Below are 72,089 nucleotides of genomic sequence, written 5' to 3'. Positions count from 1 at the left end.
TGTAGATCAACCGCGTGCCTTTGGAGACTCATCCTGTTTTGAAGTGACAACCATTCTTGAACGGTTCTGTTATCCACAGTGTGATATGTATGTTTATGTTCTGCTTCACCCTTTTCTTCTAGTGTTGGAGAACAGGCATCGGCTGTTATCCCTGGCATTAATTTTATTTCTAAGGTCCTACGTTAGAGTGTTGGAAATGTTGGTTTAAAATGCTCCATTAGCTATTGTTTCAGTTTCTGTCTGTTCGCTTGAACGAGATGGATTATGATTAAAACGTCTCCGTTAAAATGTGTTCTTTCAAGTCATTTCAAAAAAATCAAATGACTGCCCTCGATTTCCTATCTATATATAACTATCAGAGGAGATAATCTCTGGATACTTCCTGTTCAGGGGAAATAACTCCACAGACACTTCCTGCTGTCAAGAGCAGATTACTCTTTCACCTATAAAATCTAGAAATATTTATAAGGGTTTTCCTGCCTGTAAATAATGCGCTTCTCCCTCTTCCTTTTAAAAATATGTTGAAACGCCTTAAGCGCTTCTTTTTCGAATTGAATTATTTCACATCAGCCTATTGCTCCCAGTCCTTGAGCAGAAATTGATGTTTGCAAAAATATTCACAAAATGGAATCAGCTTTGAATAAATGGTTACAATTTAAATAATAACACGGATCTCGACAAATGTTTATCGGCAGTTACAGTAAAATATTTGTCTTTTGAACATTTTCTAATCTGTACAATTTTTCTCGTTTCATCAGATAATACATTTCTTGTGTCTAATTTTGAATTTTATTGTTAATTTGTGTTTTTAAAGCGTTTTCTATTGCTATTATTTCGCATTTTTATTTGGTTACAGTTTGTTTTATGTTGCTTTTAGTTCTCATCTATTTTATGTTGCTTTTAGTTCTCATCTATTTTATGTTGCTTTTAATTGTCATCTATTTTATGTTGCTTTTAGTTCTCATCTATTTTATGTTGCTTTTAATTCTCATCTATTTTATGTTGCTTTTAATTCTCATCTATTTTATGTTGCTTTTAATTCTCATCTATTTTATGTTACTTTTAGTTCTCATCTATTTTATGTTGCTTTTAATTCTCATCTATTTCATGTTGCTTTTAGTTCTCATCTATTTTATGTTGCTTTTAATTGTCATCTATTTTATGTTGCTTTTAATTCTCATCTATTTTATGTTGCTTTTAGTTCTCATCTATTTTATGTTACTTTTAGTTCTCATCTATTTTATGTTGCTTTTAATTCTCATCTATTTTATGTTGCTTTTAATTCTCATCTATTTCATGTTGCTTTTAGTTCTCATCTATTTTATGTTGCTTTTAATTGTCATCTATTTTATGTTGCTTTTAGTTCTCATCTATTTTATGTTGCTTTTAATTCTCATCTATTTTATGTTGCTTTTAATTCTCATCTAATTTATGTTGCTTTTAATTCTCATCTATTTTATGTTGCTTTTAATTCTCATCTATTTTATGTTGCTTTTAATTCTCATCTATTTCATGTTGCTTTTAGTTCTCATCTATTTTATGTTGCTTTTAATTGTCATCTATTTTATGTTGCTTTTAATTCTCATCTATTTTATGTTGCTTTTAATTCTCATCTATTTCATGTTGCTTTTAGTTCTCATCTATTTTATGTTGCTTTTAATTGTCATCTATTTTATGTTGCTTTTAGTTCTCATCTATTTTATGTTACTTTTAATTGTCATCTATTTTATGTTGCTTTTAATTCTCATCTATTTTATGTTGCTTTTAGTTCTCATCTATTTTATGTTGCTTTTAATTGTCATCTATTTTATGTTGCTTTTAATTCTCATCTATTTTATGTTGCTTTTAGTTCTCATCTATTTTATGTTGCTTTTAATTGTCATCTATTTTATGTTGCTTTTAATTCTCATCTATTTTATGTTGCTTTTAATTCTCATCTATTTCATGTTGCTTTTAGTTCTCATCTATTTTATGTTGCTTTTAATTGTCATCTATTTAATGTTGCTTTTAATTCTCATCTATTTTATGTTGCTTTTAATTCTCATCTATTTCATGTTGCTTTTAGTTCTTCTCTATTTTATGTTGCTTTTAATTGTCATCTATTTTATGTTGCTTTTAGTTCTCATCTATTTTATGTTGCTTTTAATTCTCATCTATTTTATGTTGCTTTTAATTCTCATCTATTTTATGTTGCTTTTAATTCTCATCTATTTCATGTTGCTTTTAATTGTCATCTATTTTATGTTGCTTTTAATTCTCATCTATTTCATGTTGCTTTTAGTTCTCATCTATTTTATGTTACTTTTAGTTCTCATCTATTTTATGTTGCTTTTAATTCTCATCTATTTTATGTTGCTTTTAATTCTCATCTATTTCATGTAGCTTTTAGTTCTCATCTATTTTATGTTGCTTTTAATTGTCATCTATTTCATGTTGCTTTTAGTTCTCATCTATTTTATGTTGCTTTTAATTCTCATCTATTTTATGTTGCTTTTAATTCTCATCTATTTTATGTTGCTTTTAATTTTCATCTATTTTATGTTACTTTTAGTTCTCATCTATTTTATGTTGCTTTTAATTCTCATCTATTTTATGTTGCTTTTAGTTCTCATCTATTTTATGTTGCTTTTAGTTCTCATCTATTTTATGTTGCTTTTAATTGTCATCTATTTTATGTTGCTTTTAATTCTCATCTATTTTATGTTGCTTTTAGTTCTCATCTATTTTATGTTACTTGTAATTGTCATCTATTTTATGTTGCTTTTAGTTCTCATCTATTTTATGTTGCTTTTAGTTCTAATCTATTTTATGTTACTTTTAATTCTCATCTATTTTATGTTACTTGTAATTGTCATCTATTTTATGTTGCTTTTAGTTCTCATCTATTTTATGTTGCTTTTAGTTCTCATCTATTTTATGTTGCTTTTTATTCTCATCTATTTTATGTTGCTTTTAGTTCTCATCTATTTTATGTTACTTTTAATTCTCATCTATTTTATGTTACTTTTAGTTCTCATCTATTTTATGTTGCTTTTAGTTCTCATCTATTTTATATTGCTTTTTATTCTCATCTATTTTATATTGCTTTTAGTTCTCATCTATTTTATGTTGCTTTTAATTCTCATCTATTTTATGTTGCTTTTAATTGTCATCTATTTTATGTTGCTTTTAGTTCTCATCTATTTTATGTTGCTTTTAATTCTCATCTATTTTATGTTGCTTTTAATTCTCATCTATTTTATGTTGCTTTTAATTGTCATCTATTTTATGTTACTTTTAGTTCTCATCTATTTTATGTTGCTTTTAATTCTCATCTATTTTATGTTGCTTTTAATTCTCATCTATTTCATGTTGCTTTTAGTTCTCATCTATTTTATGTTGCTTTTAATTGTCATCTATTTTATGTTGCTTTTAGTTCTCATCTATTTTATGTTGCTTTTAATTCTCATCTATTTTATGTTGCTTTTAATTCTCATCTATTTTATGTTGCTTTTAATTTTCATCTATTTTATGTTACTTTTAGTTCTCATCTATTTTATGTTGCTTTTAATTCTCATCTATTTTATGTTGCTTTTAGTTCTCATCTATTTTATGTTGCTTTTAATTGTCATCTATTTTATGTTGCTTTTAATTCTCATCTATTTTATGTTGCTTTTAGTTCTCATCTATTTTATGTTACTTTTAGTTCTCATCTATTTTATGTTACTTGTAATTGTCATCTATTTTATGTTGCTTTTAGTTCTCATCTATTTTATGTTGCTTTTAGTTCTCATCTATTTTATGTTACTTTTAATTCTCATCTATTTTATGTTACTTGTAATTGTCATCTATTTTATGTTGCTTTTAGTTCTCATCTATTTTATGTTGCTTTTAGTTCTCATCTATTTTATGTTGCTTTTTATTCTCACCTATTTTATGTTGCTTTTAGTTCTCATCTATTTTATGTTACTTTTAATTCTCATCTATTTTATGTTACTTTTAGTTCTCATCTATTTTATGTTGCTTTTAGTTCTCATCTATTTTATATTGCTTTTTATTCTCATCTATTTTATATTGCTTTTAGTTCTCATCTATTTTATGTTGCTTTTAATTCTCATCTATTTTATGTTGCTTTTAATTGTCATCTATTTTATGTTGCTTTTAGTTCTCATCTATTTTATGTTGCTTTTAGTTCTCATCTATTTTATGTTGCTTTTATTTCTCATCTATTTTATGTTACTTTTAATTGTCATCTATTTTATGTTGCTTTTAGTTCTCATCTATTTTATGTTGCTTTTAATTGTCATCTATTTTATGTTGCTTTTAGTTCTCATCTATTTTATGTTACTTTTAATTGTCATCTATTTTATGTTGCTTTTAATTGTCATCTATTTTATGTTGCCTTTAATTCTCATCTATTTTATGTTGCTTTTATTTCTCATCTATTTTATGTTACTTTTAATTGTCATCTATTTTATGTTGCTTTTAGTTCTCATATATTTTATGTTGCTTTTAATTCTCATCTATTTTATGTTGCTTTTAATTCTCATCTATTTTATGTTGCTTTTAATTCTCATCTATTTTATGTTGCTTTTAGTTCTCATCTATTTTATGTTACTTTTAATTGTCATCTATTTTATGTTGCTTTTAGTTCTCATCTATTTTATGTTGCTTTTATTTCTCATCTATTTTATGTTACTTTTAATTGTCATCTATTTTATGTTACTTTTAATTCTCATCTATTTTATGATGCTTTTAGTTCTCATCTATTTTATATTGCTTTTTATTCTCATCTATTTTATATTGCTTTTATTTCTCATCTATTTTATGTTGCTTTTAATTCTCATCTATTTTATGTTGCTTTTAATTGTCATCTATTTTATGTTGCTTTTAGTTCTCATCTATTTTATGTTGCTTTTATTTCTCATCTATTTTATGTTACTTTTAATTGTCATCTATTTTATATTGCTTTTAGTTCTCATCTATTTTATGTTGCTTTTAATTGTCATCTATTTTATGTTGCTTTTAGTTCTCATCTATTTTATGTTACTTTTAATTGTCATCTATTTTATGTTGCTTTTAATTGTCATCTATTTTATGTTGCTTTTAATTGTCATCTATTTTATGTTGCTTTTATTTCTCATCTATTTTATGTTACTTTTAATTGTCATCTATTTTATGTTGCTTTTAGTTCTCATATATTTCATGTTGCTTTTAATTCTCATCTATTTTATGTTGTTTTAGTTCTCATCTATTTTATGTTGCTTTTAATTCTCATCTATTTTATGTTGCTTTTAGTTCTCATCTATTTTATGTTACTTTTAGTTCTCATCTATTTTATGTTGCTTTTAATTCTCATCTATTTTATGTTGCTTTTAGTTCTCATCTATTTTATGTTACTTTTATTTCTCATCTATTTTATGTTGCTTTTATTTCTCATTTGTTTTATGTTACTTTTATTTCTCATCTATTTTATGTTACTTTTATTTCTCATCTATTTTATGTTACTTTTATTTCTCATCTATTTTATGTTACTTTTAATTGTCATCTATTTTATGTTGCTTTTATTTCTCATCTATTTTATGTTGCTTTTAATTCTCATCTATTTTATGTTGCTTTTAGTTCTCATCTATTTTATGTTGCTTTTAATTCTCATCTATTTTATGTTGCTTTTATTTCTAATCTATTTTATGTTGCTTTTAATTCTCATCTATTTTATGTTGCTTTTAGTTCTCATCTATTTTATGTTGCTTTTAATTCTCATCTATTTCATGTTGCTTTTATTTCTCATCTATTTTATGTTACTTTTATTTCTCATCTATTTTATGTTACTTTTATTTCTTATCTATTTTATGTTACTTTTATTTCTCATCTATTTTATGTTACTTTAAATTGTCATCTATTTTATGTTGCTTTTATTTCTCATCTATTTTATGTTGCTTTTAATTCTCATCTATTTTATGTTACTTTTAATTGTCATCTATTTTATGTTGCTTTTAATTCTCATCTATTATATGTTGCTTTTATTTCTCATCTATTTTATGTTACTTTTAATTGTCATCTATTTTATGTTGCTTTTATTTCTCATCTATTTTATGTTGCTTTTAATTGCCATCTATTTTATGTTGCTTTTAGTTCTCATCTATTTTATGTTGCTTTTATTTCTCATCTACTTTATGTTACTTTTAATTGTCATCTATTTTATGTTGCTTTTAGTTCTCATCTATTTTATGTTGCTTTTAATTGTCATCTATTTTATGTTGCTTTTAGTTCTCATCTATTTTATGTTGCTTTTATTTCTCATCTATTTTATGTTGCTTTTAATTCTCATCTATTTTATGTTGCTTTTAGTTCTCATCTATTTTACGGTGCTTTTAATTCTCATCTATTTTATGTTACTTTTAATTGTCATCTATTTTATGTTGCTTTAAGTTCTCATCTATTTTATGTTGCTTTTAGTTCTCATCTATTTTATGTTGCTTTTAATTCTCATCTATTTTATGTTGCTTTTAATTCTCATCTATTTTATGTTGCTTTTAGTTCTCATCTATTTTATGTTACTTTTAATTGTCATCTATTTTATGTTACTTTTAGTTCTCATCTATTTTACGTTGCTTTTAATTGTCATCTATTTTATGTTGCTTTTAATTGTGATCTATTTTATGTTGCTTTTAATTGTCATCTATTATATATTGCTTTTAGTTCTCATCTATTTTATGTTGCTTTTATTTCTCATCTATTTTATGTTGCTTTTAATTGTCATCTATTTTATGTTACTTTTAATTCTCATCTATTTTATGTTGCTTTTAGTTCTCATCTATTTTATGTTACTTTTAGTTCTCATCTATTTTATGTTGCTTTTAATTCTCATCTATTTTATGTTGCTTTTAGTTCTCATCTATTTTATGTTACTTTTAGTTCTGATCTATTTTACGTTGCTTTTAATTCTCATCTATTTTATGTTGCTTTTAATTCTCATCTATTTTATGTTGCTTTTAATTCTCATCTATTTTATGTTACTTTTAGTTCTCATCTATTTTACGTTGCTTTTAGTTCTCATCTATTTTATGTTGCTTTTAATTGTCATCTATTTTATGTTGCTTTTAGTTCTAATCTATTTTATGTTACTTTTAATTCTCATCTATTTTATGTTACTTTTAGTTCTCATCTATTTTATGTTGCTTTTAATTCTCATCTATTTTATGTTGCTTTTAGTTCTCATCTATTTTATGTTGCTTTTAATTGTCATCTATTTTATGTTGCTTTTAGTTCTCATCTATTTTATGTTGCTTTTAATTATCATCTATTTTATGTTGCTTTTAGTTCCCATCTATTTAATGTTGCTTTTAGTTCTCATCTATTTTATGTTGCTTTTAGTTCCCATCTATTTAATGTTGCTTTTAGTTCTCATCTATTTTATGTTTCTTTTAATTCTCATCTATTTTATGTTTCTTTTAGTTCTCATCTATTTTATGTTTCTTTTAGTTCTCATCTATTTTATGTTGCTTTTAGTTCTCATCTATTTTATGTTGCTTTTAATTATCATCTATTTTATGTTGCTTTTAGTTCCCATCTATTTAATGTTGCTTTTAGTTCTCATCTATTTTATGTTTCTTTTAATTCTCATCTATTTTATGTTTCTTTTAGTTCTCATCTATTTTATGTTACTTTTAATTGTCATCTATTTTATGTTGCTTTTAGTTCTCATCTATTTAATGTTTCTTTTAGTTCTCATCTATTTTATGTTGCTTTTAGTTCTCATCTATTTAATGTTGCTTTTAGTTGTCATCTATTTCATGTTTCTTTTAATTCTCATCTATTTTATGTTTCTTTTAATTCTCATCTATTTTATGTTTCTTTTAGTTCTCATCTATTTTATGTTACTTTTAATTGTCATCTATTTTATGTTGCTTTTAGTTCTCATCTATTTTATGTTGCTTTTAGTTCTCATCTATTTTATGTTGCTTTTAATTCTCATCTATTTTATGTTGCTTTTAGTTCTCATCTATTTTATGTTACTTTTATTTCTCATCTATTTTATGTTGCTTTTATTTCTCATTTGTTTTATGTTACTCTTATTTCTCATCTATTTTATGTTACTTTTATTTCTCATCTATTTTATGTTACTTTTATTTCTCATCTATTTTATGTTACTTTTAATTGTCATCTATTTTATGTTGCTTTTATTTCTCATCTATTTTATGTTGCTTTTAATTCTCATCTATTTTATGTTGCTTTTAGTTCTCATCTATTTTATGTTGCTTTTAATTCTCATCTATTTTATGTTGCTTTTATTTCTAATCTATTTTATGTTGCTTTTAATTCTCATCTATTTTATGTTGCTTTTAGTTCTCATCTATTTTATGTTGCTTTTAATTCTCATCTATTTCATGTTGCTTTTATTTCTCATCTATTTTATGTTACTTTTATTTCTCATCTATTTTATGTTACTTTTATTTCTTATCTATTTTATGTTACTTTTATTTCTCATCTATTTTATGTTACTTTAAATTGTCATCTATTTTATGTTGCTTTTATTTCTCATCTATTTTATGTTGCTTTTAATTCTCATCTATTTTATGTTACTTTTAATTGTCATCTATTTTATGTTGCTTTTAATTCTCATCTATTATATGTTGCTTTTATTTCTCATCTATTTTATGTTACTTTTAATTGTCATCTATTTTATGTTGCTTTTATTTCTCATCTATTTTATGTTGCTTTTAATTGCCATCTATTTTATGTTGCTTTTAGTTCTCATCTATTTTATGTTGCTTTTATTTCTCATCTACTTTATGTTACTTTTAATTGTCATCTATTTTATGTTGCTTTTAGTTCTCATCTATTTTATGTTGCTTTTAATTGTCATCTATTTTATGTTGCTTTTAGTTCTCATCTATTTTATGTTGCTTTTATTTCTCATCTATTTTATGTTGCTTTTAATTCTCATCTATTTTATGTTGCTTTTAGTTCTCATCTATTTTACGTTGCTTTTAATTCTCATCTATTTTATGTTACTTTTAATTGTCATCTATTTTATGTTGCTTTAAGTTCTCATCTATTTTATGTTTCTTTTAGTTCTCATCTATTTTATGTTGCTTTTAATTCTCATCTATTTTATGTTGCTTTTAATTCTCATCTATTTTATGTTGCTTTTAGTTCTCATCTATTTTATGTTACTTTTAATTGTCATCTATTTTATGTTACTTTTAGTTCTCATCTATTTTACGTTGCTTTTAATTGTCATCTATTTTATGTTGCTTTTAATTGTGATCTATTTTATGTTGCTTTTAATTGTCATCTATTATATATTGCTTTTAGTTCTCATCTATTTTATGTTGCTTTTATTTCTCATCTATTTTATGTTGCTTTTAATTGTCATCTATTTTATGTTACTTTTAATTCTCATCTATTTTATGTTGCTTTTAGTTCTCATCTATTTTATGTTACTTTTAGTTCTCATCTATTTTATGTTGCTTTTAATTCTCATCTATTTTATGTTGCTTTTAGTTCTCATCTATTTTATGTTACTTTTAGTTCTCATCTATTTTACGTTGCTTTTAATTCTCATCTATTTTATGTTGCTTTTAATTCTCATCTATTTTATGTTGCTTTTAATTCTCATCTATTTTATGTTACTTTTAGTTCTCATCTATTTTACGTTGCTTTTAGTTCTCATCTATTTTATGTTGCTTTTAATTGTCATCTATTTTATGTTGCTTTTAGTTCTAATCTATTTTATGTTACTTTTAATTCTCATCTATTTTATGTTACTTTTAGTTCTCATCTATTTTATGTTGCTTTTTATTCTCATCTATTTTATGTTGCTTTTAGTTCTCATCTATTTTATGTTGCTTTTAATTGTCATCTATTTTATGTTGCTTTTAGTTCTCATCTATTTTATGTTGCTTTTAATTATCATCTATTTTATGTTGCTTTTAGTTCCCATCTATTTAATGTTGCTTTTAGTTCTCATCTATTTTATGTTGCTTTTAGTTCCCATCTATTTAATGTTGCTTTTAGTTCTCATCTATTTTATGTTTCTTTTAATTCTCATCTATTTTATGTTTCTTTTAGTTCTCATCTATTTTATGTTTCTTTTAGTTCTCATCTATTTTATGTTGCTTTTAGTTCTCATCTATTTTATGTTGCTTTTAATTATCATCTATTTTATGTTGCTTTTAGTTCCCATCTATTTAATGTTGCTTTTAGTTCTCATCTATTTTATGTTTCTTTTAATTCTCATCTATTTTATGTTTCTTTTAGTTCTCATCTATTTTATGTTACTTTTAATTGTCATCTATTTTATGTTGCATTTAGTTCTCATCTATTTAATGTTTCTTTTAGTTCTCATCTATTTTATGTTGCTTTTAGTTCTCATCTATTTAATGTTGCTTTTAGTTCTCATCTATTTCATGTTTCTTTTAATTCTCATCTATTTTATGTTTCTTTTAATTCTCATCTATTTTATGTTTCTTTTAGTTCTCATCTATTTTATGTTACTTTTAATTGTCATCTATTTTATGTTGCTTTTAGTTCTCATCTATTTTATGTTGCTTTTAGTTCTCATCTATTTTATGTTGCTTTTAATTCTCATCTATTTTATGTTACTTTTAATTGTCATCTATTTTATGTTGCTTTTAGTTCTCATCTATTTTATGTTGCTTTTAGTTCTCATCTATTTTATGTTGCTTTTAATTATCATCTATTTTATGTTGCTTTTAATTATCATCTATTTTATGTTGCTTTTAGTTCCCATCTATTTTATGTTACTTTTAATTGTCATCTATTTTATGTTGCTTTTAGTTCTCATCTATTTAATGTTTCTTTTAGTTCTCATCTATTTTATGTTTCTTTTAATTCTCATCTATTTTATGTTACTTTTAATTGTCATCTATTTTATGTTTCTTTTAGTTCCCATCTATTTTATGTTGCTTTTAGTTCTCATCTATTTAATGTTGCTTTTAGTTCTCATCTATTTCATGTTTCTTTTAATTCTCATATATTTTATGTTTCTTTTAATTATCATCTATTTTATGTTTCTTTTAGTTCTCATCTATTTTATGTTACTTTTAGTTCTCATCTATTTTATGTTGCTTTTAGTTCTCATCTATTTTATGTTACTTTTAATTGTCATCTATTTTATGTTGCTTTTAGTTCCCATCTATTTAATGTTGCTTTTAGTTCTCATCTATTTTATGTTTCTTTTAATTCTCATCTATTTTATGTTTCTTTTAGTTCTCATCTATTTTATGTTACTTTTAATTGTCATCTATTTTATGTTGCTTTTAGTTCTCATCTATTTAATGTTGCTTTTAGTTCTCATCTATTTCATGTTTCTTTTAATTCTCATCTATTTTATGTTTCTTTTAATTCTCATCCATTTTATGTTTCTTTTAGTTCTCATCTATTTTATGTTACTTTTAATTGTCATCTATTTTATGTTGCTTTTAGTTCTCATCTATTTTATGTTTCTTTTAGTTTTCATCTATTTTATGTTACTTTTAATTGTCATCTATTTTATGTTGCTTTTAGTTCTCATCTATTTTATGTTGCTTTTAGTTCTCATCTATTTTATGTTGCTTTTAGTTCTCATCTATTTTATATATCTTGTAATTCTCATCTATTTTATGTTTCTTTTAATTCTCATCTATTTTATGTTGCTTTTAATTGTCATCTATTTTATATTGCTTTTAATTGTCATCTATTTTATGTTGCTTTTAGTTCTTATCTATTTTATGTTGCTTTTTGTTCTCATCTATTTTATGTTGCTTTTAATTGTCATCTATTTTATGTTGGTTTTAGTTCTCATCTATTTTATGTTGCTTTTAGTTCTCATCTATTTAATGTTGCTTTTAATTGTCATCTATTTTATGTTGCTTTTAGTTCTCATCTATTTTATGTTGCTTTTAATTCTCATCTATTTTATGTTGCTTTTAGTTCTCATCTATTTTATGTTGCTTTTAATTGTCATCTATTTTATGTTGCTTTTAATTCTCATCTATTTTATGTTGCTTTTAATTCTCATCTATTTTATGTTGCTTTTAATTGTCATCTATTTTATGTTGCTTTTAGTTCTCATCTATTTTATGTTGCTTTTAGTTCTCATCTATTTTATGTTGCTTTTAGTTCTCATCTATTTTATGTTGCTTTTAATTCTCATCTATTTTATGTTGCTTTTAGTTCTCATCTATTTTATGTTGCTTTTAATTGTCATCTATTTTATGTTGCTTTTAATTCTCATCTGTTTTATGTTGCTTTTAGTTCTCATCTATTTTATGTTGCTTTTAATTGTGATCTATTTTATGTTGCTTTTAGTTCTCATCTATTTTATGTTGCTTTTAATTCTCATCTATTTTATGTTGCTTTTAGTTCTCATTGTTGCTTTCAGTTCTCATCTATTTTATGTTGCTTTTAGTTCTCATCTATTTTATGTTGCTTTTAGTTCTCATCTATTTTATGTTGCTTTTAATTGTCATCTATTTTATGTTGCTTTTAGTTCTCATCTATTTTATGTTGCTTTTAGTTCTCATCTATTTTATGTTGCTTTTAATTGTCATCTATTTTATGTTGCTTTTAGTTCTCATCTATTTTATGTTGCTTTTAATTGTCATCTATTTTATGTTGCTTTTAATTCTCATCTATTTTATGTGGCTTTTAGTTCTCATCTATTTTATGTTACTTTTAATTGTCATCTATTTTATGTTGCTTTTAGTTCTCATCTATTTTATGTTGCTTTTAGTTCTCATCTATTTTATGTTGCTTTTAATTGTCATCTCTTTTATGTTGCTTTTAGTTCTCATCTATTTTATGTTGCTTTTAGTTCTCATCTATTTTATGTTACTTTTAATTGTCATCTATTTTATGTTGCTTTTAGTTCTCATCTATTTTATGTTGCTTTTAGTTCTCATCTATTTTATGTTGCTTTTAATTGTCATCTATTTTATGTTGCTTTTAGTTCTCATCTATTTTATGTTGCTTTTAATTGTCATCTATTTTATGTTGCTTTTAATTGTCATCTATTTTATGTTGCTTTTAGTTCTCATCTATTTTAGGTTGCTTTTAGTTCTCATCTATTTTATGTTGCTTTTAATTGTCATCTATTTTATGTTACTTTTAATTGTCATCTATTTTATGTTGCTTTTAGTTCTCATCTATTTTATGTTGCTTTTATTTCTCATCTATTTTATGTTGCTTTTAGTTCTCATCTATTTTATGTTGCTTTTAGTTCTCATCTATTTTATGTTGCTTTTAATTGTCATCTATTTTATGTTACTTTTAATTGTCATCTATTTTATGTTGCTTTTAGTTTTCATCTATTTTATGTTGCTTTTTGTTCTCATCTATTTTATGTTGCTTTTAATTGTCATCTATTTTATGTAGCTTTTAATTCTCATCTATTTTATGTTGCTTTTAGTTCTCATCTATTTTATGTTACTTTTAATTGTCATCTATTTTATGTTGCTTTTAGTTCTCATCTATTTTATGTTGTTTTAGTTCTCATCTATTTTATGTTGCTTTTAGTTCTCATCTATTTTATGTTGCTTTTAATTCTCATCTATTTTATGTTGCTTTTAGTTCTCATCTATTTTATGTTGCTTTTAATTGTCATCTATTTTATGTTGCTTTTAGTTCTCATCTATTTTATGTTGCTTTTAGTTCTCATCTATTTTATGTTGCTTTTAGTTCTCATCTATTTTATATATCTTGTAATTCTCATCTATTTTATGTTTCTTTTAATTCTCATCTATTTTATGTTGCTTTTAATTGTCATCTATTTTATATTGCTTTTAATTGTCATCTATTTTATGTTGCTTTTAGTTCTTATCTATTTTATGTTGCTTTTTGTTCTCATCTATTTTATGTTGCTTTTAATTGTCATCTATTTTATGTTGGTTTTAGTTCTCATCTATTTTATGTTGCTTTTAGTTCTCATCTATTTAATGTTGCTTTTAATTGTCATCTATTTTATGTTGCTTTTAGTTCTCATCTATTTTATGTTGCTTTTAATTCTCATCTATTTTATGTTGCTTTTAGTTCTCATCTATTTTATGTTGCTTTTAATTGTCATCTATTTTATGTTGCTTTTAATTCTCATCTATTTTATGTTGCTTTTAATTCTCATCTATTTTATGTTGCTTTTAATTGTCATCTATTTTATGTTGCTTTTAGTTCTCATCTATTTTATGTTGCTTTTAGTTCTCATCTATTTTATGTTGCTTTTAGTTCTCATCTATTTTATGTTGCTTTTAATTCTCATCTATTTTATGTTGCTTTTAGTTCTCATCTATTTTATGTTGCTTTTAATTGTCATCTATTTTATGTTGCTTTTAGTTCTCATCTATTTTATGTTGCTTTTAGTTCTCATCTATTTTATGTTACTTTTAGTTCTCATCTATTTTATGTTGCTTTTAGTTCTCATCTATTTTATGTTGCTTTTAGTTCTCATCTATTTTATGTTGCTTTTAGTTCTCATCTATTTTATGTTGCTTTTAGTTCTCATCTATTTTATGTTGCTTTTAGTTCTCATCTATTTTATGTTGCTTTTAGTTCTCATCTATTTTATGTTACTTTTAATTGTCATCTATTTTATGTTGCTTTTAGTTCTCATCTATTTTATGTTGCTTTTAGTTCTCATCTATTTTATGTTGCTTTTAGTTCTCATCTATTTTATGTTGCTTTTAGTTCTCATCTATTTTATGTTGCTTTTAGTTCTCATCTATTTTATGTTACTTTTAATTGTCATCTATTTTATGTTGCTTTTAGTTCTCATCTATTTTATGTTGCTTTTAGTTCTCATCTATTTTATGTTGCTTTTAGTTCTCATCTATTTTATGTTGCTTTTAGTTCTCATCTATTTTATGTTGCTTTTAGTTCTCATCTATTTACGGTTGCTTTTAATTCTCATCTATTATATTTCGCTTTGAATTCTCATCTATTTTATTTTGCTTTTAGTTCTCATCTATTTCTTCTGTTCGTTATTTTGCTGTTCTATGTTTAAATTTTGTCGATCATTATGAGCAAAACGTCAATCCTTTGATTCGGAAATGCTAAACAATTCATGGGTTGCTGAGAATATATATATATATATATATATATATATATATATATATATATATATATATATATATATATATATATATATACTAGCAGAAGTACCCGGCGTTGACTGGGTTCAAAAACAGCCTACAGAAAATAGACTTCGATTGATGAAAGTATGATAGGTTAGCAAATAGAATGGTTGTAAAGAGCTAGCTTCCAATTTGGGGTATCAAAACCAAAGCAAAATATGATTAAAGTAAAAATAGAATAGATAAACCCCATAATTTATTCAACCCTACCTGTTCACACTGAAACACTTATCACAATATTCTGTGGATTTCTATTAAAAAAAACCTTGTTAAACTTTGTGACATATTTCCATTCTATGGAGGTCAGGCGCGAACGAACACCCCATAATTTTATTATACCATATTTCTTCAAACTGAAACATGATTATCAAAGTATACTTACGCAGATAGATATGAAAAGTCTTTGTTAAAGTTCATGCCTATTTCCATTCTATAGAGGCAAGGCGCGAACTCATCTATTTTATGTTGCTTTAAGTTCTCATCTATTTTATGTTGCTTTTAATTCTCATCTATTTTATGTTACTTTTAGTTCTCATCTATTTTATGTTGCTTTTAGTTCTCATCTATTTTATTTGCTTTTAGTTCTCATCTATTTTATGTTACTTTTAATTCTCATCTATTTCATGTTGCTTTTAATTCTCATCTATTTCATGTTGCTTTTAGTTCTCATCTATTTTATGTTACTTTTAATTCTCATCTATTTTATGTTGCTTTTAATTCTCATCTATTTCATGTTGCTTTTAGTTCTCATCTATTTTATGTTACTTTTAGTTCTCATCTATTTTATGTTACTTTTAATTCTCATCTATTTTATGTTGCTTTTAATTCTCATCTATTTTATGTTGCTTTTAATTCTCATCTATTTTATGTTGCTTTTAGTTCTCATCTATTTTATGTTGCTTTTAGTTCTCATCTATTTTATGTTGCTTTTAATTCTCATCTATTTTATGTTGCTTTTAATTCTCATCTATTTTATGTTGCTTTTAATTCTCATCTATTTTATGTTGCTTTTAATTCTCATCTATTTTATGTTACTTTTAGTTCTCATCTATTTTATGTTACTTTTAGTTCTCATCTATTTTATGTTGCTTTTAATTGTCATCTATTTTATGTTACTTTTAATTCTCATCTATTTTATGTTGCTTTTAGTTCTCATCTATTTTATGTTACTTTTAGTTCTCATCTATTTTATGTTGCTTTTAGTTCTCATCTATTTTATGTTACTTTTAGTTCTCATATATTTTATGTTACTTTTAATTCTCATCTATTTTATGTTGCTTTTAGTTCTCATCTATTTTATGTTGCTTTTAATTCTCATCTATTTTATGTTGCTTTTAATTCTCATCTATTTTATGTTGCTTTTAGTTCTCATCTATTTTATGTTGCTTTTAGTTCTCATCTATTTTATGTTACTTTTAGTTCTCATCTATTTTATGTTACTTTTAATTCTCATCTATTTTATGTTACTTTTAATTCTCATCTATTTTATGTTGCTTTTAATTGTCATCTATTTTATGTTGCTTTTAGTTCTCATCTATTTTATGTTACTTTTAGTTCTCATCTATTTTATGTTACTTTTAATTCTCATCTATTTTATGTTACTTTTAGTTCTAATCTATTTTATGTTGTTTTTAGTTCTCATCTATTTTATGTTACTTTTAGTTCTCATCTATTTTATGTTACTTTTAATTCTCATCTATTTTATGTTGCTTTTAATTCTCATCTATTTTATGTTACTTTTAGTTCTCATCTATTTTATGTTACTTTTAATTCTCATCTATTTTATGTTGCTTTTAATTCTCATCTATTTCATGTTGCTTTTAATTGTCATCTATTTTATGTTGTTTTAGTTCTCATCTATTTTATGTTGCTTTTAGTTCTCATCTATTTTATGTTACTTTTAATTCTCATCTATTTTATGTTGCTTTTAATTCTCATCTATGTTATGTTGCTTTTAATTCTCATCTATTTTATGTTGCTTTTAATTCTCATCTATTTTATGTTACTTTTAGTTCTCATCTATTTTATGTTACTTTTAATTCTCATCTATTTTATGTTACTTTTAATTCTCATCTATTTTATGTTGCTTTTAATTCTCATCTATTTTATGTTGCTTTTATTTCTCATCTATTTTATGTTACTTTTAATTGTCATCTATTTTATGTTACTTTTAATTCTCATCTATTTTATGTTACTTTTAATTCTCATCTATTTTATGTTGCTTTTAATTGTCATCTATTTTATGTTGCTTTTAGTTCTCATCTATTTTATGTTGCTTTTAATTGTCATCTATTTTATGTTACTTTTAGTTCTCATCTTTTTTACGTTGCTTTTAATTCTCATCTATTTTATGTTGCTTTTAGTTCTCATCTATTTCATGTTGCTTTTAATTCTCATCTATTTTATGTTGCTTTTAGTTCTCATCTATTTAATGTTGCTTTTAATTGTAATCTATTTTATGTTGCTTTTAATTCTCATCTATTTTATGTTGCTTTTAATTCTCATCTATTTTATGTTACTTTTAGTTCTCATCTATTTTATGTTGCTTTTAGTTCTCATCTATTTTATTTTGCTTTTAGTTCTCATCTATTTTATGTTGCTTGTTATTCTCATCTATTTCATGTTGCTTTTAATTCTCATCTATTTTATGTTGCTTTTAGTTCTCATCTATTTTATGTTACTATTAATTCTCATCTATTTTATGTTACTTTTAATTGTCATCTATTTTATGTTGCTTTTAATTGTCATCTTTTTTTTGTTGCTTTTAGTTCTCATCTATTTTATGTTGCTTTTAGTTCTCATCTATTTTATGTTTCTTTTAATTCTCATCTATTTTATGTTGCTTGTAATTGTAATCTATTTTATGTTGCTTTTAATTGTCATCTATTTTATGTTGCTTTTAGTTCTCATCTATTTTATGTTGCTTTTAATTGTCATCTATTTTATGTTGTTTTAGTTCTCATCTATTTTATGTTGCTTTTAGTTCTCATCTATTTTATGTTGCTTTTAATTCTCATCTATTTTATGTTGCTTTTAATTGTCATCTATTATATGTTGCTTTTAGTTCTCATCTATTTTATGTTTCTTTTAGTTCTCATCTATTTTATGATGCTTTTAGTTCTCATCTATTTTATGTTGCTTTTAGTTCTCATCTATTTTATGTTGCTTTTAGTTCTCATCTATTTTATGTTGCTTTTAGTTCTCATCTATTTTATGTTGCTTTTAGTTCTCATCTATTTTATGTTACTTTTAGTTCTCATCTATTTTATGTTACTTTTAATTCTCATCTATTTTATGTTACTTTTAATTCTCATCTATTTTATGTTGCTTTTAATTGTCATCTATTTTATGTTGCTTTTAGTTCTCATCTATTTTATGTTACTTTTAGTTCTCATCTATTTTATGTTACTTTTAATTCTCATCTATTTTATGTTACTTTTAGTTCTAATCTATTTTATGTTGTTTTTAGTTCTCATCTATTTTATGTTACTTTTAGTTCTCATCTATTTTATGTTACTTTTAATTCTCATCTATTTTATGTTGCTTTTAATTCTCATCTATTTTATGTTACTTTTAGTTCTCATCTATTTTATGTTACTTTTAATTCTCATCTATTTTATGTTGCTTTTAATTCTCATCTATTTCATGTTGCTTTTAATTGTCATCTATTTTATGTTGTTTTAGTTCTCATCTATTTTATGTTGCTTTTAGTTCTCATCTATTTTATGTTACTTTTAATTCTCATCTATTTTATGTTGCTTTTAATTCTCATCTATTTTATGTTGCTTTTAATTCTCATCTATTTCATGTTGCTTTTAATGCTCATCTATTTTATGTTACTTTTAGTTCTCATCTATTTTATGTTACTTTTAATTCTCATCTATTTTATGTTACTTTTAATTCTCATCTATTTTATGTTGCTTTTAATTCTCATCTATTTTATGTTGCTTTTATTTCTCATCTATTTTATGTTACTTTTAATTGTCATCTATTTTATGTTACTTTTAATTCTCATCTATTTTATGTTGCTTTTAATTGTCATCTATTTTATGTTGCTTTTAGTTCTCATCTATTTTATGTTGCTTTTAGTTCTCATCTATTTTATGTTACTTTTAGTTCTCATCTATTTTACGTTGCTTTTAATTCTCATCTATTTTATGTTGCTTTTAGTTCTCATCTATTTTATTTTGCTTTTAGTTCTCATCTATTTTATGTTGCTTTTAATTCTCATCTATTTCATGTTGCTTTTAATTCTCATCTATTTTATGTTGCTTTTAGTTCTCATCTATTTTATGTTACTATTAATTCTCATCTATTTTATGTTACTTTTAATTGTCATCTATTTTATGTTGCTTTTAATTGTCATCTTTTTTATGTTGCTTTTAGTTCTCATCTATTTTATGTTGCTTTTAGTTCTCATCTATTTTATGTTTCTTTTAATTCTCATCTATTTTATGTTGCTTGTAATTGTCATCTATTTTATGTTTCTTTTAATTGTCATCTATTTTATGTTGCTTTTAGTTCTCATCTATTTTATGTTGCTTTTAATTGTCATCTATTTTATGTTGTTTTAGTTCTCATCTATTTTATGTTGCTTTTAGTTCTCATCTATTTTATGTTGCTTTTAATTCTCATCTATTTTATGTTGCTTTTAATTGTCATCTATTATATGTTGCTTTTAGTTCTCATCTATTTTATGTTACTTTTAATTGTCATCTATTTTATGTTGCTTTTAATTGTCATCTATTTTATGTTGCTTTTAGTTCTTATCTATTTTATGTTGCTTTTAGTTCTCATCTATTTTATGTTGCTTTTAGTTCTCATCTATTTTATGTTGCTTTTAATTGTCATCTATTTTATGTTGCTTTTAATTTTTATCTATTTTATGTTGCTTTTAGTTCTCATCTATTTTATGTTGCTTTTAATTGTCATCTATTTTATGTTGCTTTTAGTTCTCATCTATTTTATGTTGCTTTTAATTGTCATCTATTTTATGTTGCTTTTAGTTCTCATCTATTTTATGTTGCCTTTAGTTCTTATCTATTTTATGTTGCTTTTAATTGTCATCTATTTTATGTTGCTTTTAATTGTCATCTATTTTATGTTGCTTTTCGTTCTCATCTATTTTATGTTGCTTTTAATTGTCATCTATTTTATGTTGCTTTTAGTTCTCATCTATTTTATGTTGCTTTTAGTTCTCATCTATTTTATGTTGCTTTTATTTCTCATCTATTTTATGTTGCTTTTAATTGTCATCTATTTTATGTTGCTTTTAGTTCTCATCTTTTTTATGTTGCTTTTAGTTCTCATCTATTTTATGTTGCTTTTAATTGTCATCTATTTTATGTTGCTTTTAGTTCTCATCTATTTTATGTTGCTTTTAGTTCTCATCTATTTTATATTTCTTGTAATTCTCATCTATTTTATGTTGCTTTTAGTTCTCATCTATTTACGGTTGCTTTTAATTCTCATCTATTTTATTTCGCTTTTAATTCTCATCTATTTTATTTTGCTTTTAGTTCTCATCTATTTCTTCTGTTCGTTATTTTGCTGTTCTATTTTTAAATTTTGTCGATCATTATGAGCAAAACGTCAATCCTTTGATTCGGAAATGCTAAACAATTCATGGGTTGCTGAGAATATATATATATATATATATATATATATATATATATATATATATATATATATATATATACTAGCAGAAGTACCCGTCGTTGACTGGGTTCAAAAACAGCCTACAGAAAATAGACTTCGATTTATGAAAGTATGATAGGTTAGCAAATAGAATGGTTGTAAAGAGCTAGCTTCCAATTTGGGGTATCAAAACCAAAGCAAAATATGATGTAAGTAAAAATAGAATAGATAAACCCCATAATTTATTAAACCCTACCTGTTCACACTGAAACACTTATCACAATATTCTGTGGATTTCTATTAAAAAAAACCTTGTTAAACTTTGTGACATATTTCCATTCTATGGAGGTCAGGCGCGAACGAACACCCCATAATTTTATTATACCATATTTCTTCAAACTGAAACATGATTATCAAAGTATACTTACGCAGATAGATATGAAAAGTCTTTGTTAAAGTTTATGCCTATTTCCATTCTATAGAGGCAAGGCGCGAACACAGACCCCACAATGTTATTATACCAATCCTATTTAAGTTAAAACATACTTATCAAAGTATTATTATGTACATTTATATCAGAAACGCTGTATACGTTTTTGTTTAATTTTTATTTTTTTATTTCCATACTTTATGGACCAGGCGCGAACGCAGACCCCACAATTTTAATGAATCATCATTATGCCAGATCAAACATATCCATCCCTCTGTCTCAATACATCTTCTATCATTATATGTGATCAGTTTTCTATAATAGTCAACCATATAGAAGCCTATTCGTAACCAGACACACACAGACGTTCAGCTTTATATTATATATATATATATATATTAATGATGTGTTCATAAACACCAAGTTGACAAGAAAGTTCTTGCAGTTTTTACTTTTAAATTCAAACGAACATATCTCAGCTGAAACAAATATTTATTGATTGAAATAAGTATAATCAGAATCAACACGCCTTTGCCAACGCAAAGTAAGTGTATTTATGCCAGTAAATATGTATCTTCTGTTCTGATGCCGATAAAGATGCTGAAGGAATTTTTGATATCGTTTAGGTTTTTGAAGCATTTCTCGCGCAGAAAGTTTTCAAGATGCTTGAAAAAATAGTAGTCGATAGGTGAAACATCTGGAGAGTATCACGAATGAGGTAGAATTTCGGAGCCCAATTCGTTCAACTTTTGCATGGTCGGTTTAGCAACGTGCGTTCGGGCACTGTCGTTGAATAGCATTGGGCATTTTTTGTTGACTAACGCCGGGTGTTGTCGAAGTTTGTGGTACAGTTAATCCATTTATTGAAAGTACTTTACCGTCGTAATGTTTTCGCCTGCATTCGAAAAACTATGATGAAGAGAACCGGTATCAAACCACTAAACAGTCAGCATGACGTTTTTTTGCGCAACCTTGGCTTCGGGAAGTGTCATGAAGCTTCATTCACTGAGCTGAGCATCACCGGTTGTCATAAACAACCTACTCACAAGTCACAACCAGATCGAGTAACGAGTCGTTCTCGTTGCATAAAAGAAGGGAAGATGACACTTCATAACGACATCTTTTTGGTTGTCATTCAATTCGTAAGGCACACATTTATCAAGTTTTTCTTGTTTCTAATCTCTCTCAAATGGTTGGAAATAGTCATAAACGTTACGTATAATTCAGAGCAAGTTCTCGAAAAATTGTGCATGGATTGGCTTCAACTTAGGCTCTTAATTGATCGTTGTCTTTATTCTATGACCGACTCCTACGCTCATTATCTTCAAGACTCTTCGCCGCCACGAAATTTCTTTAACCACTTTTGTGTTGTGCGTTCAGGTTTCGCTCAGCAGCTTTTCATCTTCGCTTGAATTGAAAAGGAAATTGTGCGAATTTGTTTTTCTCCATTTTGTATTCAACGTCCTGCAAATGAAGAAATAAACATATTTTATTAATATATTTTTCTTGTACTTCACTTCATATTTAACCTTATATTTTCATGTAAATATAAATGTTAAGTGGATTGTTTTATTATATGAAAAGGTTCCCGGAAAACTCGTACCCGGAAAACTCGTCCAGTTATTCATATAAATATAAACTCAACCCATTTCGGTACATTATAAGTTAATTAATTTTACAACTAATTCTAAGGCCGATTAGCAAAATCATAAAATCATACGTAATTGCTATATTTTTCATATTGCCACCCGTAATTAAGGTTAGTAGTAGGAAAGGATCGTTTTTTATGACTTTTAACAATACTATATATTAATACGATAGTGTGGGTTTTATTTATTCTGTGTGTCACGATTACATTCGAGTGACTGTTGTTTAATTGTTATGGATTCCCATTGCTTATCTCTATATAAATAAAATGAACTCATTTTTTCACGTCTGATTTTGACCTTAATAGGATTAAAAATCAAGATATTTCATGCAAATATAATATGCACAAACGGCAGAACAATATCTGAGGTGTGTTATAGGCTTATTATTTCTCAAATTCCTCGATAATCTTAGATTTCTATACTTTTTCTACTGAGAAGTCACGGCCAAAATCGGTTAAGATCAATGGAAGTGGTAAAATATTTTCTCTCTAATAAATTCCTCCTCCCCCTGCCACCACTTAACACCGTTTGGGGATCGTTCACAAGGAACAGTTGAGAAGAGAACACCGGTTTGGCTTCGTAGTTCTTTCATGTGAAGTTATTTAAAATCACTAAACTAAGCTGCAGTGCTCTGTGGCGTAGTGGTTAGCGTGCTGGACACGTTCGCGCCGACCTACCGTAGTCGTTTTTTTTTTTTTTTTCCTAAACAACTGGAATGGACTTTTCTTGATGGCCGAACTGTTAACGTTGCAGATGTTTTTGTTTTTTTTTCACACTTTATTTTCCTACTTTTACTCATGACTCCGGGTTTGATCCTTCCTACTTACCTACCATAACATTTTTTAAAACTCACCCCCGTCCCGGAAACAAACACTCGGGCAACGCCGGGTACCCCCGCTAGTAATAAATAATTTTACCAAGAATTCTTCATAAGTTTTGGTTTCAGTTTAAATTATAGCTGATGGCACTTAAGTCATCTATTTTTTGCATAAATTATTTTTACCAAGAATTCTTCATAAGTTTTGGTTTCGATTTCGATTATAGCTGATGGAACTCCAGTGATCCATTTTTTAAATAAATTATTTTATCAAAAATTCTTCACAAATTTTGGTTTCAGTTTCGATTATAGCCGCAGGAACTTAAGCTGATGCACTCACATCATATGAATATATATTTTTTTATTTTTAAAACTGAAACTTTACAATATATAACAATCCATAGAACATTAACTCTATAATAATATATACGAAATCTTCAAGAATTAAAATATCATATTTAAGCGTACTTTACGATCTGACTACGCTGAGCATGTCTGCTAGCTTGGATAAATACTTTGGTAGAGTTAACAAGAGTTACAATAATATCAGAGCATCCCTATTTACACAACATCTACATATTGCATATGAATGAATCTCATGTGGAATTTCCACACGTCCCGCTGGTTGTTATTATTATTTTAATCTCGTTTTTGTTTTTTTGTTTTTTTTTTGTTTTTTATACAGCAAAGCAAATCAATTTAATAACCCACCAAATTTATATAATTAAAATAAAATTTAAACATTCATAGAAGGAAGGCGCATAATAGTTAACGGAGCCCAACACCCTCTTCATCTTAAAAATGGTTTTATAAATAGTAACATTATTATTTCAAAATTCGTCCGAAACAATGGTAGGGGGGTGTTATTAATATTTTGTTCTTACATTGTTTTCTCATTTTACCTACCATCGTCGACTATTTTCAACTGTTTATGAAAACTTTCAAGTAACATGTTGTATACTAGCGACGAACTGATGCTATTTGGCTTTGTTTAAAATCAAAATAAACCTTTTGCTGTCTTTCAATTTGCAATATAATACAAATAAAATATTTGAGAAAAAATACACCCTAAATTAACCGGGGATTTATGTAATAATTTGAAAATTTACAAATAAAAAAAACTCTAACTAAAAGAATCTGAATTGGAATCGAGAATCGAATCGGAATCGGAAATTTAGAACGGAATGGGTAATTTGATCGGAATTGGGAGAAAACTTTTGGAATCGTCCCATCACGAATATATATATATATATATATATATAATGATAACATTTTTATAAATAAATATTAACCCTAATTTTTATATCCACAGACTAATTTTTTATGCTTATGCAATTATCAATGTAAGAACTAACAGTTACTGTTAGATTCGAATTCAGTCATAAAAGCAATCTAAACTAGATAGACTAAAATTATACATCTAGGCTCCCAGCAAATTAACCAGATAGTTGAAGTAATTTTAGAGCCTATAAATGCCAAGTAAACAGGCAACACAGTCATGGGGTGTTAAACGATAGGAAACCGGTATATATATATATATATATATATATATATATATATATATATATATATATATATATATATATATATATATATCCCAAATGAGAGCGAAACTCGAGTCTTGGACTTCCGGTTCTTTGACTGTCATGGCTCTTGTGGGCTGCGACGTTGTTTGGCTGTGGAATTTATTATATATATATATATATATATATATATATATATATATAAGGGTGACAATATAATGTACATGAAAAATATTTTTATAATTTCACTAGTCTTAAACTTAGTTTTTGTTCCTATAAATATATGTAATAATTATATGATTTTCTGTAACTCGAATACGTCGATGGGGTGAGAGTTAGAAATTCGATAACTTATAAAAGAAGTGCCACCCAACTCTATATAACCTTTCCCGTTTTGGTTACCATCAAAACATCTTGAAAAATATTTTATTTTTCATTTCAAAATTGACTGAATTTGTCCATCATAAACATCATGCATCTATCGAACGTGGTTTATTGGTTTATTGGTTCATTGGTTTATTGGTTTATTGGTTCATCATCCGAATGCACACCTTTGAGTATATTATCTAGTAAGCACCAAGTTTTCGCATGATTTTTCGATTTGCATAAAAATCAGAAACCCTCAAGACAGTTCTTATGCTACAACATCTGAATTGCTGAAATTCTGGGCTAAAGTTCGAATACCAACACAACATGACTACAACATCACAAACTGAAAGACTTGCAAAATAAATTGAAATTACTGAAAATTAACCGTTCCAGGAAGACAAATACTCAGAAAGCTAAAAAAGCTGAATTTGCAAATTCACTTGATGAATTATTCGATGTTGCACATGAGTATGATCAAGATTGATAGAGACAAAAAATTTCTAGAAGCACAGCGTGAGAAAGTCAGAAGAGGTTGCATGAGTTTTGTTGAATCAAAGTTATATAAGGTTGAATGCAGACGTTTGGAGAGAAAACATCTCGCAAAAATGAAAATGCAGATAGAGGAACAACGAAAGGGTGATTTAGCTAGAGTCAGCATGGCAGGATATAGTGATGGAAGTAATTCCAGTTCAGATGATGCAGAAAGAAAAGATCCATCTGTACAATATTCCAATCACTCCTTAACAAGCAGAAAACGTCATAGACCAATGAATGTCATGACACCAAAACTTTCAGCTCCTCTTGACAAAACAAACGTAAGTGACCAAAATGCAACATACATCCTTGCAGCTGCTGCAGAAGCATTTGGTCACAATCCCAGAAAAGTAACCTTGAATAAAGAATCTATAAAACAAAACAAGCTCGATGACATCATTGTGAAATGGCAGCCCAGAAAATAAAGAGAAGCTTTTTTCCTAATATTTCCCTAACTGACCATTGGGATGGTAAACTTCTTCCAGCACTCTCGGAAAATGAGAAAGTTGACAGATTGGCAGTGATTTTATCAGGAGACGGGGATATGAAAAATATGAAAATACGTGGTATTCTTCAATTGACAAGTGATACTTGTGAAGCCCTAGCAGATGCTGTTTTCTGTGTTCTTAATGAATGGAACGTTACAGATCGAGCAACATCACTGCCATTTGATACAACTGCTAGCTACACAGGCAAGAATTATGGTGCATGTGTTAGTACGTAGATGTTCTAGCCACGTGATTATTACGAAGACCTTCTACAGTGTGTCCTATTATTTCTCGAGGATCAGCCACTGTCAAGTTTGGAAATACGAAAACCAGGTGCCTATCATCGAGCAAGGTTGATAGCAAAAGTCACCTACTGTCTAAAGATATACTTACTTCGATCTCAGTTCAGGTTGTTTAAAAAAGAATTAGATGCATTGCATCAGTTCAATTAATTGTCAAATATATTTACAGGCCTGGTTTCCTTACTTCTGCAGCTAGTGCTTCACGGAATGATTTATTTTTATTAAAGAAGCTTCATGACTACCAGGTCATTAAAATGGTTGTTTTTAATCAGTAGTGAAAGTGTTTAAACGTCACTTATGGTATCTTAATGAAAAACTTGTTGGCTTAACATTTTTGAAGGTCAAGTTAGTGATGAAACAAAGCAGTTGATGGTTGCGAAACTGAGTTACGAAGCTCAGCCCAATCCAGGAAAAAAATTGTACCTTAATCAAACTTGAAACTGGATCTTCAAGAATATGTCACCTGCAACACAAAGGAGTTCTTTGCTGCACTTGAAATATCACAAAAATTCTGAACTTTTACCCAGCAACAAAGCAATCATAACTTGATTATGCTAATGGTGTTAAAATGGTAAAGACATTCAAGGTGGTTAATGATGCAAGAGAACGAACGTGGACTGGTCCTTATCCAAGATTTCAATTAATCAATTACCTGCCAAGAAGAGGACCAAAAGCAGTACTTATTGCAAGTCGTTGAAAAGCACAGACAGGAGTTTCCCGATTCACAACAATATACACTGTCTGTTGACTGTTCTAAATATTTACAATAAAAACATTTTTCCAAATAAAGCTGCATTTTTTATAATGCAATATACTTCATATGCAGTTTTATATAGTTTTTCATTCTATATTATAAAGAAGAATTTGTATAAATTCTTGTGTTATTTACACATACATTTAATCATATATAGTACATTGGTACAGAATCCAGAAAATGATTGAGTTAAGCCAGTTGATATTATAAAAATATTGAAACGATTTTTGGCTATTAATTCCATATAATAGGAACAATATTAAGGGGTAAGACCTTACAATTTAACAAAATTGTTTTTCCTTAGCACCGTAATATATATATATATATATATATATATATATATATATTGAGTAAGATGCTTCATAATTTATAATTAAAATTAAAAATTAAAAATCTGTTTCATAAGGAAGAGCAAACAAAATCAATAAATTGTGCGATCGTTTCGGAAACGATGTTTTTATTGATATGGACAATATGTCTTGGACAATAATTTATCATATAGTTTTTTTTTAAACAAAGTCTCCTCATCAACAAAAATATTGGGTGCTTTTTTTAAAGACACAAAAAATAAACCTAGCATTTTTTAAAAGTATCTGGAAGCTATTCAAAATATAAAGGAAAATAATTACTTTTTTGATGTTGATAAACAAAGTAAGATAAAATGAACATAAAATTAAAATTAAAAATAAAAATAAAATAAAATGGGGTTGAAGGGTAAGATTAAGAGAGGATAATTTTTTAAATCTTAACAAACATATATATATATATATACCTTTTAATTGTTCGCCTTCTAAAATTGTAAGTATTATCGTCAAAGCATTCATTTGGATGGTAAATGTAGTGTATGAATGCTTGAAAATGTTGATATATACAAACTTTCAAAGGAAACGCCAATGGAATAATATTACCAGTTTAAAATCGTTAGTAACGCTAAATTTGAAATCCACTTAAATATTTGAATTACAAAGGGAGAGAATTTTTTGCTGATGAGAAGACTTTGATTCAAAAAACTATATGATAAAATTATTGTCCAACACTTATCGTCTATCTCAATAAAAACATCGTTTCCGAAACGATCGTACAATTTAATGATTTTGTTTGCTCTTCCTTATGAAATCGATGTTTAATTTTTAATTTTAATTATAAATTATCAATTATCTTACTCAGTTTAAAATAACTCTAGAATATATATGCCTATCGAGCTTATTATATATCTACATTACAACGAGCAGTGTTTTCTTTTATTTCAATTGTATTAATGAATTTACTAATACATTAAATATACTCTGCTCTTCAGACTGTTGTTCTAATTCCCTTAAAATTAATACATATATCTATAATATAAAGCTGAATGTGTGTGTGTCTGGTCACGAATAGGCTCCTATATCGATGACTATTTAAAAAAAACTGATTACATATAATGATAGAAGATGTATCGAGGATCAGGAATGGGTATGTTTTATCTGGCGCAATACTACACCGTTCAATACTGTAAAACTGAAACGAAGCTGTTTTTTCCGTTAAAAAACTTAAGTAATTACGTGTTTACGTTTTTAATATCCAATTTTGCTGTTTCGGATTATTTTACTAAAGTAAGTAAAGCTTCATTATTTTTCAAAACTGTTTTTGTTTCTTTGTTTTTCGATATTCCGTCGATATTATTTAGTAAGAGTGTTTAGCATAAAAGCCAACAAACGACTACCCGAAAAAATAAATGTTACCATAGTCAATAAAAGTTCAGTTCATGTGTTTTTTTTGTTTCGAGATAGTTTTAATGCTCTTTACTTGAAATAATTTAAGCGAACCGAACTTAAAACGAAGTTTGAGGCGATAACTACTTAAATGAATTTTTATATAAACTACACATGCCATAATCGAATATTCCTCAAACACAAAATAACGGAAAACATTAAAATATGTTTATAAATATTCCTTACGTTGACAGTACTCTCTTAAATTGTTAACACAGAATGCTCAGGTGCCCCTCCTACAAATTGAAAACGGGTCTCTCCATTTCAAAGTCGCTGCCCTTTTGATTTTTTTAAACAGGTTCGTGAAATAAAAAAAAACATTCTTACAAACCAATGAACTTTTCTACCATAAAAGCAACTTATATTGACTATTGTACATTTATTGAATGTATATTTATATTATAATATATATATATAACATTTTCTCTTTGTAAGGAAACATCATTTCGTTGGTCACGAACGGAAACAAAGTTGATATAAAATATATCTTCGCGAAAATTATCTTTACTTTCATCATATTTTGCTTCGGGTAAAATTTTTGAGTATCAAAACCTATCTCTTTACAACCGCCTCCTTTTCATAACCTATCATACTTTCATCAATCAGACTCCATTTTCTGTAAGCTGTTTTTGAACCCAGTCAACGAGGGGAACTTCTGCTAGTATATATATATATATATATATATATATATATATATATATATATATATATATATACACGAGCAAACAATTAATAAAACGTTAAAAACACTTTGAAATGAGTTAAAACATATTTAATCTGAAAAGGAAACACTTGATAAGTGGATAGACCTTAATCCGCGGAGTTTCGAAGAAATAATTTCCTTCTCATCAGAGGGTAGGAATTAGCAAAATGCGGGATCGGATTTTGCATGCAAAAGTATTTGATGGAGCAATAAGTAAGTCAAAGATCTTACTTGAAAACAAAAAAAGTGAACCAGAGGGAATATGGTTAAGAAAAAAGTGATTACACATGAATGGATAGTCTGGTGGAATATAAATAATCAAGTGACGGTAAAATTAAAAAAAGTTAAAAGAAATTCCATTTGCACAAGTAAAATCCAATGAAATTCCGTAATTGGAAGAAGATGGTCCATAATAATCCAAAGGCAGAAATCCATGGAATAATTCACAAAAAAGTGTGTACAAGGAAAAAACAGGAAAAAGTTTCCAATAATATTAATAAAAGAAAAATAAGATATTCTTTTCACTCTACTTCCGAGACATAAATATAAATAAGAAAGATCAGGGAAGAAAAAGAGGAGATAGAGAGAAAAAAATGATGATAGATTTAAATATAAAATATAAAATAAACGGAAACAAATGTCAAAATTATCCAGACTAGGAAATTTTAAAGGCGCGAAAAAAATATATAGGGCAAAATAATATAGGTCAACTGAAATGTACAGGTCATTAATTAAAAAAATGTCAGCAAGAGTTGTTAGAAGACACTAAATGGAAAATGAATAAATAAATTAATTAATAAATAAATAGAAAATAAATAATAAATAAAGAATAAATAAATAAATAAAAAATAAAATATAAAATATTTAATAAATAAATAAATAAAATAAAATAATTTTTTTTTTTAAAGTATTTAAGGGGAGAGGATGGCCGGTATCTTCAAATTCAGGAAAAAGCAAGAACAAAAAGTAAGTAAATGCAAATAGTAACATATAAGTAAATATACATACAAGATATGAAAGTGTGGGTAGATTGATATAATAGATAGATAGGAAAGTTTAAAGAATAAAGCAGAAAATGCAGATAAATAACCTGCCATGCAAAGAAGAGATAAAGAATTAAAATAAACGAATGTTAAATTATAAAGTATTAATATATATATATATATATATATATATATATCTTCTCCTCTTCGCAAACTGCAGCACAGGATCTGAGGTGTGCTATAGACCTATTAACCTTACACTTCCTCGGTAACTGTACATTCGTATATTTTCCCGGTGAGAATTCGCTGCCAAAATCGGTTAGATTCAATGGAAGTTGCAAAATCTTTTCTCTCTCTTAGATTCCTCCTTTTCCCGCACCCCATTTACACCGCATCGGATGCGTTCACAAGGAACAGTACGAGGAAACACACCGGTTTAGAATCGTACAGGATTATTTATGCCGTTTTTTTATCTTCTTTCCATGATTTATGCTTTCTGTTTTTACCTTAAATAAAATAAGAATAAAAAATATATAAAAAAAAACGCAATTATTATTATTGTTTTCTTTTTGCTTTTTTTTAGTTAGTGTAAGACACAACCTGCGGGACTAACCAATTATTACTTCCGGTTTTATCGACTCTAACCTTGAAATATAACTATACCTTTATTTATTACTGCTTGCATTTATTTTTACACAAAAGAATTAATTCTTTACTGTCTATTATTACAACGCAACGATATCGTGAATTCACTTGCATTACACTTAAATTAAAACAAATAAATTCATTTAGAATTCGAGAAAACAAAAAAAAAATCATTTAGAATTCGTTCAGTGCGGAATTGATATTTGACCTAATTCACTTTTTAGTTAATTCATCACGTTTTTTGTTGGGGGGGGGTGCTTACGCCCCAGTGATTCGAGTTCGAACCCCCCTCCCCATCAAACATTTTGGGGATTTTTCAAACACCCGAGCACCGCTGGATAGTTCGTATTGCATCACGTTCATTTTTTTAATTGTTTTTTTTTTCAGGATTAACATTGTATGTTTTTATAATATTTAAACAGGGTTATTACTTCGCTTTGTTTTCATTTTACCCCCACCCCACCCCACCACACGCATCTAAAAACCCAGGCAACACTGAGTACCCACCGCTAGTATATATATATATATATATATATATATATCATTCGTTCATAATATATATATATATATATATATATATATATATATGCACTCCTTAAATTGTAACACCCATAAAAGAAATAATCTGTCAATGTTACTCGCTGTATTCCTAGAATATATACTCCAAGGGTCAAAATATTCCCTTCATAATTTGTGACCATTGCACGTTTATTCGGGAGGAGGTAAGTTTGGTAAGATGCACGCTTTAAATGGAAAAGGATTTTTAGGGAAATATTCTGTTCACATTACTCACCTGGTATTCAAAAATTATTTACGGATTGGGTCCACTAGTATTTAGTATTTTACTAAAGCAGGTATACTATCAGCTATATAACTACACACACACACACACATACACGCACACCTAACTTTATATATCAAGAGATTATTTTTTCCAGAAAAACATTTTCGTGATCATAATTGACAAGAATTGTATGTATTTCAGATTTTCATGACGGGTTTACCATAATTAAATAAGCTTTATCCGCCCCCCCAAAAAAAGAACATATTCTTAGTCAATTAAAATGGTTTTGTGAAATACGTTTTTAATACAATTTTTTTTCTTTTAAATATTTCTTTCTTATTTTTAGTTTCATGTGTATATAAGTCTAAAAACGAAACCTTCCCTGGCGCGTGCCCTGATTCTAATTATTTCTGACATTGGTATTAAACATGGCCGACGCTAAGAAGTTGATCGATATTCAAATGGATTGAAAAAGACTATTTTGTTTTTGTATTTACTGAGAGCTTTTCTGCTGGTGTGCACACGGAAGACTATAATAATGCTTCACGAATAATTACGTCAGACAAAGATAAGCTGCGAGCAGTCTTTGCCAAACTAGACAGATTTAAAATATCGATTTTACGTATTAGATAATGTTTTATTATTATCGGGTCCTTGGCTCATATTTTGTGTGTTTATGTTTATTTCATGTTAGCAGAAGAGTAGAAAAACATGTAAACAATAAAAATCAAAATTTAAGTGTTACGTTAATTTAAGTCTTGTGCGTATTTTCGGTGTGTATATTTTCTACACACAACATGCGAAGGCAGATGCTTTATCCTGCCCTCATCAGCCCCCAGCATAGGGTGATAACACAGTTTCTGTGACTAAGACGATACTGCTGCTCTTAGCGCCACCAGCAGCATTCGCCACTGGACATAGAAATGGGGGATAGTCCCGATCAGTTATAAGAATTTACAACAAGAGTCAGTTCACAGATGTTACTGCAGAGAATTGAATAGTCAACGGACTTTCGTGATAAAAAGAGGGTTAGTTGTTAGGCGACCAGAAAACGTTCTACTTTTATATCATCAACTGGATTCGTGACTTTGAGCAAATCCAACTTTATGCTTGTTAGAGACGCTGCAAAACATGTCCCAATGTCTGATCTTGTATGTCAATCTTAGTAAGGAAAGAAGCTACGATCCCCACAAAACCACGACATCCAACTTCAATGGGCAGTATGTGACACGACTAGCCCTTCTCTGCACAGTAAAATCGAAGGGATTCGTAACACTCATCCTTGCGCCCATGTAAAGCCTCCATACTTTCTTCACACGGGGCAGTCAACTCCACTAGGAGAACACACTTTTTTTAAAAACTAGCCAAACAGCAATGCCAGGGCGATGGTCTGTTTGTACAACATCGACCGGAAAGTTCAAATGCATGGAATCATCAGTAGCTACCTTTCAATCACGGGATCCATCCAGCAGCTTTGAAACATTTGAAACTCTGATGATCGAATATATATATATATATATATATATATATATATATATATATATATATATATATATTTGTAGTTACGAGCTGCCATATGGCTGCTTCATACTGTACTTTGCCGAGATCCATAATAACTTCTAGTTTATTATTATGGCGCTAGGTGTACATAACAATATATATGCATGCGTGTGTGTGTTGTATGTTCATGTATGTGTCTGTGATGCAGGGTTTTATTTCTTGTTTTGAATAGAGTTTCACTAAAAATTACATAATTCAATCTGTTTTTGCAGTCATTTATGATAAAATTGGTCAGAGTTGTTTAAAAGGAAAGCTTTTTATAAAAAAAATTAATCTCACCAATTTGAATATTTCATCGTGATTAATATTTTATTTTTTAGCAGTCAGAAATAAATGAATCCGAGGAATTTACTCCCTCTGTTATATCTACTTCCACTATTGCCATACATACCGGAATTTTTTTCATAAAAAACATTTCAATATTTACTTGCTTTAAGTCATAGTTATTCATTTATGTTAATATTAAAATATTTTGTAGGCGATTACATAATCAAATTGTTTTAGCCCTGAATCCTGGTTATAATTAAGAAAAAGTGGTATCATTTAAAAGTGAATTAACAAAAGTATCTTACAGAAATGCAGGTTATTATTATGTGCTATAACTGACATGACAATGTGCTATGTATAAATATAATCATAGCTTCCGAATAAGTCCAGACTTCTTGCAATAAGCATATAAGCTCCTTTTCGACTGCGTACTTTTTCTCTAGTGCACACGAAAAGAAAAAAATATATCTTATAGAATACTTTTCGTTTAGAGATTAAAATACAAACATCTGAAGAAGTATGTTTTTCATGTAACAAACATGGCGTCAGATTCTTTTGACAAGCCATTCATCGCTGAATTTTATTCTTTTTGCCTTTGACTTTTTAATCTGTAATTCTCGTTGCGCAACGTTTTACATGTTTGCATAATAACCGGTCTGTTCGTAGTTCGAAATATTAACTAAAGATATTTTGTGAAGGTGCCCTAAACACTTAATACCTAAACAGGCTCTAAAATTTACAAGTGGTTGCTAATATTATATGTAGTTTTGTATCACGGAAGAAAAGAAGTCGCTTGGTGTGTAACCTGATGACGTTTAATGGGTAAAATTTGTTATCTTACGATGAGTTCAGAGGAAGCGATCGAATTACTAAGAGGCGCTTTGAATGTTCTGACAAGTATTAAAATAAATAAGCCTTGTATAAAAGAAGGTCTCTTTAACTTTTTGTCTTCTTTTGTTCACTTCTATTCTGTCTTTCGGCACATGATCAATCATATGTTCTTCTCTACAATAATCTTGTGCTATGAATTAATTAAATCATGTTACAAGCATGAAGATAAGCATTTATCCATGTGAGTACAAGTTTCATATTCACACAACACTGAATGAATCTAAATAACGAGAAATAAAGTATATAAAACCATAGATACATATATATTTAGACAGGCACGCAATGATTACATTTAAAACCAACCTCTGACCTTTTTACCAATAGACTCTTGAAGAAGTAATTTTAATAAAGTCACCTAACTATTTACACGATGATTTGCATTACGTTAAACAAAAATAAAAAACAAAACACAAAATCGATATATATGCATTGCTATATGGTCATTGGTGAGAACGGAACATACGTTAATATTTATACAATTCATTATATTTTGTTCTGCATGCTTTTTGGTTAAATTGATGTCATTAAGTAGTATTGTTCTTTTTATTGTCCCCTCATCTTTTGTGATTTCAAGCTGGGGTTAAGGAGTCGACGAATACAGACATGCTCTGAATCAAATAATTCTTACTAAGGGTTTCGAGACGATCAGGCTTGAATAACCGAATTGATACTTAGCTAGTTAATTCATCGATTACGGAGGAAAAGTCTCCAATGTATAAAAATACAGAATAATGTGAAGGATCTGCATTAAGTAAAATAATTGAGTGGTTCCTCACGCTAGGATTACATCAAGTGGCGAGGAATGCAATTTTGTGCAGATGAGTGTCTCTCGGATGCTTGTAAGTAGGACTACATATTGGGAAGCATGGCGAATATATGGTTTCTACGCTCGACACCCTAAGTGCAAGAAAGAACTGCAGATATAGGAACTGTCACATATATTGTGAATAGAATCTCTTGAATTGTGTTGCTTGCATCTAACGCATTTTTTTTGTAAAAATATGAGATTTCTGCGATGTGTGTAATAAGGTATTATTATGTGTGTAATAAGATATATTATATCTTTTTGATGACATTTTATTTGACCTCTCACGGTACATTTAGTTCGCATTGAATCATCTAATGATTTATGTGAATAGTTCGCAAAGTTCCGGCCGATGAATTAAGTGATGATTATGTAAAAAGAAACATCTACAATATGCAGTTTTGGGGTGCACGATCTACCTATCGTAGGCGAGGAAGGATTATTAAATATTGGTAGGAAAGTCCGTCAGTATAGAGATAGTCTGTGCAGATGAATCTAGCATTATGCTATTAACAGGATGTAGAATAGATAAAAGTCACAAAAAAGTTACGAAATAAGCTATAAGAACAAGAAGTAGATTCAACTTAGCCGTATATTTTTTTGTAGTTTTAGAGGCAGTGTTTTTTTTTCTTTAGGTTATTTCAGAGGAAATGATCAAGTAGTAAGACGCGTTTTAAATATATTTTTGCAATGTTTAAATTATGTAAGCCATGTGCTTATACAATAAGTTTCTCACGTTCTGTTCTATTTTGTTCAACTTTCAGTTCTAGATGATCAACCGCTTTATATGAATAAAAAGTCCTCTATGAAAGGACCTTGTAATTGAGTCGGTATTCATGGAGACTGATAGAAATGTTTCTAACTGTTAATTAGAGACTGATAGAAATGTTTTTAACTTAATTTTAAATATTAATCCAATGATTGCTATGTAATACACCTCTAAATTCCATTTTTTTCACACTAGATAATACACCTGAACTTTAGTTTATTGCAAGTTTATGGCACAGTAAAACGGCTGCGTACTTTGAACAGAATACGCTTTGTTGTATTTAGTAAGCTAAACTTAATTGTGAATTGTTATCAAGATTATCAGCAGACAATAATAATCCTGACTTTAATAGACTCAAACATTTTAGATACAAGTTAATTCTTGTAAATAAATATGAGTTAACTCAATGCTTGTGATCTTAACTCCGCTTTGAAGTAACGCGTATTTCTTAAGATTTCATTGATGTTATACTTATACAGTTAATTGGTGTTTTCCAAGTACAGAGTCGCCACAACGACATTGATTTTCTTTTTAAGATAATCTCGTAAGAAGATGAAACAGCATTGATGTACACAATTTAACAAGAAGAAGAAGAAGAAGAGGCGTTAGGTGACTGAAAAGTGCCATCCTTTGAAAACTCCGTAGGAAAAAGTCGAAGTTATTTATTGATTTGTTGAGTATGATTATTATTCATGCCCTCTCTAAGTACTTGTGTATCGTCTTTATTGACCTCCATTTGCCTCCTTCTCCGTGCAGCTTTTGACAGCTTTACAAACGGTAATACTCCGAGGCGCCATTGAAACGCTCTGTAACTATCGATATTTATTTTGTAAAAGATCGTGTTTTGTCATATCAACGAATTGTTCGAGACCGTGCCAGGTCTTATGGACGAAGTTATTCGCATCATGTCGGATCGTGTCGACTGGATTGTTCGGGATCGTGTCGATGGAATTGTTCGGTGTCGGATCGCATCGATGATATTGTTTGTGTTGAGTCGTGGAGACGAAAGCGTTCGGTTTACGTTTATTTTTCTATTGACTTGACGGTTTTCGTATGATGACACTATATGTTTTTTTTTTCTTTTTTTAAATCGAGTCCGTCTCTCTTCCCTCGTTGATTGACAAGCTATTTCGGTGATTATGATGAAAGCTGAGTTGATATGTAAAGTGAGTCGAGTGAAGGGGCTCGAGTGCATCATTGTGATGTGCTTGTCCCAGCAATTAAGTGAGGAAAAACATTCATATTTTGATGGTGTTAAGAAAACGCTGAACATAACCTTTGCCCTGGATCCGCATGGAAGCAGTTTGCAGCACGCTACCATCACTTATATGAAACGATCGATGATTTGCACTGGAGTTACAGAGCTGGCTGCAGTAGCTGCACAGTCGACGCAAAGCACATTAAAGGAAAAGGATACTTCCCCGGGGTGTTATAAATTTAATGGACCAAATCATAGAGCAAGCGATTGCCTACTGGATAATGAGACAGTCAGAGGTGCTAATCTCAAGCCCGATGAAATATCATGTGTTATCGATGACAGCGGCGTGGGCACATTGCTCGATTTTTGTCCGAGTGTTACGTTATACATTTCAATGTGTTCTTATTAGTAAGGATAATGTATGTTCTTTTGTTTACATGTTAAGAAGGATAAGTGTCTTAGAGTGATAGACAGTCTTAGGAGAGTTCATGTGTGTGAAGAGATGGGAGATATAGAGACATTAACAGGTGTATATAAAGAGAGAGTGAGAGTTTATAAATGAGAGATTGCATATAAATACATTTTGAGAAGTTGTTTTCATATCTAGATAGACAGACCGATAATTGAGAAGTTTGCATTTATGCCGATGGATTGATAGGTTGGCATTTATGCTTTGACAGTTCGTATGAACGGGAGTGTTTGTATAACATAAATAGACACATATACTTTCTAACACATATTTTTTAGATGATGAATTTCAAATAGTTTGTACACATAAATAGACAATACCTTTTTCATGTAATGATGGACACAGGAGACGGCAGTTATAAAACCATGATGAGCATTTATTCTTCTTCCACTTGAACCGGTTGGTGGCTTTGCGTTCAGGAATTCAAAGGTTCACATTCTATTGTTTCAAAAGTGACCGTCTCGCTTCTAGACAATTGAAACCCATGTCTGAACCCAGACTATCGTCTATCGATCTCAAACTCTCTCTGAGTTTCTCACTAACTAACTAACTAACTAACTAACTAACTCTCACTTCCTATATTGAGAAATCCATGCATATCCGGCCACGTGATCAAACTCACGTGCCACCAACATGCGCGACTTGCACGTTTCCGAACATTATGCTTTCCCAATAACCTATTTTTTCTTTGTTGTTTTCACAAAGGAATTCAACCTACATATCTAATTTATTTAACCCATATTTTATTATCCACATTCTTTCTAACAATTGAATACTTTATTTATTATTTATTTCATCAGAATTAACAATTTACTGGACATTCCATTTAAACCTATTGTTCTTTAAAACTTATATCCAAGGTTCGATTTCTGCTTTCTCTCATTTTATTTTCATTTTAAGTAATCTCTCTATTTTTATACTTACATGAAAAGGGACAGACCTTATCATCTAACACGAGCAACAAGTAGGGAGACGAGAATTCAGCATCAATCTCACCCCTCAATATTTGGTAATTTTTATTTTTACATTTTCATCCCAAACAAGGCATATCGCCACTTTGATGTAGAGGGCTACTATCAGGGACCTAAGTTCTAGGGGTACTATGTAGGGAGTTTAGCAGCAAGATGTCTGTTCACATTACACTTGAACTACTGCATGTCAGTAGAGTTAGGGAAGAAGGACACCGGAGGAGAATTCCCAAATCCTGCCGTTATAGGAAACAAGCTATTAGAGTAACAGTCTTTCTTACATCTAGGGATCTCAACTGTGTAGGGGTGGGACTTTGCTACTTGTCGGGTTTGTCGGGGGTATTTTCGTCGAGGGGGTACAAGTGATTGTAGTTCGTCAGAGCATCCACCATTTAAATACTTGTAAACTAGACAGAGGGATGCAACATTTCGTCGATGGGACAAAGGCTGAAGTTTAGATTACAATTCAAGACTTATTAGGTTGGCGACTCTCTTTTGGACCCTGTCCAGGAGTGATAGACTAGTAGCTGCTGCACCGGCCCAAATGTGACAGCAGTACTCCATACATGGACGAATGGTGGCTTTGTAGAGGTACAGGGTATTTCAGGCGTAAGTAACTTCCTAGCACGATAGAGAAAGCTCACCTTCTTTGCAGCAGCCTTGGCAAGGAACTCAATATATCTATTCCAACTCATGTTTTCTGTGAACGTTAAGCCAAGGGGCTTGAACCCATGAAATGACACATTACCGGTTGTATTGTTCGGATCAATGGAATGCCACGTACAGCTATGGTAGATACCGAATACATGCAGGTATTTGTCCGCAAGTTGTGTTGTAAATAATGGATGAGAAAAGTGATCCCTGTGCTGGAATCGGAGTGACACAAGTTAACATCAGTGCAAAGATCGATTTTACCATAAAATTTGTAGTTGTGAATGGAAATCTTCTTTGATTTGTTGTTTGTGCTGGACACACTCAAGCGGTTCGGAGGAGTAGCTGTGCTGGTGAGGTAACGTTTTCACAATTCAGCATTCCAAATTTTACCGCCATTATTATTATCGAATCTGATTTCACCGCATAGTATGAAAATAACACTCGGAATTTTGAAATGGGCTGGTGACCAACCTGCAATTAAGTTAAAAAAAAAGACTTGCGAAATATCCAGCCTCAGCACAAATTTGAGAGTAATATGATTGGGAACTGCAAATGTGGATCGATAACGGCTAGTTGCTGCCGTATGCGGAGGACAAACTCGATACCCAAAGGGTCTAATACCTCCCATGGCAGTTCTGCAAGAAAACAAATAGAAGGTTCGGCCCGTTATGGATTATCGGGGGCTAAATGAGTACGTGGCCGTATATACAGCTGACGCGGGTGTTTGCTTGTAAAAATTAAGGAAATGGAGCTAGCAAGGACCAAACTTTGCAGTGCTAGACATACGCCGAGCCTAGTTGCAAGTACATGTCGACAAATCTTTTTGGCGTTTCCAAACAGTGGAGATCAAGGGGCATCGACATTGTCTAACCTACATACGATTTGGGATCAATGTCGCCCTTTAATAATGCGAGTCATTGTTAATGCTATCCTAATCTAGGATGAGATTATGAATTTCGGTTACGTCTTCTTATATTGACGACATTTTTTGAATATGTGCTGTGCGATTCGCGTGAAAGAACATACGAAGAAGTTTGGTCTAATAAGCAAGACCCCTGAACGACTGAGACTAAGCTCATGCGTGTTGAGATTGCATGTCCAGGAGGAGGCAGGAAAACTGCTATTCCGGCGTTGAAGTGACCTTCCAGTAGTCCCTAATAGACTAACCCGTCAAACTGTATTTTCAGTTTGCGGGAAAATGACTGGCCATTTCCTGGTGTTTGGCTGGTTATGTGTCACGAAAACGTCCGTGAAACGAAGGGCAAACAATGTGACAACTGAACGGAATGATGAAGTGCAAGGTTCAAGTACCTCTTACAGCACGGAGGATCAAAGACATTTATTCGAGAGTGGCAAATGACAATCCAGTAAAAGGTGACTAGTGTATCTGTGGACAAGATGTTACAGCATGGGTAGGCACTAATTCTGTAGTCACCGGCGTAGTTATGAAAAGCAATAGTTCCGTGATGGAAAACAAAAACTAACTCCAATCGGTGCATAAGAACAAGCATATGAATTTTACTAAGCTTGATGCTGTGCTGAGAAGTGTCAACCTTGCATCGCAGTGAAAAGACTAAAACATTTATTTACGAGCAGACTCTGCATGTGTATTTCGTCAGTTATCCACCAAAATACATCGGAACAGACGAAAGTGGGCACCGAATCAGCCTCTAAAATGTCAATTAGGTGTCACCTTTCCACGCCCCGAAGGTTGGCCTCAGAATATGCACTGAAGTTTTATATGGGGCTCATTATGTCTCACGATAACCGAGCTGATTCACTTACACCGGTACCAAAGCAACGATTAAATGAAATGAAATAAGATGGTGGAACCCGGAGAACCTGTGTGTGCTATAGTCGCAGAACACGACCTTTCTCAAGTTACAGGAAATTCATCGGTGTGAGGAGAGCGTTGTACTTCATAAAGTTAATCAACCCAAGAATAATTAACGATGGTTGGGGAGTGGAAAAATGCCAATGTATAGATCTATAGATAGATAGATGTATAGATCCATAGATAGATAGATGTCACAGAAAATTAGAGCAGGTTTGTATGGATATGACCCATTTCGACACTCAGCTGTATCTGACGTTGATAGACGTTTTGCTATCTGGAAGCAGGTGCACAGTCAAGACACACACACACACACACACACACACACACATATATATATATATATATATATATATATTGTCTTAAAATATAATTATCCACGGACACGTGTTTCGTCGTCTACCACTCATCGGAGTAGCTTTTATGTATATATATATATATATATATATATATATATATATATATATATATATATGTACATTCGGATTAGACCTGTCTCTCTTCACCGTGAAGTTGTAAACATATACTTAAGAATGACATTAGTTGGGACAAACATCAAACATATTGGCTACAGAATAAATAATGGTATCGTAGAAAATTGTAATATGTAAGTGTACATCCTTTAAAATGCATTTTGTAGCATAGTAATCCTTTTCTACTGATGTGTAACAATTTATCAAAGTCAAACTCCATTCGGAAAGGTTCACGAAATCGATGGATTGTTAGTTGAATGATGGAGAATATGATGAGCTAATTGGAAACAATTATTTTAATGAGCAAAGTTTTATAATTTAAGGGGATACTTTGTGAAAAGTATTAGTTATTATTACACGAGGACAATGTTGTAGCATGTAGTAAAGCACTCCTGCGATAATTAGATCCACATACAGGGCGTTCTTGAAAAGAGATTTGCTCATGGAAATTCCACTTGACGTTTGCCACATGAGAGAAGAAGAGAAAGTTCTCGAATTTTGATTTTTCAGAGGTTAACTTTATGATACTCAAGTTGAGTAAGCATCGTTATCCAACGACGAAAACTCTCACACATCGCCCCTAATAACAACAAGTTTACGCTAAATTTCAACGAAATGATGCAGACGATAAGGACGCTCTTTTTTTTCTCAAACAAGCGCATCGTCCATCATATATTTAACGGAAGCATCACACGATACAAAAAAAAAAATAAATAAAAAATACGGATCAACAATAAAGGACGACGAATCTCCCATTTGTAATCTTAACCAACAAGATAGGTTGAAATCAATAAACAGTCGAAGTTAACGATGAGAAAGTAGAACCCGTTATCTGTAACTATAAATCTATATAGAAAAACAGGAAAACGTATTTCTTAACATAAAGAGCTGCACTAGCTTTCAATCTAAATTTTGAAAATAGATGCTATAAAGTCCTATTGCTGCTAAATCCTATATATATATATATATATATATATATATATATATATATATATATATATTAAGTAAGATGATTGATAATTTATAATTAAAATAAAAAATAAAAAATCGATTTCATAAGGAATAACAAATACTATCGAGCTTATTATATATCTACATTACAACGAGCACTGTTTTCTTTTCTTTTAATTGTATTATTGAACGCACTAATACATTAAAATATACACTGCTCTTTAGACTCTTGTTCTAATCCCCAAAGTATATATATATATATATATATATATATATATATATATATATATATATATATATATATATATTCTAAGAAGCACTCATTATGTAAAAGTATTGCTCATTTGAATACATATATCGTGTTTGTGTCTCTGTGTGATTCTTGTTTTTCGTTTCTTTTCTCAGCTGGCTAATAATTAATTGGCACCAGAATTCTTCAAGATTCAATGTTGGAATCAGTTCTGTGATTCGATGATTCTGCAAGTCTACTAACAAGTAGATTTATTTGTGTACAAAGGGTACGTAATCGATTATTCAATAGATGGTATTTTGCAAACCAACAATAATAACGGCTCTCTTTATGCTTATTTAGACCGATTATTGAACTGTAAGTACATTTAGACATTTTTTTTTACATATTTGTAGGAAATAACAGCGGGGAATACATGTGGAAATTCTATAAAGTTAAAGTCATTAAATCTTTCAGAAATTATCCTTTTTCGATCATGCATCACATCTCAAAAAATAGTACATATTCAATTATTAGATAGATGAAGAGTTTAACGTTTATATATTCAAACAAATTTAAAGTTTACCACGTTTGTATATTCAAACAAATTTAAAGTTTACCAACTCCATAACTTCGTTTGTGTAATCGTTCTTTGTACAAATATTTTACATAGATGTATACCATTTGAAAATTAAAGTGTTTGTTATTCGACCTTTTATACATTACTTGAACGATTCAAGATTTTTTTCCTTGTTATTAAACACCTTTTCCACATAAATTTCTACCAGTATTAAAGCATTCTCCTTACACTAAAGGCATTATTATTCCTCATTAAAATCAAGTTTAATATCTTTATATAAAAATTAATTATCCATAGTCGAAACGACAAAAATATTTTTCGTACAAGTGCAACAATTCAACGGAAGGTTTCTTTCCGTTTCTACAAACTTTAACGGCGCACTAACGTTCGTATCGCTAATCCTGTCGTTCTGGCGGTTCAGCAAAAGGATTTTTAGTGCAAGAAGATACAATTCAACGGAAGAGGTTTACGTATTCTATTCGCATCTGTCTGGTCGGAACAACCCTCAAAAGTGTTGTTTGGGGCGCCACCCTTCCTTTTTCACTGCCATCACTCTCTCACAGACGTGATGTCGCTAGTCTCTCGGTCTTTTCAAAAATACTATAATAGCATAGTTCTCCAGAATTGTCTTTTCTATAAATACTATAATAGTATAGTTGTCAAGAATTGTCTTTTCTACAAATACTATAATAGTATAGTTCTATAGGATTGTCTTTTCTATAAATACTATAATAGTATAGTTCTCCAGAATTGTCTTTTCTATAAATACTATAATAGTATATTTCTCCAGAATTCTCTTTTCTATAAACACTATTACAGTATAGTTCCCCAGAATTGTCTTTTCTATAAATACTATAATAGCATAGTTCTCCAGAATTGTCTTTTCTATAAATACTATAATACTCCAGAATTCTCTTTTCTATAAACGCTATAATAGTATATTTCTCCAGAATTCTCTTTTCTATAAACACTATAATAGTATAGTTCTCCAGAATTCTCTTTTCTATAAATACTATAATAGTATAGTTCTCCAGAATTGTCTTTTCTATAAACACTATAATAGTATAGTTCTCCAGAATTGTCTTATTCATTCCCTGCTTTATTTATTTCGATTCGTTTGACTCGTTGTGTTCATAGTCTCTACTAATTCGCTGCGTTTTAAACGTCACTGTAATACATATTCTTATCGAGTAGCTTCTTTCCAAGAACTGCAGGTTTGTATGATCTTTCCTCCTGTTAACTGTTTCCATCTACTTTAACATTGGTCTTCTCAATACTAACGTCAATAGATAAAATACTCATTTTTCGTTATTGATGACTCCTTGCATTGAGTGGCTTCGCTCTTTGTCTGGAGAGATTTCTAGTATAAATAAAAGTGATCTCGATTTTCTCCTGAATAGTAAAATACTTCCTAAATAAATATTCAGACTGACTACTTATATCACTTCCTTCAGCGTATTTAATGGTAAATCCGTAAATTACATCTTCGTTTAAACGTTGTTACATCTATTCTGAACAAACGGGTTCTATCAAATATTAATCGTATAAAAATTGTAGCAGACACTTTCACTAGCGATCTATTAAATCATCCTACTCCACTTCACTCACACCAACAAGTTTTGCTCTTAATACATTAATTACTTTAATTTTTTCACTAATACTAATTCCAAAATCTTTCTCTACATTTAAAAGATAAATAATAAACATTGTTTCACATTCAATAACATTTTAACTTGCGGCCTGGATGCATACGAAGAAGATTAGGACATGTGTCTGACTAAAAAATAAGATTCTGAATCATTTTTCAGAATGCTTGATTTACGTTGAAAAAAAACTTAGCTCATATTTAAAATTGGCGTCTTTGCCCGATGCCACTGCTAAATTTACATTTAACATATCTAACGTTTCTGTTTTTATTTACTAAATGATTAGATAATCATTTGTTCTCATAAATAAATCATAGTGACACACACCGTACATGTTTCCATTTAAAGTAGGTAATATTTTCGAATATTACTCGACACAAATGTTAATTCCTCATAAAAATCAAGTTCATGTATCATTCTATTATCAAGTTGTATTCTATTTATATTAGGAATTTTGCTACTATTTACTTGTATGAATTTGTCATTTTTTAATATTTTTCTTGTATTATAAAATATATGTTTGTTGAAGACTGTAAAAAGTGTCATATAAAATTATGCAAAAATTGTTTATTCTTGTTTTAAAATGACGTTTTAAATGTGCTTGCTAATACCGGAAAACTCCTCTACAATATATATCGCTGACACAACTTTGGCACTAATACATTTTGACTCGTATACAATAATGATAAAAATAAAATCACTAAATATAATTCTTTGCATCGTGGCGAAGTTTGAAGATATCAACACGGGTTGTAAAAGGAGTAACTGATTTAATATAAATCTAATAATTAATACCTAAGTTGAACCTTTCTCAAAACAAAAGAAGGAATTCTTGGAAAAAATCTAATCGATCATAATATGCTATATCTGATCAATAATAATATACAAGAATGTAAAACAAATATTCAATAACACAAAGTTTTTAAAATGTTACGACTAAAATTCTACAATCGAATACCGATTGGGGGTTCTTTAAAAAAAATAAGACTATCATTCTGGAGAAAAATAGACAATTATATTTAAATTTATGACCCTAATCTTAGGTTGTTATTTTACTGCGATCAATAACCTTACCTAGGTTTTATTTCCTCATAATCGTTAAACATCATGTACATCTTTTACTAATTTAAGCAATAACTTAGCATATGTTTTCATTTATTATGATCTTTCAATTAACCTTAAATCATTATTATTATTATTATAATAAAATTATATCCGTGACCGTTCATTTAACCTATGTGTTAAACTATCATTGGTACAGCGTATTTTGTGTATTATTTCAGTGTGAACACAATCCATCTTGTGTGTTATTCTGTTGGTATTATTATTGTCAGATTAGTGATCTTCTGTGATCGCCAGCCTAGCGGTCATGTATACGAATCTAGTCAGGACGTTATTTGATCGTGTAAAACATTCTGTCCAGGGTACTATTTAGCAGTAACTGAGAACCTAAGCTATTCATTTAAAATATAAAGTTCATTCACTCTCTGCCAAAATTTCTATTAGAGAAACAAAACTGGTTCTTTGAAATTTTGAATAGATATATTTTATCCATTTGATTCTTTATTGAGTCTTGCGTATCTTAAATCGCTATGTGTTTCGATGTCTCTCGTATTTGTCAATTACTACTTCTGCACCACCAAAGGACGTGCCCAGACTTATGTTGCTAAAGTTTCCAGTGATAGCCATATTCATCGCCGTTGTCAGCAGCGATAGTGACTCATGCCATGTCTCTCTCTGTCCGACTTTGGGAGCCATGCTGTATCTTGTCACAGTGATAGTGACTCATGCCATGTCACTTCTTCGTAGATTACCTCAAGCTAAATACAGATTGCTACATTCGCGATCTGAGCGAAGTAGTGAAATTTTGAATCGATTACGTAGCTGAAGTTAGAACATACAGGTGACAGCAAAACTAAACGCCTTGCAATGCCGATCGAAGGAATTAATCCTGATCATCGAAGTACTTTATATGTCATACTTCATATGACTCTGACCTTTTAGAGAATGTAACTGGAATCTCTTCGATTTCTTATTGCGTGTGGGTGTAAATAAATAGGACAAAAACAGATCAAGCTGCCACAGACGAAAAACGAGCTAAATATCAAGATAATCGGTGCCTAAATCAGGAGAAGATAATAAAGAAATGTTGCATCTAAGGATATCTCGTCAAAGCTTATCAGCCAAATGGGGTTAATCAAGTGAAATCAAAAGAACGACGAATGAAAAGAAAGTGATCCAAGTTTATAAAATAAATAAAAAAAGTTGTTTATATTTTGTATTACTTATACAGTATTCTCACGAACAAATATCGTGCACACCCGTGCATAATATGTGATCTGTCATTTTTAATATTTAGTAGTAATTTTCAGCAATAAAAGCCTACATTAACTAGACGCGTCGCAAGAACAAATATTCGTTTTCTTTCAAAGTTATGTTGTAGTAAACTAGCGTTCTGATAAGGTTGAGATTTCCTCATAAGATTCGAAAATTTCAGTGACTATACTCGTTCGTCTTCTCACACTCTTTTTCACGGATGTTATTTTGCTAGTCATGTTTTTTATAAATATTATTATATAATATATTTATGAATTTTTCATAATTATATGATCTATTCTATGCTTTCTCTGTTCCAACTCGTTAATCTATGGATTTCAGAAATTCGCTGCTTTTGATACCTTAATAAAATACATGTTATTATTCAAGTAGATTCTTTTCAAGAATAGCAGACTTGTGGAATGTTGACTTGTTTCATTAGGTATAACCTTGGTCTTTTCATCACTAAAGTCCAGTCTTTACGATATTCATTGTTCATTTTTTAGATCTTTACATCAAATGGCAAGAGAAAAGAATATCAAAACGTATTGGAGTCCACTGCTAAATAATTTATACATTTCAAATAAAAATATGATAAAAAATGATAAGCAGACCTAAAGTAAGCACTAACTAGGATGAAATAGTTCAAATGCATCGTATATGACAAATGGAAAAGGGTTTGAATATAATTTTTATCTATGAAATAATGTACAATCAATCGGATTCTTGATTTTTATTATTTGTGCGTCACTTATAATAAAATAAACACCACTTTCTGAATAACCAATTTTCTTGTGAACTATGTCGCTACGTTCTTGTGGTAAAAAAAACAAATGTTAACTGCTCTACACGTGCGTGATGTATTGTTAACTATTCTGCTATTCTAAGTAACAATTTCCGGGTTTAAAGCCGACACACTCCTGTCAAAATTCACTACTCAAAATTTGACGCTGCTCTCCAAAACTCGATACTCTCAACTGTAAAACACGATACACTGCTAACAAAACTCCAACATCCAAATACAATATCAACCCAGCCCCTAGAAATCAATCTTTTGTTTCAAACCAGAAGCATCTCATTGTATATAAGTTGACAATATTGCAATTAAGAGAAAAGGCAGCCACTTCTTTTTCTTTTTTTCTTCATTCTTTTTGCCTGCACGGGATCTTACGGACTGCACCAAAACAAGTTTGTATCAAGTTTTAAAGCGTTTAATCACAGTAGAATAAATAATCTTTCCTTTGATATCATTTCAGACCGCACGTCCTCTGATCATTAAAAATCATTTGACATTAGATAATTTCGTGACCAGATTAGTTTAGTACGTGCTCTCAGCGGTCTGTGCATTACTACGAGTTCACCTCCATTGCCTTCTGATCCAGAATTTATATTTCCATAGACCACGCTCCTTAAATCTAAAATATGCCGTGGTATTCCATCTACACTCAAGCTAATATCGACCTGCATTCCTACTTCCTATTGTGTCGTACATCGTGCGTTCGGTGGTTTTACTCAGACCTCTTTTCCTATTTAGATTTTGAAGCGTCGTCGCTCCTGCATCTATTGGGTGCCTCTATTCTATATTAAAAATGTGACACCGTGTCCTCTCTCTCTCTCTCTGTCCGTCTTTGGGAGCCATGCTGTATCTTGTTCGTATGGTAATCTTATCTCTCAGCTACCACTTTCACCGTCAGATGATGTCACTCGGTCATTCCATTTCCTTCTGGCCTATTAGCTGACTTGTAATATCTTTCATTTTGTAACATTTTCTGGAGAACTTTTGAACAAAAACAGTGCCATAGTCCTATCTCACCTTTTTTACTGAGCCTGTTTCAAGCATCATCTTTTCTGATTCCTCTGCAACTGCACATGTTGTTTCCGCATGTAACTCTCTCCATATTGCCAGTTTAGCAGGTACACTGTCAATCATTGAAAAGTGTGCTACTCCACGATAGTGAGTTATGTCTATAGTCAATTCTATCAATTTTTTGGAAGTTCCAATTTCTCTAGGATTATGTATATTTGAGACGGGATCAATCAACTTACATCGAACGTAATACTTAACCATCTTCTGAACGTCTTCTTGTTTATATATGGACCAACTTTCTCGCACAAATTATAATGTTTTTTCACTGTCATGTACTTCATGCTATGCAACAAATTCCTAGGCAGCATAGCGGCACCTCTTCTTTCTACCAATGCCTTTTATCCGTGTTAATGTATTTTTTTTTGTTTCCATCTGAAGGCAACAAACACTGCCTTCATTCGCAGTTCGAATCTAGGTACTAACTCTCTAAGCATCTTTAATCTCCCTTTTATAATCATTTCCCTCGCACTCTCTATTATTATTTTTCCATTCTCTTTCATTGTAGAGTTCGCCCAACTTAGTACCGTAGCCGATCTGTTCTTATTCTAATTTCTTTCAACCTCTATTTTATAACTACAGCGATGCCTTTCAAAACAGCATCTAATTCGGCCACGTTAATATGATTATAGTCATTTTTTCCTTAACCATGCCGCATCTTGCGCTATCAAACCGCTAATGTACACGATCACGCCTGCTGTAATATTGCTTACATCCCACCACACCACTTCTATTTCTGTTTCATGTATGTACCAAACTCCAGTAACAGCGTCATTTTTTTTACATCAGTTAGAAACTTATGTTACTTTGATAGTTTTGCCATTATGCCTCCCCAATCTACTTCACATTCTCTTTTCTCAACATAACTCTTCTTTTAACATACATACTCGTTACAGCCAGTAAGCAACTGATTAGTATCCTAACATTTTGCCACAGACAGAAAGTAACTCCCGCTCACCAATCTCTCCTCTTATCTCTAGGATTTCGTTGTCTTGTCTGAATATCAGGTCTCTCAGCTTTCTTTTCATAACATTAAGTTCCAGTGCTGCTCCTCCGTCTAGGGATTCTGGCGATTTTATTATCTGCCCAAGTTCTTCCAAATTTTCCAGCACTTCTTTTGCCGATGTCTTCGTCATGTCCACAATTATATCGTTGGTGTACGAATCAGTGGCTCTTTTGTTTTACTTCCTTTCTTTAACGCCATTTTTTAAAACACTTGTCCTAATCTTCGGCGCAACAGTCAGTCTGAATCGAAACCGTGTTAGGAAATATGGTTTTCCTTTATTGCAGACCAGCTGGTACTACAATAGTTTCTTCGGCATAGGTAGCTACAAGTAGTCAGACTTAAAGTCCACAATCGCAGTTCCTCCCAAAAACCGTCTCCACTTCCCCATGTTTCATCACACACATATATTATATTGCTCTCTGTATGACATGCTACACAATAGTTCAATTCTCGGGAGTCTAACTCTGGCCTGATTTTCCCTTTGGTGGATAGGAACACTGGCATCAACGATAACACACCTTTTTCTTACTCCCTTCCATATAAAACGGATACCGTCTGCTATTAGTGCACATCTCCAAACTTTACCCCAGCTTTCTTTATAATTACATCTCTTATCTAATTGATTACATCCCTTCCAATTATGACGCTAATCCTCTCAATGATGTTACTCATTAATATCGCCCCCACCTTTACTCGTACGCCATGTACTTTGATCTCCATTTGGGCTCATTTACATTAACTGCTTTCACGGTGCTACATACCGTACCATTCCTGAGTTTAGAATTGATTAATGTAGTAATGTACTCAATATCGATTATATAATTCACAACCACTTTTATTATCAGAAGAAGCCAAAATCTATTGGTACAGAAGCTTCCCCTTGCCCGTATCCCTGACTCTATGGACAATATTTTGCAATGTGGCCTAACTTTCTACAATTATAGCCCATTACTTTAGGCATGCCCTTACAATATTTTATAAAGTGTGACATCTGAAACACTGAAGGCTTATCAATTCCTTATTTCTCCTTGCATTACTTTGTGCACTGATAACATTGCAAACATAAAAAAGCAAAAACAGCCATTTTTCTTTTTCTCATTTGTTAAAATGCACAGGACCCTACAGAATGCATAAAAACAGGTTTGTACCAATTTTTCAAAGCGTTTCGAATGCCTTTAGTAGCATTTCAGACAATAGTTAAGAAGAATAAAATATTACTTGAGTAAATTTCTGCCATATAATAATTAATCCGGTTAGATTCAATTTTTTTTACTGCCATTGAAAAGTGACAACTCTTTTATGCGTCTATTACAGTCTTAATTTCTTTTATTTTGAAGAGAAAAATAATAATCTCTTTATTCTTCCATTATGGACGGATTTCTATTACTTTGAGACAAAAGTATCAGATTCAGGTTATCAAAATGACAAAGTTTTAAAGGAGGAATAAAAAGAATACTAATTTTGTACATTCCCGAACTACGCCGAGTATGTACAGCTAGTTTATAACATTTATAATTGAATTTTAATGTGACAGCAACTTCTCTCTTTGTTGATCTGTCGGTAGTCGGAAGTGAAAAAGATACTTCCAAAAACAAGCACCAAAATTTATAACAGATGTTTTCTTTGATTTTCGACGATGTTGGCACTACGTTCCTTTGTTTCCTCTCCAATGACCAGTTAAAAACCAAGCAGACACGTAATGACAAAGTCGATTGGCATAAGCGCTAGCTTTCATTTGAAGAGAAGACATTCATTATGTAAGTTGTTCAGTTTGATTGACACGAACATGTAGATATTTTCTATAGAAGAGTTGAACAAAGAATCTAATGTAATATATATATATATATATATATATATATATATATATATATATATATTTTTACATTTTCACCCCAAACAAGGCAAATTGCCACTTTGGTGTAGGGGGCTACTATCAGGGGCAACAACTACTGGGGTACTATGTAGGGATTTGGGCAGCAAGATGTCGGTTCACGTTACACTTGAACTTCTGCACGTCAGTACTGTTGGGGAAGCAGGGACCTGGAATGGAATTCCAGAGTCTTGCGGTTCTGGGGAAGAAACTATTGGAGTAAAAAGATCTTTTACATATAGGGATCTCTACAGTGTGGGGGTGGGATCTAGTAGCCTGTCGGGTTTGTCGAGGGTGCTCGCGTCGTGGGGGCACAAGTGATTGCAGTTCGTCAGAGCATTCACCACTAAAATACTTGTAGAAAAGGCAGAGGGATGCAACATTTCGTCGATGGGACAGAGGCTGAAGCTTAGATGCCAGTTCAGGGCCTATCAGGTTTGCGACTCTCTTTTGAACCTTGTCAAGGAGCGAGAGACTAGTAGCAGATGCACCAGCCCAGATGTGGCAGCAATACTCCATACATGGGCGAATGGTGGCCTTATAGAGGTACAGGATACTTTCGGGTGTTAGTAGTTTTCTAGCACGGAAGAGAGAGCCTACCTTTCTTGCAGCGGCCCTGGCAATGCCTTCAATGTAATTGTTCCAACTCATGTTTCCTGTGAACGTTAGGCCAAGGAGTTTGAAAGATGGACTCTCAGATAAAGAGTCGTTGGCCATTGCTATGGGTGGTGGAGAGGGTTTCTTGTAATTATTGAATGAAACTAGTTTAGTCTTGGCAGCATTGAACGCGACCAACCACTTTTGTCCCCATTCCACTACAGATTGGAGGTCTTCCTCTAGTGTTTCTGCCATTTCTTTAGAAATGTGTTCATTCGTCTTCCTGTCGTGTCTGCCATAGAGTGTAGTGTCATCAGCATATATACCCATCTCAGAGGCAATGTTGTCGGGGAGGTCATTTATGAATATCAGGAACAATAGAGGTCCAAGGATAGAACCCTGGGGCACTCCCGCATTTATATCATATTGTTTAGATGTGCGACCGTCGAGGACTACCTGGATTTTTCTCTTATCTAAGAAGGATTTAATTATGTTAAGTATTCTACCAGTGATACCGTATGATCTGATTTTACTGAGGAGACCCTCATGCCATACCCTGTCAAAAGCCTTAGATATATCTAGAGCTACCGCTCTGCCTTCCCCCGCTTTGTCCAGTGAATGGTATATAAGTTCAGAGATCACAGTTAGGATGTCTGCTGTGGAACGGGCTTGTCTAAATCCATATTGTTTGTCAGTCAGTAGTTTAGCATCTGTAAGATGATGGACTAGAGCATGGTTAATTATGGTCTCAAATATTTTGGCAAAAAGTGGGAGGAGGCTAATGGGGCGATAATTTGATGGGTCTGTCCTTTCGCCAGAATTCTTGAATACTGGTACAACAGAAGCAGTTTTCCAACAGCCCGGAAAGTAAGCTTCATTAAGACATTTTTTGTAGAGTTTGGAGAGAACTGGAGCTACTTCGGCTGAGCACTTTTTTAATAGCACAGCTGGGATAAGATCAGGTCCACATGCTTTTGAGGTGTCAAGGTTTTTTATGATAGCATGCACCTGAGCAGGGGTGGTTTTCAGATCGTCTAGTGTGGCGTCTGTCCGCATAGGAAAGTCAGGTAGGGGGTGGTTGGAAGGGTCCAGTGTGGAGTTTGAGGCAAACCGACTGGCAAGCATGTTAACCTTGTCGGTTGCTGAGGAGACAACCTCGTGATTGTTGGTTAGTGGGGGAATTGTTGATTGCCCATTATTTACTACACTGTTGTAGATTTTCCAGAAGTCTCGAGTTCCTAGTTTTTGTGCTTCGATGCGCTTTTTAGTGGTTTCCGTAAATTCTCTCTTAGCTGTCGCTATATATATATATATATATATATATATATATATATATATATATATATATATATATATATATATATATATATATATATATATATAAACGATTTTCGACGTATAAGCGTCCGGCACAACAACTAAGTTGCTCGGAAATATGCACAGATGATGTGTTTATAGTGGGGAAGGCTTTGTATTGAACCAATCACACGTTTTGGTATTACTGCTAAGCTTTGTCGGTGCGGATTACTGCCACAGGAGATCGCAGATTTTTACATTAGAGGTTTTATATGTATATATATATATATATATATATATATATATATGCATTACTTTTTGGTAAATGTTTACATTCATAAGGTATATATTTTTTTAAGATTCATTTTCAAGACATCATTCTTATTAGATTTTAATGAATCGATCAGTACGAATTATGAATTTTAAAGCATTAATTTTCGAAAACTCGCTGAGTAACATATGCACATTATTTTTTCTAAATTTTGTAAATCATATATATGTAAAAAAATCATATTAATATTTTATGTGACTCGCTTGTAAATACATTAAGAAAATTTAATTATTTTCTTTTCGCTTAGCTATTATATTAACCGGGTCGGTTGAGTTGTTCAGACTTGAAACACAAACGATGCCTTCAGTTTGTGCTTTGAATTTTGCGACCGACAGAACATGGCAATTGTGCACTAGTGCAAAGGTATAACATTTTGGTTTTCATTTGGGCTATTTGAAGAGTGCACACTAGAGGCCGACAAAACCAACTTGGGGATTTAATCGAAAGTCTCACGACCATAAATGCTGGTTTTTAGATTTAAAAAATCGATTAAAGAAAATTATAATAACAAAAAACACAATTTTAAAAATACAAATTGGAGTTTTTTTATTCAAGTTTTTTACCTTCTCACTTGTGCAGAAGTGTCCAGAGCAGTTATCCATCACACTTATGACCACCGTGTTGGAATAGCTGTCCGGTCTTTTGCACAATTCGAACTCAAGTTCTTTTTAACTTTCAAACCTGAACCCCACAATCTTAAAAAAGATGGGAGAAAAAAATAATTAAATTATATGCATTTACAAACAAACATATCTAGTCGGGTATTACAAAAGTAATCAACAATCCAATTCTACGGAGCATTTTATTTTGATATTAATTTGGTATGTATACAGTAGATCTCCGGGATACGACATTAACGTGAAATCGCCGTATGGAGGGGCCTAAGGAAATTTTATACAGTAAATATTAAAAATTGGTAACAAAATACAGTACAGTATAAAATACACATGTATATAATAATAAAAAACATTATACAAATACCGTAAGGCGGGGGAAATGCTATAACCAGGGACCGAAAAAACAGCGTTTTCCACATCATAACCTAAAAAAAAAAAACGGTTCCAGCAGCATATTCCGGGTTTTTAATATATATATATGGAATACTGGTTTTGCTTCCTCTAGCAATTCGAATCTCGCCTTTATTTTTGTGCAGCATCCAAGCTTTTCGAAGAAACACTTGGGAAAGATGTTTTAAGATCTTTTTTGATTTTGTCGGCTTCGGCCCTTAGGTTTTCGATTTTGTGACAAAAATCACTCATTGGCGGATCCCATAATTCAAATTCCTGAATCCAATCGGTCTCGAATAAGTTCGTTGCTTTCCTTAGAACGAACACTTTTAGCTTTTTTGTCGCTCTTTTTAGTGACACATTAATAACTGGCTCAACCTCAAAATTTATTTTTTCACCAGTTACCGAGCTTGCGACTTTATTCGTCTTTGTTATCGTGGGCTTTCCTATTCCCTTCCACGTGTGAAAATTTATAATTGATAAACCCGATCCTGAATCGAGCTGCAGTTATAACGTGACCGTCTTTAGGAGCGATACTGCTCCCCATTGGGCAGATTAAAATTCCGTAAAAGGCTTCTTTTTGAACAGTATAACTCCATTAATAGTTTGACTGCCTCATCAAACGACGATTCGTTGGTTTTTCTTGGTAAAATAAAATCCACGAATTTATTATGTTCGGATGTACCTAACTTCCGTAGCAATAAACAAACCTTCTTTTGATCCGTCCATGCACTGCAATCAATTTTTTAAAAAAAGTCTTCAAATCTTCTGAAATATGCATCAAACGTTAGGTCATCCTTAGGAGCATAGTGAGATGTATCAATAGCTGACCAGATCGCATTTTGGGGAAAAGGCGTGCTGGTTCCTTTTCCGCTGTCCTTATTCACTAAAACTTGCGTTATCAAATTCATTTTTTATCTAGTTGGTTTTGTTGCGCTAAATGCAATTTTTTCAATTCCAATATTCGTTCGTCCATTTCGTTCCTTTCTCTTTCTTGTTTTTCCTCGAAGAATTTCATTAAATCTAATTGCTTTTCCAATATTTGTTTGTTCATTTCTTTCTTTGTTTTTCCTTGTTTTTCTTCGAGATGTTTCATCAAATCTAACTGTTTACCTTCGTTTTGCTTTTGTATTGCCAGTTGTTTCTCTTTTATTGTCAATTGCTCTTCTTTGAACCTTTTTTTAAGTTCTACTTGCTGACTTTGTTGGAATTTCACCATTTCCAAAATCTGTTTTGCAAAATCGTCCATTTTTTGGACAGTATGGAATTACTTAATATGAGAAAATGAGTTTTTTTTTCATAAACAACCCAATTCGTTAATTTACTTTTCTTATTTCCAACTCAATTTTCGTGCACTGGGTTCAATTCCTTGTTGATCCTACACATTTTTTCTTTTCTTTTTCTTAAAAAGAAAAAGTTACTTATCTGTGAAAGAGAGTTTAAAGCATTTATGTAATATTGGCTATTTTTTTTTGATTTCTGTGCGAAAAAGAATGTTCTTTTTTCGTTAACACTTTATTTGTCGTGCTTAGCGAAATCATTTTTTCTTCTTCGACGTGCAGTCTCATCATCCAGTGAAAAATTAAAATTCGACGTTTTTTTGTGAAAACTCGCTTTAGCCAATAAAATAAAATATATCATTTACTTTTGCAGGAGTTTTTGTCTTTTCCCAACGCTAATGCCTTTTAATTATACGGCGTATTAGCAAGACATGCTTTTTAGAACGACAAAGTCTTTTTTCAAGATTACTTTTTTATAGGGATGGAAAAGGGTTTTTTTGTACTTACTGAAAAATTGGTTTCGTTAATTCAGTATTTATAATTCTCCACACAATTCATCTTATGAGTTGTGTTTCACCTCGTAGTTTACGTTTTTAGTAGCTATTTTAACAAGATAAGGCTTTTTGACGATGTATTTGTATAATCTTTTGTTCGGCAAGAATTGTTGTCCTTTTACCAAAGTGTTCTTTATTCCATGTTTGTGGATTTTTACGCTCGAATGTTGATTTTTGTCCCAACGTTGTCAAGTAGTTTTTCCCGTTCTTCACCGAACTTTTAAAAAATAAATACTCTAGAAGGTTCAAATTTCCTCCGAGTGTAGGAAAAAATATTTCGAATATCCGCGTGTGTTCTTTTTTTCTTGCATCCTTTTGGTTGCCAAATGCTGTCTTCCAATGACTGTTTTTAGAGTGAATTCGTTGCCCGAATAACGTCATTCAGTTGTTAGCAATTATTGTAAATTGATTCGGGAAGTTCTTGAATCGTCCTCGTCAGCCAGTTGTTGTAGACCCGTGCTGGGGGTTACAAATGAAAGAAAGCACAAGTAGTGTAAAGTGTATAAAATATAACATGTATTTATCATAAAGAAGACAGGAACCACTAAAGTGGTATGAGAGTAACGTGTTCGTAGCATGCGGTTAAACATGGTATGAATGTCTCTATTTAGTCTCTGAGACCAGTGGTATTCATAGGACTGGTTGATTCCACTTAGTTCCCAAATAGGGGTGATTTTTACCCCACAACAATTCTAGAAATAATTAAATAATTGTAACATGACAATTAGGTAGATCATATTGCTTATTGTTGGAATTGACCAAAAATATACATAGTTATCCTTGTTTTTTAATTAAAATTAATTTTTCTGCTGTTGGATTTCGTTACAATAATCGGCCCACTTGTACAATGAACACTCCTCATGTATATTTTTTTCATTTTCATTTTTTGTTTTCAATTTTTTAGCAGACTATGAGTGATTAGGAATTGATCGTTTAGAGTATCCAAAACAAAATGCAAAAAGTTACATTTTTAAAGATTTCTCAGTTTTTAATAGAAAGTTCTTATAAATGGATTCCCCTTATTTGAAACACACAACGCAAACACGAAATCGAATTATTGCCCGTGTGTTTGTGTTTCTTTTTGTATTTTTCAATATTTTCAGAATGAATCTATTTGATTCTGCAAAAAATAAAAAGATGCTAAAAATTCAATATTTAAAGATTTTTAGGGGTCGCTCAAATTCTCATACAACGGAAGTAGAAGCAGAGGTTTGTCGTGTTTTCACGATTAAACTTTTCATAACTTAGTGATTTAATGTTATCTTTTAAGTAAAAACTAGTTGTTAGGATGTAAATCCACGAACTCATTTCAATCTAAATAATATAGATGATTAACATAGGAATTAGCCACAAGTAGTAAAATTGTCCCCAAACAATGACAAACAATTAAACAGACTCTTCAATAAATTGGTTTCGTGTATCTGTCAAGTAGTTCCAATATGGGGATTAGATTTACCAGGAGATTCTATTAGAAACTGAGCACCTCCAAAAGTCATTAAATATATATTTTGGCATCTTTTCATTAGGTTAGGAAAACTGAAAATAAATAAATAAATAAATAAATAAATAAAAATATAAGGAGTGTTTGCATTGTACGGATAAGCTTCTTATTGATTAAATTTTTAACGGTTTTTATGTAAAATTAAATACTTACTTTCTGAACATAATTTATTTTTTAAAAAAGGATAATTGTGCATTTTGTGAAACAAACTATCTCAGCATTAGCTCGGCTTTGGCTGGAACATAATGTCGACAACCGGATTATTCCGAGCAAGAACTCAGGTTTAGTTGTTGTCTGACGTAGCACGTCGATCAACTAATCAGAAGACGCCACACTGAATTACTATGATTTTATTATAAAAGTTAAAAAAAAAAAATCTTTGACCCTGGTTTTAAAATATTTCTTTAAAATTATTTCACCCACCAAAAATTCATTGTTGCTTTTTCTAATCTTTTGTGACAGTTATTATATAAAATTGAATAATAGAAGACCAAATTACGGTAGGTAGTTATTTTGTTTTTGGTTTCTAGATTTTTACATTTATCCATTTTGCTATTTTCTTTTACGTAGCGTTGTTATGATTTATCGGCGACGCTCGGAATAATTCGGTTGTTAAAAAAAAAGTGACAGGAACACAGTGTGATCTAAAACATTGATGAATTGCTGGCCTCAAGAAACGTCGACTTCGAAAGAAAAATGTTAACATTCTAATATTTTTTACATTAAGTATATAAAAGCACGCATGCATAAGACTAAAATGTTATCGCAAAATTTCAAAGCAATCGTTAAATTGTTTTGTTTTTCAATTACTAACATATAAACAATTAAATTTATATATATATATATATATATATATATATATATAATTATATAGCTGAGTTTTGCTCGCCCTGAAACTGATATTAAAACCCTATTTTTTCTATATAAAAAAATTGAAACAAACTTCTTAATATACTATGTCATGGATATGCGACCGACTGCATGAAGGTTAAGTAATTTGCATATTATTTAAAAAAAAGGAGCGTTTCCTAGTTATTATTGATTTTTTTATGGTTTCCTATATGATTATTGGTTTCATTTTACTAATACACAGAATTTTATTTATGCATAGTTTCTATATTTTACATAGTTGCTTAGAATTTAATATGGAAGCTTTTTAGCACAAAGATATATGTATATATATATATATATATATATATATATATAGCTTTCATAAAAGTTGTATCGCCTGAAGCAATCTCTAGTAACTAGTAACTAGCTAACCGAAACATGCTAATGAATGTGTAGCGACATATGTAAATGCAAATAGAAAGTATATATATATATATATATATATACATGAGAATACATGTTATATAATTCTGTAAACATAAATTTCAAATAAAAATTAGTATCACTATTTATAAACGGATACCAAGCAGTTAAAGACAACTCAATATGCGATATAGAGCAATAATATCTATGAAAATTTTGAAATAAATTATGCATAATTACAACACAATTTATTGTTTGACAAAGAAGCACAGATAATGATTAATCTTTTCCTTAAAGCATGAATTTTAAATAAATGGCTTATCTCATTAGAAGAAATTTTCTTAGCTGCATAGATCTGGGTAAATTATTAATTTTGCTTTTTAGCACATTGATTTAAAATGTAAAATGAGGTGATAGTATAAAAAATGATGCCCAAAATTGGAATAAGGAATATACTGGAACCGTTATAAAATACAAAGAATCGTGATATACTCTGAAATGAATTGTGGTTTTATATTAGCATATTTTGAGTCATGGTAATCTATCACTTCCGAATTGGTAGAATCTTTTCTAAAGTCTTTCAAATAATCCGATACCCATGCAGGATAAACGTTGAGGTGAATTAAATGAAAAGTGCAATTGTAGTCGATAAGTTTATCCTATTATTAATTTATATTAAGTTGATTTATAATTTTCTATGTTTAAGTTTCTAAAGGTATAAAATTATATAAACTAAGGGTGCTAAACATTTTCAAATGCTCCCCTCGGCGTTTTATGATATATGAAGTCTAATTTTCTCTAAATTGTATCTAGGTCATGAAGCAATTTGATCGCATCTAATAAAGTTTAAGTTTTAAAAGCGGGGTATGGATAATTTTGACATAAGAAAAATATTAGAATCTCTCTGATGTAGGTTATACAGCTAGGGAAGAGAATTGGTACTTGCTATGATTAAAAAGGTATACAGGTCAAACGTTTGGAGGTAGGGGTACATAAAAGGCCTCATTTTTTCTGAATTAATGAAAAGCATATAACCACATAAGACGAAAGAAATGTATTTGGTTCAATCACAATTTTAGCTGTAACGTTATGACTAACATATCTAAAGTATTTCTTAAAGTTGTGGAAAATTTCTTCAAATATCCACATAGATATAGCACCTAATTAAATTACAATTGAATCAAAATATTCAACTATGCTTAACTTGGCAAAGACAAAAATAATAAGAAAATTAAAACCACTTAAACAACCCTAGCTCATTTATCTCCTAAAACAAATTGTAACTGTCAAAACAAATATAACTGCTCGCTAAACAATGATTGCATCCATAAAGATATATTCTTGCACAATGATCCAACAACCAGCATATAATACTTATCCGATGAGCATAACATTCAAAATATTGACAATTTAACCACACAAAATCAACACAATTCTTCAACTAACCATAAGACTAATCGGTCTAATAACTCTAATAATAGTGATCTCCAAGACGTCCCACTGACCACTAACAATGTAAGTTTAGACAAAAGAACTTTAAATAACACCAATCAAAACCATTCTAACACGAATAGCAACCTCATTCCTTACCTCAGTAGAGCTTTCCACACTAATAATTGAGCTTACGCGCATAGCAAATCCCACCATTATATTGACGCCACATCGACATTAATGAATGTAAGACTCTCAAACCATTTGCAGTTATGTAATAATAAAACACCAATAATAATAATAATAATAATAATAATAATAATAATGATAATAATAATAATAATAATAATAATAATAATAATACTCTAACAACCTTAATCATAAAACTAAAATACCTTTGTATGTACCTTTCTCAATAAAATACCGAGAAAAGAAAAATCGTACAACCCATGCTCTAAATTCTGTCATTTTTGCATCTCAGAAGAAGTTGGGATAATTATATTCCCTCAAGAGGAAAATGTAATTAATTAAAAAAATAAACTAATTTTACAATGCAAATATATAAAGAAATTCAAATACAACCAATTTAAAATCACGTAGTTAGGTATACTGCGTATAACTTGACTCTCTATATTATGTATAATTATATTGCCCATACATATCATACTACTTTTATCTAAAATTAAATAACATTTTTCCGATATCCAAACTCCACAGGGTCTAAAACTTGACGTTTTAATAGTAATGTTCAGCTGTCTCTTTTCTAAATACTAACATTAAAAGCTTCACAAGTGATTTTAACGGGCGAAGAATTATCTTTCACCAACCCCCACATAATCCAACGTTTGATTAGTTTGAACTCATTACTACAATACTAAAAACCTCAGCAGACCACAAAACTCTCTAGATAACTCACTTTAGAACCTCACTTTTAACACACATCGTAGTAGATAATAACTTATAGACAACCATTTTAGTAAATCTCGTGTCCTATAGAAAGGCCTCAGGTATAATTGCCACCAATCATATGCTTTCCAATTTAACAGCAACCACAACATAAAACACTTCATTATAATAATAATAATAATAATAATAATTATTATTATTATTATTATTATTATTATTATTATTATTAGAATTATGATATCATCATATTTTTATATTTATAATTTTTATTGTAACAGCTTGTCTGCACGTGTCCTTCCATAAACCCACCTTAACAATGAATAAATAAATTCAAAATCATTCTAGTCTTAAAAAATACTAACTTTGTTATTTCTTCTCTTTTAAATTTCTCATTTGATTTTGTAATTATGTGTATTTTAATTTATATGCATTTGTCTTGTTTTCTCTGGTTAGCTTTTTAAATTCACCCCAAGCAAATCTCAACCACGTTTCTCTTCCAGCTTAAATAATTCCACGCTCTGTACTAAGGCTAGAGTTAAAATAGCATTAGGCAGGATAAATTTTCCGAAATTAGCACAAACGTGGATTTATTTTTTCTACCATAGAAGTGAGAAGAACTTTATTTAAGTAATATACTTAATATCTACGATTACCATATGCTCGCTTGTATTGATCAAGAGGCCTCGTTGGTATCTCTACCAAACCTCTGGATATAGCTTGTAATTAACTGTTACTATAATTGTAACTGAAATCTACAGTGATATTAGCTTCGGCACTAGGACTTTTTTCTGAATAGATACGATGTTTTGTCCCCAACCTTAATGACTGCCTAAAAATATGAATTCCAAATCACGACGAAATAATTGTTTCTCTTTACCTCCAAGACGACTGCCTATGTCTAACCTGCATGCAAAATAGGGGAAAAGAAAGATTTTATTCCTTTCTCCCAAGCTAAAACAATACTGTAACTCTAAATCCAAATGAAACTTTATTGTATTCTGTAAGTTAATAATCCCGATCCTTAAAAGCTAACAATCTGCCCCCACTCTAGCTGCCAATAAAACCCTACATTATACATACACCTTAGTAGTGGAATCCTTAGTTCAAGCTCATAACTTTCACATGCGAACTGCCTAACAGTCATCACTAAACATCTATACATTTCTACCTCTGACATGCTTTAGAGTTCACTCTTATCCAGTTTGGTACTTACCAGCCAACGTATGCACTCGGATGCAAAGCGATCTTCATTACATAACAACTACCTCTTCCTAGATGGTTTTGCAACAAACAATACTAAACCAAATCCGATAATCCCTGTCATGCAAAACGCTCGATGACTCTTAAATGAAAACTGAAATTATCTCCCCTCAATAGTTGAAACACTAACACAACTTCTATCTATTTGTATCTACTGAAAACTTGCCCAAATATCTAATTACTTAATTATACATACGGAATACGCCATGACAAAATGTACCTCCAGTCACACCCTGAGTGTACTGCACCTACACCTTAACCTTCGTAAATCTAAATATACAGTGACTGGGCAAAATTCTTAGCTCAATTCCTAATACCTACTCAAACTATAACGTTATCCTGAAACTAAACTAACATGAAGTTAAAATAAAAATGGAAAAACCTAAAGGTAAAAGTCTTAATCCGCACTAACACTTTTCTAACAAGCCTCCCCACAAAACTGCTTCCACTGCACGCCCCTAAATCACTTTGAGGAGTGTAACTATTCATTAGATATATAACCTCTAAAAACTAACCCTGTAACATTAATTAACCACGCGGGGTCCCAGAAATACCTGGATTAGGACCCAGGCGCGGAGCAAACACTCTCAGGGCTGATGGACCCAGTAGATCTTCCTAGATCACCCGTCTAGGAGAAGGAAAACTCTGAAACTAAACAAAAGGGGAGGGAGGCCTCTCCAGTCTTGGATGATAACCTTCCTAGAGCTGGTGACTCAAACAAATTACCGGTCTGCAAACCTAAATTGCTTAAGGAGTAGATAGGCTCTGTCTATCGCCGGCTTCCATATTCCTTCTTTGCCTATTAGTCAGGCGCAGAGACGCTATCACAAGTGAATCGACAAAACACTTAGTGGTAGATCTTGTCTCTTGTCTAGGGCAATGAGTGCCGTTCCCCCACTCCCGACACATCCCACCGCACAAAACTGGGCACTTGGGAGTGCTTGAGTACCACACATGTCTGTGCAATTAGATTGGGGTGATCTTCTTCTGATGGGCTGAGGGTACCGGATTGACAGTTCCTGGCTGCTGTTTCCGACTGGTAGTACAGGGGGCCTAACTCTTTGGTAGCGCTTAGTGCGGCTGCTCCATCAACAGTTGTATAATATCGGGATGTTTGTAGTGCCATGTCGCGCATGGAAAGGGTCCCTACACTCATCCCCGATGGGCTTTCCTGAGGCTACAGTCCTAGTTGAAAAAAGGTAAGCTAATGGTCTACTTGTGTTGCATGTCTGATACCCTGCATAACCTCTTGTTCAGCTCCCCCTAAACTAACTGAAACTCTTTAAAAACATGATGACAGTAAAATAAAAAATAAGCTTAAACCAGGCCTAGGGACAAACAAATCCAACTTGCCTACTCCCTTGAGGCTTGCATTCACTAACATCCGTGGGCTTAGAACTAATTTAGCTGACGTTGAAGCATTTCTCCTAACAAATACCCCGGATATCTTAGCGAGACTAACCTACACTCCTCCGTCCCCTCTAACTACTTTAACATTCCTGGCTATCTCCCACTCTGTCGTAAGGATTCTGACGGATGTATGCACGGACTTGGAGCCTACATTCGTAACACCCTCCCCCTGACTAGAGAAACAAACCTAGAAACGGACGATTAAGCCTTTATGTGCTTTAGACTAAACATACAACATAACATTAGCTACTTTTATTTTCTCTACGGCTCTCCCTCGACCCAGGACTGCACCATAATAAACAAAGTCTCTGACAACATAGACACACCACTCTCCTTCGACACTAGCGCACAAGTACATGTATTTGGTGACTTTAATGTTCACCACAAAAACTGGCTTGAATTCTCTACTCACACAGATGCAGCATGCAGCTCAACACATAGTTTCACTATAGCTCACTCCCTATCACAAATGGTTACGTTTCCAACCCGTTTCCCTGACCAGCAAGAACAACACGCATCACTTCTAGATCTGTTTCTGACTACAGTTCCCGAGGATTGTATAACAAATGCTGACAGCCCACTCGGGAACGCTGACCATGCAGTGATAATGGTAGAAATCGCCCTAAATTCTAGACCCAAAACTGAAGAGCCAGTCCTCAAAAGAACGAGATATAATAAAAAGGCTGACTGGGAAGCCATCAGAGATTTTATCAGAGATGTCCCATGGGGAAATATTTTTTTCTCTTCCTGCTGAACAGTGCGCAAATGAGACCACTGAATGGTTCAAAACAGCAATTGAAGCACATGTTCCCATGCGGAAATTTTATAGCAAGCCCCACTATCTCCAATGATTTACTTCGACTTGCGCAACTGCTATTGCTCAAAGGCAGCATGCAATACCGCAGATTTAACCGAAATAAGTCCAGTTCAAACAAACAGAAGTATATAGAAGCTAGAAGTAACGTTAAGAAAGAAATAGCGACAACTAAGAGAGAATTTACTGAAACCACTAAAAAACTCATCGAAGCACAAAAATTAGGAAATCGTGACTTCTGGAAAATCAACAACAGTGTAGTCAATAATGGGCAATTAACAATTCCCCCACTAACCAAAAATCACGACGTTGTTTGCTCAGCAACCGACAACGCTAATATGCTTGCCAGCAGGTTTGCCTCGAGCTCCACACTGGACCCTTCCAACCACCCCCTGCCTGACTTTCCTTTGCGGACAGACGCCACGCTAGACGATCTAAAAATCACCCCTGCTCAGGTACACGCTATCATAAAAAACCTTGACACTTCAAAGGCATGTGGACCTGATCTCATCCCAGCTGTGCTATTAAAAAGTGCTCAGCCGAAGTAGCTCCAGTTGTCTCCAAACTCTACAACAAATGCCTTAATGAATCATGCTTTCCGGGCTGTTGGAAAACTGCTTCTGTGGTACCAGTATTCAAGAATTCTGGCGAAAGAACTGACCCATCAAACTATCGCCCGATTAGCCTCCTCCCACTTTTCGCCAAAATATTTGAGACCATAATTAACCATGCTCTAGTCCGGCACCTTGCAGATGCTAAACTTCTGACTGACAAACAATATGGATTTAGAAAAGCGTGTTCCACAGCTGACATCCTCACTGTAATCTTTGAACGTATATACCATTCACTGGACAAAGCGGGGGAGGGAAGAGCGGTAACTCTAGATATATCTAAGGCTATGGCTATGGCAGGGTATGGCATGAGGGTCTCCTCAGGAAAATTAAATCATATGGTATCACTGGAAGAATACTTAACATAATTATATCCTTAATAAGAGAAAAATCCTTAATAAGAGAAAAATCCAGGTTGTCCTTTACGGTCGTACATCTAAACAGTGTGATATAAATGCGGGAGTGCCTCAGGGGTCTATCCTTGGACCTCTATTGTTCCTAATATTTATTAATGACCTCCCCGACAAAACTGCCTCTGAGATGGGTATATATGCTGATAACACCACACTCTATAACAGGCATGACAGGAAAACAAATGAACACATAACTAAAGAAATGGCAAAAACACTAGAGGATGACCTCCAATCTGTAGTGAAATAGGGACATAAATGGATGGTCACATTCAATGCTGCCAAAACTAAACTGGTTTCCTTCAATTACAAGTAACCTTCTCTGCCACCAATAGCAATGGCCAGTGACTCCCTGTCTGAGAGTACATCTTTCAAACTGCTTGGCCTAACGTTCACAGGAAACATGAGTTGGAACAGTTATATTGAAAACATTGGCAGGGCCGCTGCGAAAAAGGTAGGCTCTCTCTACTGTGCTAGAAAACTACTGACACCTGAAAATATCCTGTACCTCTATAAGGCCACCATTCGCCCATGTATGGAGTATTGTTGTCACATTTGGGCTGGTGCATCTACTGCTAGTCTCTCGCTCCTAAACAAGGTTCAAAAGAGAGTCGACAATCTGATAGGCCCTGAAATGGCATGTAAGCTTCAGCCTCTGTCCCATCGACGAAACGTTGCATCCCTCTGCCTGTTCTACAAGTATTTTAATGGTGAATGCTCTGACGAACTGCAGACACTTGTGCCCCCACGGCGTAGACACCCTCGACAAACCCGATAGGCAGCTAAATCTCACCCCCACACAGTACAGATCTCTAGATGTAAAAGATCTTTCTACTCCAGTAGTTTATTCCCCAGAACCGCTAGACTCTGGAATTCCATTCAGGGTCCCTGCTTCCCTAACTGTACTGACATGCTGAAATTCAAGTGTAACGTGAACCAACATCTTGCTGCTTAAATCCCAACATAGTGCCCCAGTAGTTGCTGCCCCTGATAGTAGCCCCCTACACCAAAGTGGCAATGCGCCTTGTTTGGGGTGAAAATGTAATTAAAAAAAAATCTTGAAAATCTTGGATACTGAAAACCCCCACATTGATAACATTTAAAATAAAAATAAATTAGGAGTTATCCAATTGACTTTTGTCTCCTCCTATCCAAATCCTGAAATATAATCATAGAATACGACCCACATGTAAACTTATGTTAATCAAATAACATTTAATTTTACTTTTAATCATGAAATTCAATATGAAATACGATAATTAAATAATTAAAAATAAATTAAATTAGTAATACTATTTTAATATAAACATTGGCCGATTAAACTAGGATGCCAAAATTATGGAAAACTACGTAGGTAAAATTATCTACGTACTGAAGTGCTTCAAATTATCTAAAATACGAACACATCCAAGGAATAAATTAACACATCTGCTTACGCTTTTCAGAATCTTACAGCGTAATTCCTATCATAGAGATGCACGCTGCCCTTACGCCCCTTTAACATATCCAAACCTCAGTTTATACGAGCTTTTATGTACCCCTATCTCCACCCGTTATATATGTAGACTTTTTTTTATCATAGAAAGTACTATTTACCTTCCCTGGCTTTAAAACCTACATCAGAAAGATTATAATATTTATTCTTATACCAACATTGCCCGTCCTTTCCATTAAAAATTAAAACTTCACTGGATAAAATCAAATTGGTTCATGACGTAGATACTACTTAGAGAAGATTAAATTTCATTTATCATAAAATGCTGAGGTGAGCATTTAAAAATCTCGAACATTTTACTTTATACAATCTTATAATATATTTATCTTTATGAACTTCAACATAGAAAAAATATGCATCAACTTAATATAAATTAATAACAGAATAAACTTATCGACTACAATTGCACAAAATACTACTTCTCGATTCATTCACCCCAACGTTTTTCCTGCAAGGATTTTAAAAAGATTCCGCTACCTTGGAAGTGATCGATTACCAAATATGAAGTCATGTAACTTAAAATATGCTAATATAAAACCACAATCTATTTTGGAATATATCACTATTCATTATATTTTATAACGGGTCCAGTATATTCCTTATTCCAAGTTTGTGCATCATTTTTATGCTATCACCTACATTTTAAATTTTCCACCTATGTGCTAAAAAGCAAAATTTATAATTTACGTATATCTATGTAGCTAAGAAAATTTCTTCTAATGAGATAAGCCATTTATTAAAAATTAATGGGTTGAGGAAAACTTCTTTGTCAAACAATAAATTTTGTTGTAATTATATATAATTTATCCCAAAAATTATATATATATATATATATATATATATATATATATATATATATATATATATATATATATATATATATAGTGTATTTGGACCGGTAGCACACTTTGATTATATTTTTGGCCGATAACATAGCTGAAAAATGTCTTGAATTCAAAAATAAATAATTGGACGTTGTCTAGCCTAAGCCTACTATACTTGTTTTTCTACGCGTGGGCTCATTAAAAGGTTGCATAACGTTACTTAATTAAAATGTTTATTAATGTTATTTAATTAGTGCCTGCGGTAAATAAAAGTTTTAACAGCGTTATTTTGCAGTTTTTGTACTCGTATGGATTTAGATCATACGCTAAGGCTATATGTTTTAATTTTTGCTAAATTCTTTTTTTGTTACTTTTAAAATCAGTACTATATAGTATTTATAATTGAATACGCAGTATAGAATGTGTCTATAATAATAAACACGAAATCCGCATGAATTAAATAAAATAATATTTAAGCGCATATTATGACCGAGCAACGCCGAGTGGCATGTTAGTATATATATATATATATATATATATATATATATATATATATATGTGTGTGTGTGTGTGTGTGTGTGTGTGTGTGTGTGTGTGTGTGTGTGTGAACATTAATTAAAACGAAAAATGACAAGCAAATATTATGAAATGATTGAATTAACAGTGCCATATGAGAACAAGATTGATGAGACCCATGTCTACAAGTCTGAAAAGTCTTCTACTCTAGCCACATACCTGAGAGATGCTGGATTCAGCGCCAGTGTGTTCGCAGTTGAAGTGGGCGCAAGGGGATGTGTAGGCTCGTCTGCCTACAATCTTATGAAACAGCTGTCCGTCCCAAGGAAGAGTCGAAACAGAGAACTGAAAGCAATGAGTGAAGTAGCGGAGACAAGGCTCCTGCTGGATCTGGTCGAGGAAGAATAAAAATCAACGTCATATATCTTAATTTCCCTAATTCCACGGTAGTTAAGTCATCCATCTACGACACTGAAGCATCTGAAAAAAAAACATGGCAGCAGAGAAACATCCGAGAGTCATGACCTGAATATGGTCCACCCCTAGAGTATAAAGAGTTAATGGTCAAAACACTTAAGTGAAGGGGTTTTCTCCTCTGAGGATTCTCTTTGCCGTTTTAGCGCTTCATCCGAGTTTTCTTCCACTGATAACACGGGGTGGAGGATGTGCAATTTAGATTAATTATCTAAAAGATCGGTGATTACTTTAAGCTAGTATATTTGCACAAATAAAGTTGGTGTTATGCTGTACAAAGTGAGTGCTTAAAGTGTTACATAAAGAGGAGATTGTTTGAATGGAAAATTTGCCCCTGAAAGGTCAGAGGTGACCCGAGATGAAAGTCACAAAGCTACGTGACCTTCATGCGAATGTTCCCATTTACTCGCTTCCACACGCTTGCTTGGACACAAGGTCGGTTTTAATGTAAAGAACACCCAGCTCCCCCAAAAGGTTGCGAGACCAGCTCCCCCCAAAAGTAGCGAGACTAACTCCAGGTGTGTTTGCCTATCTTTTTCTCTTACACGTGTACGACAGTAATTTGTCACTTTGACGCTTTCTATTACTTTTTTTTAAATAATCCCTTTTTGTAAAACAACATCGCGTACTAATGATTTGATATTAGCCGACAAGCCAGAACCTTGTTTTACGAAGAAGACAGCACAAGTTTCTAACGGTTTATACACGCATCGGTAAGTGAAAATATAACGCGAGTAGCCACAGAAATATGAAGGACTTCGCCCTGCGAATTCGTGGGAACTGGAAGCGGGCGAACATGAAGTCACTTTTCTCGGCCTGACAGAATTGCTGGAATAACATAAAGAAGCTTGAATGAGACAATATTTCGTTCCAGATGGTGTAACACATCTTCAAATACTTAAACCATGCGCTCAAAAAGTACTTGGGCCTCCCTCCTATTTTGCTTTTCCTTTCTCGATACGACCTAGCAGTCTAGTAAACGATAATACGAATAAATCACTCATCTTCAAATATCCCGTTCTAGAGATGTAAGTAATTGATTAATTAATGTAAGATGTATTATAGAGGTATTTTTTTAACTGAAGCGAACAAAATGACCGAGTCTTTTGAAGAACAGTACGCGCACTCAATGATCCCGCCAATTAACGAATGTAAGTTTATTAACTATTAATAATTAAATGACTTTTAAGGGGGGAATACTTATGTAGTGTCAACATTGGAGTCGTCTATAAATGTAAACCATTGGGACTTTTGACAACACAATTGCCTGATTTTTATAAATGAATGTT

The 72,089-nt window shown here is 31.1% G+C and overlaps 1 long non-coding RNA gene across 1 annotated transcript; it reads right to left on the bottom strand.

Annotated features, from left to right (window-relative positions):
- Positions 1-21,623: 21,623 nt before the first annotated feature.
- Positions 21,624-71,282, bottom strand: LOC145256285 (uncharacterized). The gene is made up of 3 exons (XR_013863957.1): positions 70,546-71,282; positions 55,617-58,353; positions 21,624-22,641 (listed from the first exon to the last, which is right to left on the bottom strand). It is a non-coding gene; the product is annotated as an uncharacterized LOC145256285 (long non-coding RNA).
- Positions 71,283-72,089: the final 807 nt, after the last annotated feature.

The sequence above is a fragment of the Euprymna scolopes genome, chromosome 3 (assembly GCF_053919585.1).
Source record: "Euprymna scolopes isolate OS-2025 chromosome 3, ASM5391958v1, whole genome shotgun sequence".
NCBI lineage: Eukaryota > Metazoa > Mollusca > Cephalopoda > Sepiida > Sepiolidae > Euprymna > Euprymna scolopes.
This window is presented reverse-complemented; position numbering and strand designations above follow the sequence as displayed.